The following is a 71,415-nucleotide window of genomic DNA, read 5'->3' as shown; positions in this document are numbered from 1 at the left end:
AAGCCATTAAGAAGTACTGAATTCACACATAACAAGGCAGGTGGATGCTCTAAAATTTAATATGAAAGGAACATGATTTTAAATACATATTAAGTTATGGCAGTGCAAATGATTTCATGAGGAAATGCTAGATTTTATTTAATATGGGATTTATTATTTAGGTATTTTTGAGGCAGGGTCTTGCCATGCAGTTCAGGCTGGCCCTGAACTCACTATGTAGCCCAGGCTGGCTTCCCACTCATGGTGATCCTCCTTCCTCAGCCTTCTGAGTGCTGGGCTTATGGGTGTTTACTGCCATGCCCAATTTTAATATGTGTTTTATGCATCTATGGGAATGAAGATGTTTTATAAGGTGGTTTGGCAATATCTATGAAAATGGAAAAGTGGTTGCCCATGCTGGTGCAGGCCGGTAACTCCAGCACTCAGGAGGCTGAGGCAGGAGGGTCACTGTGAGTTTGACACCAGCCTGGGATACATAACGAGAACTAGTCTCAAAACAAACAAACAAATCAAAAAATAAATAAACAAAAATGGAAAAGTATGTTTGTTTCCCTCGGTTTTTTTTATTGTTGTTTCTTTTTTCTTCCCCTTGTTTTTTATTTGAGTTCTTACCAAGTTGCCTGGGTTGGCCTTTGATTTGTGATTCTCCTGCCTCAGCCTTTAAGTATTTGGAGTTACAGGTGAATGCCAGTGTGCTCCACTCACAGCAGTTTATATTTAGGAAATACTAAGAGACATATACGGATACACAAGTACAAAGATGCTTATATAGTGCTGTTGTTAGCAGCAAAATTGTGAAAATTACCTAAACAATCCATTAGTGAAAAAACCAAAAGATGATGGTCAGCTGCATGTGGTGGCATATACCTCAGTACTTTGGGAGGCTGAGGGAGGAGGGTCACAAATTCAAGTCTTGGTAATTTACCAAGACCTTGTCTCAAAATAAAAAATAAAAAAGGATAAGTAATAATACATAAAGAAGAGAGCCAGGCGTGGTGGCTCATGCCTGTAATCCCAGCACTTGGGAGGCTGAGTCAAGAGGATCATTGTGAGTTCGAGACCAGTTTGGGCTACAAAGTGAGCTCAAGGCCAGCCTGAACTGCATAGAGAGACCCTGTCTCAAAAGAAAGGAAGAAAGAAAGAAAAAAAGAAAGAGGGAATGCTGGCATACAATGCAGTCTACATGCTGCAGACTGAGTCAAAAGGATTACAGGAGTTCAAGGCCAACCAACTCACTAGTAGCCCAAACTAGGCTTCAAATTCCCAGCAATCTTCCTGCTTCAGTCTCCCAAGTGCTGGGATTACAAGTATGCACCACACCTGGCAACACATAAATTATTAAATATGGGGCTGGGGATTTAGCTTAGCGGCATAAGCACCTGCCTTGCAAGCAGGCGGTCGTGAGTTCGATCCCTCATACCGATAAAAATGAAAAAGACAAAAAGAAATTATTAAATATGCTATACTTAGAGTCCATACCTACAAAACTATAGAAAAGTATTCAAATGCTGGTAACAGTGCCTTTTTTTGTAGCGTGGATCAAATCACAACGCAACCTCACAATTACCAGGCAAGTACTTGAGCTACTGAGCTAACTCCTCAGTCCAACAGTACCTTCTTAAAGTAGGCGAGACTTCAGCAATCTTTCCTTCTCTTTTTATTTTTATTTAAAAATTTGCAAATATGTTCATGGTTTCTTGTAGTTCAAAGTAGGATACCAGGGAGGCTCAGGCAGGAGAAATACTTGGTCCAAGAGTTCCAGAATAGTCTGAGCAGCAGAGGCAAGACCTCTCTCAACATAAATAAATAGACAGACAGATAGATAAAAACAAATATTTCAAAACCCTGAAATTTGGATGCATCTTATAATTATGGTTGATATGTGGTTTTTTTCTTAGTGTTACATAAAATAATGATGTTTCATCATTGATGACATTTCTGGATTTGTTGAAATGAAAGAGACAAAAGGATGAGAAAATATGTTAAATGCATAGACCTCAGATCTGTTTTTCCTACTTCATTGCGGTCATTGAAATATAGTTTAGTCTGGCATTCAGACTTTGGGAGTCATTTTTCACTCAGTCATCAAGGATGCAGGGTCAGTAAAAACCTGATAACCCTTGCACAATATCTATTGTGCAAACATTCACAAAACAGACTGAGACATGGTCTGAAGCCTGGCAGATGGATTATAGAGATAACCAAAACTTATAATCTTAAAAGCAGATGGAAAAACAGGAGGAGAGAGAAGGCAGGCTTCTCTCTCGTTGCTTCTGGGAACTCAGACCAGAAATCTAAACTTGAGGAAAGAGAAAAGGGCAAAAAATGTCTGGTGTGATGGCATATACAGGCAATCCCAGCACTCGAGAGGCTGAGGTTGTTTTATGTTTTGTGGTACTAGACACAGCACCCAGGGACCTGTGTGTGCTAAGCAATGTTCTACCAATGAGCTATATTGGTAGGCCCTGTCAGGATTATTGTCCCTCCTTGCTCCTTGTCCCTGCCCCTGTTGGTGGTCCATTCCTCAATGAACATTTTAGGAAGCAACTTCAGGTGGCCAAGGATCTTAGGGTACACAGATAGCATTCAGAGCCGGGTGTAGAGGTGACACCTGTTATCCCAGCACTTAGGAGGCCGAGGCAGGCAAATCACTGCAAGTTTGAGGCCACAAAGTGAGTTACATGCCAGCTTGAATTACATAGTGAGACTTTCTCAAAAGAAGATAGAAAAGAAAGAGAAAGAAAAGAAAGAAAGAGAGCTATGATGATAGAGATATCATAAAGAAAGCCTGGGGAGACTGTGATGGGTGTGGGGAGAGGAAAGAGGATGAAAGCTGTGCTTAGCTCTCTGTGGTAGCCATCAGGGGAGGGGGTAGAGAGGTTTTTTGTGGGAAGTGAAGGACTGTAGTTAATGCTTCCCTTCCTCCTATTGCATCACTTTGTGCCATCAGACCTGTCAGACAGGCTCCCCAGAAGGGAGGGGAAAGGAGTGAGGGTGGAGAGAGGAAGAGGGGAGGCTTTGCCACCCAACCTTTAGCTACCTGACTGACCTCTGTGCTGTCACAGGTGGAGCTGGCAGGTGGAAGCCGAAGACCCAATTCAAATCTCAGCTCTGCCCCTCTTAGCTGGGATATCACACCCACCTTGCCTTTTGTGTCTGGGCACATGTTCTCAGTGATCAAGAGAAGCCGACCATGCTTTCCTCTGCACTTCGCCCAGTAAAGATTTGAATTAGAAAAAACTCTGTATGCAAAGTTTATAGACAAGGACAGCCTTGACTCTTCTGACCCCTCAAATGCAAAGATTTATTTGTAGAGCTGGCCAAGCTCAGCTTACAGCTGGCCTCGCGGCCACGGTTTGTTATAGCCAGAGGACACAAAGTGGAAACAGCAAAGGAGACAGAAGGAGGGAAAGCCTGGAAGAACAGGGCCCAAGCCTCCAGCGTCCCCTCCCGGGTGGAGTCTTATTACAGGGCTGTTTAATTCCTCCAGCAACAAGCTGTGCCAACCCCGTGAAATGCAGCTCAGTGAACAAGGTTTTTATTGGGGGCTGGAGACATAATCACTCTCTGCCTAAATCCTACACACACTCCCAGCTCTGGGCATGGGCCATGGGGCATCCTCTGTACAGTCACTTTTCTTAGTTCTGGGAATGGGGCTGACACTGGTGAAATCCATGTTCCCAGGCACCAGCTGAGGCTGACTTTGCTGGCCAGCTTTCTTGTCCCAGACCTGCCATATCATTACTTTTCTCCATAGTATGCCTTCCCCTGGTGTCCCACAAAAGAATTTGTTGGCACTAATACATATTTGGAAACGCCCAATCTTTTTTGCCGTGTAGACAAGGGGCCCAGCGTTTCCCATGAATGATTCATGTTTTGTTTTGTTTTGTTGGAATGAAGTCTCACTATATAGTTCAGGGTGGCTTTGAACTCACTATGTAGCCCAGCAATCTGGCCTCAAACTTTCAGCAATCCTCTTGCCTCAGCCTTTCAAGTGCTGAGATTACAGGAGTACGTCACCATTCCTGGCGTGGCTCTTTTTGAAAATTGCTTCTGTCATTGAAATATTTTGTTTTTGTTTTGTTTCTTCATTTATTTGGCACTGAGAATGGAACCAGGGGCTACTGAAGTATATCCCCAGCCCTTTCATCTTTTATTTTGAGACAAAGTCTAGTTAAGTGGCCCCAGCTGGCCTGCAACTTTCTTTCCTTCTTCGGCCTCTTGAGTAGCTGGGATTGAAGCATAAACCACCATACTCCTGTGCTGGATGTAATCTGGGATGGGGAAGTCAGCCAAGGGAGCCCCTAGGGTGGCAGCTCTGTTCATATAGGAAACTCAGGTTCTCATGGGGACTCAAGAGGGGTTTGGTCATCTGCTCTGCTCTTGCATTCCTGACAATTGACTGACTTTCAGTACATGAAAGGCTTCTAGAACATCCCCAGGAGGAAACTCTACCTGATGCTCTGGTTTTAGGATACTGATACTGGAACCTTGGTAGATCCCAGGGCCAAGAAGCCAAGTTCAGAGCTGTATTTAAAGAAAAGTTCAGGGTGAGGTGGCAGCCTGTAATCCCAGCACTCAGGAGACTTAGGCAGGAGGGTCACCCTGAGTTCTAGGCCAGCCTATGCTACATAGTGAGTTCAAGGTCACCCTGGAACTCATGGTGAGACCCTGACTTAGACACAAAGAAATAATCAACTTTCCTCCCAAAAACAAACAAAAAACTTAAAAAAAAAAAAAGTTCAGCAAGAAAAATATAAGTGGGGGCTGGGGATTTAGCTGAGCAGCATAAGCGCCTGCCTTGCAAGCAGGCAGTCCTGAGTTCGATCCCCGGTACCGATAAAAAGGAAAAAGACCAAAAAAAAAAAAAAAAAAAAAAGAAAAATATAAGTTAAATAAATTCTGATCCTTATTGCATTTTTCAAAAATACTAAAAGAGGCTACAATTTATTATAGTGATGATATGCCTTAAAATCCCTTTTTTTTTTTCTTTCTTCCTTTTTTTTAGACAGGTTCTCCCTATATAGTTCAGACTGCCTGCAACTCATAGTGATCCTCCTATCTCGGCCTCCAGAATGTCAGGATTGGAGCCAGGGAAATAGTTCAGTAACATAAGCATCTGCCTGCTAAATTCAACATCCTGAGTTCAATCCCTGGTACAGAACAAAAACAAACACCTCAAAACGACAACAGTACTAGGATTAGGATTACAGGTTGTACCACTGCTCCTGACAGTTTTTTTAGTCAGGGTCTCGATATGTAGTTCAAGTTGGCCTTGAACTCACCCATGTAACCCAGGCTGGCCTCGAACATGTAATGGTCCTCCTGCTTCAGCTTCCTGAGAGCTAGGATTACAGATATGCACCACTATGCCTGGCTCTCCCTCATGTTTTAAAATCAATTTTTTATTTTAGAATAGCTCATATCTACAGAAAAGCTACTAAAAGTAGTATACCCCATACCCACTTTCCTTTATTATCATCTACATTAATCAATATTATACATTTGTCACAACTAAGGAGCCATTACTGATATTTTAGTGTAAGTCCATTCTTTTTGTTCCTTTTTTTTTTTTTTTTTAATTGGTATTGGGCATCGAACTCAGGACCGCATGCTTGCAAGACAGGTGCTTATGCTGCTGAGCTAAATCCCCAGCACCAGATGAAAGGGTTTTGGCCCAGACAGGACACTGTAGCCAGGAAAGCCTCAACCGAAGCAGGAAGCCCCTATTTCCCCTGCCCCTAGGAAGTTACCTGTGACGCCATCTTCCCGCCCCTGGAAATTTACATATGGCGCCAAACCTAGGACCAATGGGCTACCAGTACGTCCCTAATGCCCGCCTTAGGTTCCATCCCAAACCGAGGCTATTTACATGCCCCCACGCCACGTGTCCGCAAGAGAGATAGTCGGACACCAGCGATGGGGCTGCCGGTGATCTCTCTCCGTGTTCTCAGAATAAAGCCCGCTTTTTATTTTGTACTTCTCATCTTTTGGAAATAATCCTAGCACAGAAGTCCATTCTTCATTCAAATTTCCACCTAATGTCTTTAGTAACTCAGTGAGACTCTGTCTCAAAATTAAAAAATAAAAAGGTTGGGAAAGTAGCTCAGTGCAAAGGCCCTTAGTACAATTCCCAGAACCAAGCCACAAAAAAGCCCAGAAGGTTGTCAGAGTTAGACTGGGTGTGGGCAAAGGGCCCCATGAACAGATGCCATTTAAATCGTTAGAGAAGGTAACAGTGCAAAGGCCCATGTGAAGATTATCTAATCTCCACCTCCCTGAAAGCTCACACCCTGTGGCTCTAGTTTCCTTCTAATCACACTCAGCATGCTTTAACAGAGAAGCTTGTTTTCCAGCCACACCCCAAACCACTATGAGCACTGTCTACTCACTCTGCTTTTACAGCCTGGTTGGTTTGGCTTCGGCACAACCTCTCAAATCCCCACTGGACTTGGTGGCGTCCAAGGATGGCACACGTGGGGCATGTGCTGAGTTCCATGATCATGTTCCTCTTCTCTCAGCTTCTCCTGCAGCCCAGTTCAGGTCAAAGAGGGCTGAGTGTAAGACTCATTTCTCCCAATAAGTAGTGAATACTGCTGGGCGGGTTTCTGCTAAACATGCTCCACTGAATTTGCATTCCAATTGTCCTCCTTTAAATTCCAAGAACCGCAAGAACTTCCTGAGAGGTTGGGGATATAGCTGAGTGGCAGAGCATCTACCTGGAAAGTGTGAGGTCCTGAGTTCGATTCCCAGTACTAAAGAAAAAAAGTTGAATGCTTATTTCGTTCCAGATACTGTAGTAAGTGTTATAACTTCCTGTTGTTATCAATTTTATCATATTCTAAAGGGACAGATAATAAATAAGTAAATTAAACACAGGAATCAGATGGTGATCAGTGTTAGGAAGGAAAATGTGAAGGTTTTCAGGAAGTATGGGAGGAAGGGGAGTTGTTAGCTTAAAGAACTAGTTTGAGAAGACCTCATTGGAAAGGTGACATTGGTGGTGGTAGGGGAGAGGTGACTCGGAAAGAAACTGGGTAGGGCCCTTCAGGCCTCTGCAAGGACCCTGAGTTTGATTGGAAAGCCACAGAGGGTCTTCACCGAGGTACTGATACCATTTGACCTTTTTTCTTCTGATCCTGGGGATGGAATCCAGGGGCTCTCTACCACTGAGCTTCATTACAGCTCTTTTTAATTTTTATTCTGAGTCAGGATCTCAGTAAATTGTGCAGGCTGGCCTGGAACTTGCAATCTTCCTCCTTTGGCTTTGCAGGTACCTGAAATTCATATAGGGGCAAGAAATTTCCAACCTACTAGACGTCCGGTACGAGTTCGTGTTCTCTAAAACCAAAGAATGAATTTTAGGAACAATAGAGGTTAAGAGTAGGAATATTTATTGAGAGAAAGAAAGCTTCTATCTGAGAGAGAGACAGGAGGGGTCGTGAGTGGGCTGCCAAAGATTTTGTATTTTCAAGGGATTTTTGTAGAATAAAACCGTAAGGTGAGGCGGGTCTAAAGTGGGGAGAACTGGGAACTCTCAAGGCAGATGGGCATGAGGTGGGACAGAGCTATGGTCAACCAATAAGGCTAATTGTTCAGGTAAAATTGACAGAATCAGGGACAAATGGGGAAGCGAGTCACTTGGCAAGCAAGCATTTTTTATGGATCAGTGACTCTTCCTGTAGGGGTTTGGGGGGTGATCCATACCTAATCTCTAATGTTTATACTTTAGGGTGTAGTTGCATTTGTTTTGCCTTTTGTTTTGAGATCAGCAAGAGGTGTTACAAAGGTTACAAATCATTTGGTCCTCCATGCTAGCCTCTTCTAGGGCTAGCCCTGTCTGACTACCTATTTCTTTGGGTTTTTTTGGGGGGATCGAACTCAGAACCGCGAGCTTGCAAGGCAGGTGCTTATGCCGCTGAGCTAAATCCCCGGCTACCTATAATATTTCTAACTAGCTCAGCTGCCTGTAACAAAATGTATTATTTATTTATTTATTTATTTGATACCAATGATTGAACTCGCAACCAGGCAGGTGCTATGCCACTGAGCTCTATCTCCAGCACACTTCCTGTTTTAAAAGGATGATTCTGTTAGCTGCATAGACAGTAAAAAGAGAACAAAAATGGAAACAGAGAGACACATTAGCAGGTTGTTACCAACTCCAGATAACTGATTGTGATGTGAACCAGGTGGTAACCATGGAGGTGACACACATGGCATTTGTTGGATGCACTGACTGGATGTGTGGACATAACAGAAAATTGGGAGACAAGGATGCCTCCAAAAGTTTGACCTGAGCTCCTGAAGCACAGGATTGCCATAATCAACACTGAGGAGACGGAGTGAAAGGCAGGGGCAGAGCAGACCAGGAGTCAGGTTGAAGCAGGCAGGGCACACAGTTAGACTGAAGGGATGAGCCAGAGACTGCAGGTTGGGTGGGAGAGGCGGAGGTAGCACAGAGGCAGCTGGGAGGTGGCAGAGCCCAAAGTGCTTTTCTAATTTCTCCACTAGTTTCAGAGTCACAGGAAAGGCAAGGATCACTGAGAGTAAGCAGAAACAGGAAGTGGTCTAGAGAAGTGCAGTAGGCTGGGCCTGCAAGAAGCAGGAGCTGTTTCATGGTTTGTGGTCTCCATCTAAGTTGAGCTCTGTCTCCAGGGTTGAGTGTTCTCAGATGATGTGGCTGCAGGAGGGGTAGACGGAGGGTGGGATTTGACTAGGGATATGGGCTTTTGCCAGGTGAACAGAATAAAGGTGGAGAGGCAAAAGAACAAAATTTTGGCAGGACAAAAAAAAAAAAAAAAAAAACCTAAGAAAAAGAAAATAATGGTGGCAAAGGCAAAAAGCACAGGCCAAGGGGCTGCCAAAATGCCTTGTGGCTGCCAGCAAAGGCCTGGAGGAAGGAAAAGTTTTTGTTTGCAATAATCCTCCTGCTTCAGCTTCCCAAGTGCTGGGATCACAAGTGTGCGCCACCATACCTGGCTTGTTTTTTGAGACAGGGTCTTATTATTTAATGCACACTGGTCTCAAACTATTAGTGATCCTCCTGCGTCAGTCTTCCAAGTGCTGGATTATAGGTGTGTGCCACCACGCCTGCTCTGTTTTTTTGTTTTTTGTTTTTTTTTGAGACAGGGTCTTGCTATGCACACCATGCCACTGGAGCAAGGTTTTCAGCTGGAGGCTTGAAGTACTGGCAGCAGTTCATGAGATGGGAGAAGGGAATAACTGGTGTGGCAAACCACGATATATTTGAACAGTGACCTCAGAAAATCAGAAGCGGACTTTGGTACAGCCAAAGGCTCAGAACAAGTGCAAGTAGGAGCTTTGGGTGAAGGACACTGCTGTTTTTCATTAATATTTATGTACTTGCGTTTAGGTTTATTGGGAGTTCAGAGTAAGTGGAGTTTATGCACTAAAGACACACATGAGACTTCTAACCCAGGTTTTTTACTTCCCCAGGTATAGTGGAAAGCTGCTTATATAGTGTTTTAGAGGGGGATTCATTTGTTTCTGCCCATTGCTCCATCAAGCATTGGGGACACAGCAGTAGACACCACAGGTTTGGTTTTCATAGCCATAAGCTCACAATATGCAAGTAGTTGCACTCAAGTATGATTAGGACTAAAACAGGATGTCATCTGGGGTGTAGTGATGCATGCCTATAATTTCAGCTCCCAGGGCAGCTGAAGTGGGAGAATTGTGAGTTCAAGGCCAGGCTGGGCAATTTAATGAGACCCTGACTCAAAAATGAACAAATGAGACAGGCACAGTGTCAAATGCCTGTAATCCCAAAACTCAAGAGGCAAGAGAATCACCATGAGTTTGAGGCCTGGGCTACAGAGAGACAGACATTGTCTCAAAAAGCAAAATAAAATGACAACAAACACCCAAAAAATAACTGAACAAATAATCAGGGTGCTAAGGCATATAAGCTAATCTGGCAAGCTAGGAAGAATTGCAAAGGAAGAGATATTTAATGGATTCTGAAGTCTGGCTTTTCCTTGTGTCTACAGTGTCTGAGAAACTGGGAAGCTAAAATGTCTTGTTCACTGCCACAACTCTGACACCCATCAGATATCTGACACATGGTGCATGCTTGATAAAGATTTATTGCATAAATTGCTGTCATATATTACCTTACTGAAATTGGTTTTTGTTTTGAGACAGTGTCTCACTATATTGTCCAAGCTGGTCTTGAACTCACTATGTAGCCCAAGTGGACCTTGAATTTGGAGCGATTCTCCTGGCTCAGCCTCCTGAGTGCTGGATTTTACTGGTGTGTACCATTAACACCTGGCTTGAAATTATGAGTATCTTGTCACCTTTTTATAAATAAAGTAAATGTAAAAGTCTTTTTGTGAATTGCTGAACATAATACCTGTTTTAAAGCTTTTGATAGCATTTTGCAAATTTGGATAATGCAGGATCTATGTGGTCTACCTCACAACTTTTTTTTGAATCTTTACTCCATTAAAGTCAGGGGGAAAAACTTAAAGCATTATATTAGAAGTCTTATGATATAGAAAAAAATCTTCATTAGCCTGATTATTTTTCTTTTTTTGGTACAGGGATTAAACTCACAACCTCACGCTTGCCAGGCAGGCTCTTATGCCACTGAGCTAAATCCCTGGCCCTGATTATTTCTTCTTACTGTGCTTAGAGTTATTTCTACTGTATTGTCTCTAATTTTTTTTTGTCTTTTTCTGTCGATGTCGCTCCCGGCCGGCAGGAAGGACACACGACAAAGTCTGGCAGTGGACAACCTTTTCTTTTATTTTCCTTCTCCGTACAGCCTGCCCTGGGATCGCTCCCAGCTGAAGCCTCCTTTGGTCCGCTCCCCGCGGCTCCTTTTGGGCTTCTACTTCCGGGCTTCTTCTTCCCCCCCAGGGGTGGCACCAGTATATATACGGATACAGTGTCCAATCATGTTAAAGTAAGCAAGGCAAGCTGATTGGCTAACATCATCAGTTGCCAGGCAGACTATATTGTTGAGCGGGTTGCTTACGCGGTAAGCAGGAAACTAACGTGCTCGATGGGAGGGGTAATCTACCTCAGGCTTTACTCTTTACTACAGGCCTCACGTCCGCCAAGTGAGGCGACCGGGCTCGGGGCTGCGGCTCCCAACATTTTTCCTTTTTATCGGTACCAGGAATCGAACTCACAACTGCCTGCTTGAAAGGCAGGCGCTTATGCCGCTGAGCTAAATCCCCAGCCCCAGTATTGTCTCTAAAATAAGACCTAATTGGATTTTAACTTTTTTCCCCTCTGGAACTCAGAATCAAACCCAGGACCTTGCGCTTGCCAGGCAGGCACAATGCTGCTGAGGTCTATCCCCAGCCCAAAGACCTAACTGAAAAAGAAGTCCTAGCATGATTTTTCTGGATATTTGTAATATTAAACCCTCTCCCCTAAATAAGCCCCAGTTAAGACTGTCATCCAAATGGACATATATTCTTAGTCCATTGTAGCACACACGGATGTAACTGAATTATAAAACAAGAATATTAACATATAATTCAACATAAATATCATTGACATTAATACTTAAAATAAATAAGTTGTAATTAGTATTTACATACCCAAACAGTTGCCTTTGGACAAGAGGTCAATTTCTATGTAAATGGATAAACTTATTGTCAAATGGCCAACCAGAGTACAGACACAATGCATGAATAACACATGCATTTGATAATTTTTTTAAAAGACACAGTGTGTTGAATAGGAATTTTCATAATTCAACATGTGGTATGGATGTTCTTCATCTACTCTTGTGGAATAAAGAAGCAGTTTCTGAATTTTGTGCCTGCAATTTTTCATTGCTGTCATGTGGCTCATCGTTCTTTTTTTTTTTTTTGTCGTTTTCCTTTTTATCGGTAGCGGGGATCGAACTCACGACTACCTGCTTGCAAGGCAGGTGCTTATGCCGCTGAGCTAAATGCCTAGCCCATCTGTCATCATTTTTGTTGCCAATCCTGTCTTCCAGGAACACTTGATTGAACGGAAACTTTGTGAAATAAGCCTGCAAAAGGTTGCGACTTGGGGGAAGAATTCATGGGATAAAGTCACTGATGATGTGGTGCCAGTGCACTCCGAGCAGGCTACATGGACAAGACACGCTCATTGAAGGACAGCTCTGTTGCTGGACATGAGAGATTGGGGCCAATGTTTCTATGGAAATGGAGTCACAAGAAATTCAGGCTGTGCTCTGGGTGAATGATCTGGGAATGACAATGCACAGTGTTTGCACCGTTGTTGCTCCCTGACTGATATGTTTTGAAATTTTTAGGTTTTTTTTCTTCTTTCTCCTTGAAATAAAATAGATTTGAAAAAAAAAAAAAAGAAACTCAGGCTGGAATTTTTTTTTTTTTTGTCTTTTTCCTTATTATTGGTACTGGGGATCGAACTCACGACTGCCTGCTTGCAAGGCAGGCGCTTATGCCACTGAACTAAATCCCCAGCCCCCTCAGGCTGGAATTTGTGATTTGGAGAATTCTGACAATGTTGCAGAAGAAAATGACATGACTGTATTTGAATAAATGTAGATTTCTGGGGGCAAATGTAGGTTGTTGTCCATGGAATAAATGTAGATTGCAGTATATGAAAAAAAATCCCCTGAAAATAAGCTCTATTGTCCCTTTTGGAGCAAAAATTAAATAAGACTTGGTCTTAGTTTTTGGGAAATACAGCATAATCTTCAGGTTACCTCTTTCCTAGTAAATGAACACCTTGGCAAGTGATTATGCTTTTCTTCTAGTTCAATTAGGCCCTATTTTAATTCTCATTGTGTACTAATTTATTTTTATCAAGGAATCATTAACTACTTGAAAGTAGGCATCTTCATCTCCAACATTCAATATTACTGGCTATTAGTTGGCACTAGACATGTGTTGATTGAGTGTAATAAACTTTTTTTGATACTGGGAATTGAACTCAGGACCTGCCACTTGGCAGGCAGGTGCTGATCTGTAATGGATAAATTTATCCTGGAAATTGACATTATGCCTTATTAACAAAAACAATATTAGACTTTTATTTAACTATATGTGAGACTCTTACGCATTGCCTGGACTAGTCTTGTGTTCATGGGCTCCTCCATGTCAGTGTCCTAAATAGCTTAGACTACAGGTATGAGCCAGTGTGCCTGGCCTCAGACTCTAAAGACAGCACTTTTTAAATTTTATTGGTACATTTTAGTTATACGTAGTGATAACATTCATCCTATGAAATCTGTACCTGTACATGATGTATCTTCTTTTTTCTCATTCCTTGCTTCAACCCCTCTTCCTTTTGTTTATAAATGCTTTGTTTCCGTTTTTTACTTTCTACTTTTCATTTATTTATTTATTTATTTAGGGGGGATGCCGGGGGTCAAACTCACGACCTTGTGTTTACCAAGCAAGCATTTGAGTTACTGAGCTAAATACTCAGCCCACTTTCTACTTATTTAAATCTCTTCTTCCCTCTCCCTTGTTTATCTCTTTTTTTGGGGGGGGGCAACAATGGTACATACATTTCCTCCCTTGTTCTCATTCTCATTTGAACATTTTCTTACCATTTCCCAATATCTATTACATGTTTTGGTCTTTGTTCACATTTTCAGTTTCTCATGCCAGAGAATTTTCACGCCATAGTTATGCAGTGTTTACACATCTGTGATTTATTTCACTTAAGAGTATGATCTCAGGATACATTTGTTTAATTAGAAATGCCTCACATTTTTCCTTCTTTATAGCAGAATACTACACCAATAAATAATCCACATCTTCATTATTCACAATTATTGGTAAATGGACATTTGAGCTGTTTCCAAGATTCAGCTATGACAAACTGCTTTGCTACAAACATAGGCGTGTATATATGCTGTGGTATGTGCTTTTAATTCTTTTGGGAAGATACCAAGAAGGGGAATAGCTGGGTCAAATGGAAGTGCTAGTTTTATTTTTTGAGGAATCTCCACACTGATTTCCATCCAATCTACATTCCCACCAACAATGGAGAAGGGTTCCCGAAACACCACAGCACCCAGCATGTGTCATTGGTTGACTTCTTGATAAAATCCATTTTTTCTGAATTGAGATGGAATCTCAGCACTGTTTTCACTTATATCTCTTGAATGACCAGTTATGTTGAACATTTTTTCATGTATTTATTTGTTGTTCCTACATCTTTTTCTGAGAAATGTCTTTTCTAGATATTAGTGCTTTGTCTGAGGAAGAGCTGGTAAAAATTTTTCCCCACATTGTGGATTGTCTTTTCATTCTGTTGCTGTGAAAAAGCTTTTTAAGGTGAGCTCCTGGTTGTTGATTCTTTGTGATAGTTCCTGTGAGGTTGGTGTTTTGTTCATAAAGTCTTTGCCTACACCAACATCTTCAAGAGTTATACAGGTTTAGAGTCTCTTTTAATATTTAGATCTTTGATCCATTTTTATGTTAGTTTAGTGCATGGTGAAAGATATAGGTCTAATTTTAATCTTTGACATGCGGAAAGCAGTTTTCCCACACCACTTATTAAAGAGGCTGTCTTTCTTCCAGTGAAGGTGTTTGGCTCCTTTGTCAAAGATAAGGTGGCTAAGTATGTCTGGAGTTATTTCTGCATCTTCTAATATGCTCTATTGATCCTTGGGTCTCTCTTTTTTTTTTTTTTTTTTTGTCTTTTTCATTTTTATCGGTACCAGGGATCGAACTCACGACTGCCTGCTTGCAAGGCAGGTGCTTATGCCGCTGAGCTAAATCCCCAGCCCCAATCCTTGGGTCTCTTTTATTGCCAGTACCATGCTGCTTTTTATCACAGTAGCTCAGTAGTATAATTTCAAGTCAGAGTTGTGATGCCTTCCACTTTGCCTTTGTTGTCCAGAATTCAGAATTGCTTTTGCCATTTAGGTCTAAAGAAAGCACTTTTAGGGCTGGGGATTTAGCTCAGCGGCATAAGCGCCTGCCTTGCAAGCAGGCAGTAGTGAGTTTAACCCCTGGTACCAACAAAAACAAAAAAGACAAAAAAAAAAAAAAAAAAAGAAAGAAAGAAAGAAAGAAAGTACTTTTATTCAATGGATTTTTAACCATCACTGTGTTCATTTCTTTAAAACACAGTGGGAAAAGAATCAATATATAGGAACATTTAATTTAATTTTACTTCTCCACTTTTTTTCTTTTTTTGTACTGGGGAGTGAACTCATGACCTCATACTTGCCAGGGAAGTGCTTGCACTGTTGAGCTAAATCCCCAGCCCTATTTCTCCATTTTCTAGTGCTTGTCTGATTGTAGGTCTACCAAATAATGTATAATTTTGAGATATGACAATGGAAAGTAAAGAATGTATAGGATCACCTGGACAACTCTCCTTGAATAAAGAACAATTATCTCCATTTTGACTAAACCTGGCCCTATCTTCATGTACTGATGTGCACAGAGCTGGCTAGGCCATTTCTTTATCCCTCGAATTATCTTTAAGGAATATAAATAGGACTTGCTGAGTTTTGATGCATAATCTTTGAAGCTAGATGACAGTCACTGTTTCCTGCCCTGTGACTTCCAACAAACATGGTTGAGCTGGGTAATAAAGAGCCTCTACTCCACACTGTCAACTGGGATCCAGCCTTGAGACAAGAGGCAATGACCTTCCAGGGCAGAAAAGTTTACACATCAGGGCTGAAGCATCAGCCCCAAAGCATTAGATATTACAATTGTATCATGCAAATTAGTCTTTCTACATATTCGTCTCTGCATATTGCAGAGGTGATTTCAGGTCTCCTACATAGCCTAGCTCACCATACTCAAGTATTTCCCACCATTGTCAACAGTCACTAGTCCTCAAACCATTTCCTTGGTGCATTAATAAAATCTGGGTTGGGCATTGGGTCAAGGCCTTTGTTCCAAAGGATCTTCATCCTGACCATATAAATGTGTCTTAGTGTCTTTATTCTCACAGAGCATTGCACTGGAGATGGTAGATTGGAATTACTTTATTGGAGTCCTAATAACTTTTATTTTTTTATTTTTATTTTTTTCTTTCTTTTTTTTTTCTTATTTTATTTTATTTCTAATAACTTTTCCTTGGGATTACAAATATAAACTTCCTGGAACATAATAACCACTGGGAATGGTTCTCTATATAGAATGCCAGTAAGCCTTTTCAAGTTTAGGCCAGTTTTCTTTTTTCGTCTTTTTGAGACAGGATCTCCCTATGCAATTCAGGCTCTCCCTATGCAGTTGAGCTCACTTTGTAGCCCAGGCTGGTCTTGAACGCAATGATACTCCTGCCTCAGCTTCCCGAGTGTTGGGAGATGTGAGCCACCATGCCTGGCCCAGTTTTCTTTTTACTTCATTCTATCTACATTTTCTATGGTCTACTAGTTTTTAAAAAATATTTTTATCAAGGGCTGGGGATTTAGCTCAGCGGCATAAGAGCCTGCCTTGCAAGCAGGCAGTTGTGAGTTCAATCCCTGGTACTGATAAAAAGGAAAAAGACAAAAAAAAAATTTTTTTTTATGTATAGCACATTAAAGAGCTATTTGTTCTTATATTTGGCTCTTTAATTTTGATATAATTATAACATGCACAAACAGGTCCCTTGATCTTGCTCATAAAACAGTTTCTATTGCTTAGTACTTCTTGTTGCTTTCACATTAACCCTGACTAGCTCTTATTTTGGAGAAAGCAAGTACATGCATAATGAATAGTATAAGCACGGTGGAGAAAGAATCATCTAATTTTAAAAGAGACTTTTAACTCTGTTTTCTTTTTGGTACCGGGGATTGAACTCACCCCACGCTTTCCAGGCAGGCTTTTGTGCTGCTAAGCTAAATCCTTAACCTTAAAAGAGATTTTTTAAAGAATGTACATTTCTCTATTTTCTAATTTTTCTTTACAGCGATATACTTAATTAAATGGAAAAATTCCATTGTGGAGGAAGAAGGAATGAGGGGCTGACGGTTTTAAGGTGCATCTTGTTTTTTTTCATTTATTGAGATAGTATCCTTCATTACTTCATGTCTCATCTATTATTGCAGAATGTATAATGAACTTGCTAGAATCTATTGTTCACTGCTGTTTCCTAAATTTCTTTCTTCTTTTTTTTTTGGTCTTTTTTCCTTTTTACTGGTACCAGGGATCGAACTCACGACTGCTGCTGAGCTAAATCCCCAAGCCCCTGTTTCCTAAATTTCTTTCTGCATTTTAATTTCATATCACGAGTTGGAGAATTCATTCAGCTTAAATTGCTTTCAAGTTTTAGGTACAGTTATCAATCTGTGATCATTAAAATTGTTAAACGCGGTCTATAATAAATTTTTCCCAGCTTGTTTGTGACATGTGCTGTATGTAAAGGTTATGCTTTCCGCTCCAGAGCTTTTGTCCTAGGCCAGCTTGCTCTGGTCTCATTTGCTTTCTTTTCTTTTCTTTTTTTTTGGTTTTGAGACAAGATCTTGCTACGTGGTTCAGGATGGCCTAGAACTTACTATTATAGCCCAGGCTGGCCTCAAACCCGTGGCGATCCTCCTGCCTCAGCCTCCCAAATGCTAAGATTACAGGTATTCACCACCAAGCCCAGCTCATTCGCTGAGAGCTTCTGTTTTCAGGGCAGGTCACCAGTATTTCCCAGTGGTGAACGGTACTGGCCTAACTGTACTTGCTCAGTATGTTTCTGTTAAACAATCCACCATTTCACATAGACAATACAGGCCATTCCGTCTCTGGACGCGATTTTATTGCACATGGCATGTCTTGGTACAAATCCTGTTGAAACTGACTATGTGCAGAGACTAGCCTTTTCACATCTCTTTTTTTGGGGGGGCACCGGGGATCGAACTCACAACCTCGCACTTACCAAGCAAGCGCTTGAGCCGCTGAGCTAAATCCCTGGCCCGAGACTAGCCCTTTGTACTAGTACTAGCTTCGATTCTAAACTCAAGTTTCCCACTCTGGTTACTGGTGAAGGAGTGAAGGTCTAAGAAGCTCGGTCCTAGCTTCTCTCTGGAGCCTCAAGACAGCACCAAGCATGGTTCCGCCCTCAGCGCTCCCAGACGCCGCCGCCGCCACCGCCACGTCAGCCGGCGCCCGTGACGCCATCGCGCCTGCGTGCCCTGGGGGCGGACCTAGCGCACAAGCCCGCCCCTACATCCGGGGCCTGGACGGCGGTGGCGGCGGTGCCGCCGCGCTGAGGTCACGTGGCTCTTTCCTTTCCGTCGCTGGCCGGCTGGGCGCGGGTGACTGCTGGCGAAGCGCGTGGAACCTCGCGCTGGTTCCCCTTCGTCCATTCTCCCGGCTCGGGCCAGTAGGGAGTTAGCTGACGCTGGGTGAACTGAGCCTGCTGCCAAGATGCCGGCCTACTTCCAGAGGCCGGAAAATGCCCTCAAACGCGCCAACGGTGAGTAGGGATGGCGGCGCCCTGGAGTGGGGCGCCTGAGGTCTCAGAGGTCGAGGGCCCTGGCCTTCTGCCTGGCGCCCGAGCTGCGGCCCGAGCGGAGGGCGGTGCGGCCTGCCCGCCACAGGCCTAGCCGGGGTTGGGCGCGGTTTCCCTTTTCACTCAAGCAAACTGCTGGTGGGAGGTGCGGATAGGAGCGGTCCCCGAGGCCTTCCTTCCGCCCGCTGCCTTCTGCTGCGCCGCGGGGACGCGGCCTGGAGCCACGCTTGCCCTGTTGGGAACTCCTTTCTCTCGCCTGGCCCCCACAGACCCTCTGGACCAGCGTGTTTTGGTCTTAGAATTCAAGCACCCAGTCGCTTTCTGGGAGTGCCGGGGAGGAGGAAACATGGCTCCCTCCCGGGGACAATGCACGCGAGAACCTCGACTCCACCTCCCTCCGGGGCCCGGTGCCTGGCGGGCCAATCCCCCCCCCTCGCCCCGAGGCACCTCTGCTCCCAGTGGGCCGGCGTGGTGCTTTACAGGGTCAGGGGCCACTTGGTCTCGCTCAGCCACTTTGTGTGCACTTCTGGATCTCTGACCCAGTTAACCTGTTCCTTCGTGTTGGTTTATTTTTCTCCTCTGGTATTGATAGGGACAGTCTGAAAGCCTATTCCTAATCACGGGAAGTTGGAATAGAGTTAAATGTTACGAATGGACTTTAGATCTCTCTAGATGAAGGACTAGAGAGAGGTTTTTTTACCCAAGGTCACTGTGAGAGTTGGTGAGTCAGGAAACTTAAAAGCAAGGTCTTTTTGACATCCTGATTAATCTTTTTTGTTTGTTTCTTTCGCCACAGCACTGTTGCCTGCTGTTTCTGTTTCCATGTACTTTAGCCTTGGGCACCTGCAGGAAAAGCTTGCGTGTTCTGATCTGTTTAAGAGGCATTTTTACACTGACATGGGGATACAGATGTTTTATGCATATCTTAGGTCTTTAAAAACTGTCTTACTTAGGGTTTTTAAAAAATTTAACCCAATATTTAAGTTTTCTAAACTTCTGGAATTCTTACTTTCATCTTCTGACAGAAGTTTTGGGTTTGAGCCGCGTAGTAGTTTTATATTGTATCATGTGTTATAGTTTTGTGTTTGGAGAACGTTAGTCTTCAATTTTTTTTTTTTTTTTTGTCTTTCTCCTTTTTATCGGTACCGGGGATCGAACTCAACGACTGCCTGCTTGCAAGGCAGGCGCTTATGCCGCTGAGCTAAACTTCCAGCCCCTCAAATTTTATTCTATCAAAAGATCAGTTTGTATCATTACGTACAGTTGATACTATTACTGGTAAGCTGCTAGTGCCGAAGATGTGTTGATAACATTTAAATAAGCTAAAAGTAAGTTTATTTGGGATGGAAATAATCTGAAATAAAATAGTTTGACATTTTATGGAGTGAAGTTTATTGATTAAAACCCTTTTACAATCACAAGATAGACCCGGTCCCTATTGTGAACTGTAATCTAATGGTTAGAATAGGCAAGTTTAAAGACTTTATAGAAGAGAAAATTGCAGTAGAAATTTATCACTATAAACTCGCAAAATTAGGGCTTTTTTTGAGGCTTTGAAATTTAAAATTATGGTATACAGAATGATTTGTGTAAAATTACTGTCCTCTTGCAGGCATTTATGTGCTTCCCCAACACTTTTTTTGCGTGCTAATAGGCTGAATCACTGTAGTCTCCGAGACCTAAATACTGGTTTACATTTGGTGTGTTAATGATTTGTTTCCTTCATCCCTTCTGTTTGGAATCTTCATAGGGACTTTTTTTAAGTAATTTCTTATATTGGCAAACATCCTCCCCCCCCCCCCCCCCGCCTTTTCTAAGTTGAAGTAGACTTGATTTCTGCAGGGCAAACTGGCAGAGGGTGTAAACTGTATTATTTGCTTTGTGTGTTGATTCTTTTCTGCAACCCTGTTAAGTTTTAGGGTGGCAGTTTCTGTGGTAGGAGACATTACACTTCCAAGTGGTAACTTCTATACCTTTGATCTGAGGATGGGGAATCCTTCTTAAAATGTCATAGGTGAGAGCAGATTGTGCATGGAATATACCGAGCTTACAATTAAGTTGGCTGATAAAAGCATTTTACTTAAAATGGAAATCTCATCTTATCCAAATGTTTCTATCTGTCATATTTGTAACCCAAAATATTAAGACCTAATTACTGTGTTGTTTTAATAAAAATAAGTAAATTTAAGTAGGCTAGTTCTTCAAAGCATTTAAAGCCTGCATATCAGCAATACTTTTGGAAAAAGTATAGTCATCATTAAGGAAGATGAGAATTTAGTCTAGCAGTTACAAGGAAGAAATTTACATCATGTAAATCATAGGGAGAAATACTTTTCTAGGTTAGAGTGGTAGTAGTAAACTATTTTCCTGACCCCATAATGTCCTGAGAAGTTTATACTCCACAACCAGTGCCTTTAAGAAATAAACTTAATTAAACCCACAAATTATTCAACATTACAGTTTATCTAGTTGACCTTTTGCAGAAATTAATAAAAATGAAGGGCTGATCTAAATTAGTCATTTGTCTGAAACACATTCTAAATATTCAACCAGAAGAGTCATAATTCTGGGTTTTAATTTTACTTTCTAGAATATTAATCTTGAAATCAGCTTTTTTTTTTTTTTTTTTTTTTTTTTTGTATTTTTGAGACAGGATCTCACCATGCAGTTTAGTTTGGACTTGAACTAAATTTGTAACTCAGGCTGGCCACAGTTTCACCAGTCCTCCTGCCTCAGCCTTCTGAGTGCTAGGAATACAGGTGTCCATGCCTGGCTGAAATCAACCATTTCTTTACCCATTGAAATGGGGCCTTTAAAAAAAAGTGTAGATAGTTTTTTCCAGCCTTAACTGCTTCCTTTACCCAATTCAGAAAAAAACAGGATAAAGAAAAATAGGATAAAAAAATAGGATAATCAGAGATTATCATGAAAAATGTGTTGCATTCATGCTGGGTTTAACAATGTGTGCCTGATCTATGTTACAAGCATATCACTTATGCTTATGTCTACTATATAATAAAGATTTAAAATCAAATTAAAGATTGGAAGTTGGCCATTTAATAGGTCATTTTAGTGTTCCTGCTGTGGTTTTGTTAGTGTAAAGGATGTTAGATTAAAGTAATTAATTTTCCAAATTTTGGTCAATAGACTTGGTTAAAGAACTTTGAAAAATACATAGAATACGAGTGGATTTTAGAAAATAACCTTATGTACACTCTAGGAGAGAGTAGATCGCTCTTCCCTTAAAACAGGAAAGACTTTGTTCTAACAAAATATGTAATTGTACTTGTTTCATTTAGTAAGGTTTTTTTTTTTTCCTACTAGTAAGACCTAATTGAAGATGGACCTCCAACATTGCTGATTTTGTGCTTATAAGCATGTGAAGAATGTTTTTTGGTATAAGGGATGTGACAGGATATTAGGTTATTTCTTGGTATGTCGTATGATTTGTCCAGTTGCAAACGTTAGTATATTGGAACATTGAGAGTAATGTTTGTAGTTTCACTGCAGAAAGGAATGTTGGGAAACATTGTTCCTGGAAGATGTGCTAGTTAAAGGAAAAGTGGTAGAGAATTACTGAATCTAGTAAAACTTCCAGATAAAGACTCTTTTTTCTTTCTTTCTTTCTTTCTTTTCTTTCTCTCTTTCTCTCTTTCTCTCTTTCTCTTTTTTTCTTTCTCTCTTTCTCTCTTTCTCTCCTTCCTTCCTTCCTTCCTTCCTTCCTTCCTTCCTTCCTTCCTGCTTGTATAACACAAAAGTTACTTGGTAGATAATACTGATTTAGTTAGCCTAACCTTTTTCCTTTGGTGCTGGGATATGAACCCAGCATGCTTGCTCTAAAACTAAGCTCTGCCTCCTGTCAGGTTAATGCTTAACTCTTTCTGTCACTCTGTCTCATGTTTCTCTGTCTCATTTATTTATTATTTTTTTTGAGACAAGGTATGTCACTTTGTAGTGCAAGCTGGCCTTGAACTCATTTTTGAATCCCAGGCTGGCCCTTGAACTAAATGGGGTGATCTTCCTGCCTCTACCTTCTGAGTGCTGGGATTACAGGTGTACAGTGATTATAGTTGTGCAGTACCACATTTGGCCAGGTTAAATCTTACAGAATAAGAACTCTCCAAGATTTTTCCCTTAATCCTAAACAATGATTTTTAGGAAGAGAAATGTATTGTTTTTGAAGGCATTTGATAGTGTAGTCTTCTAGTTTCAAATTACTTTCCAAATGTGCAGTTGAAAGGTTTTTGTTTGTGCATGTGAGAGGTGTACAATTTTAAGCTGAATTTACTAACCAGTTAAATTCTTTCAGTCTGTTGTTCATGGGAAAGAAAACAAAGCATGGGAAAAATTTTGACTGAGAATCATATCTTTGGGCTGAATTGAGAAAGCCCAATTGTATGTAAAACTTAAGGTTGGAACTTGATTTTGTAATGTTGTTACATAAAAGAATGCCTTTAGAGTTAGGGAATAGTAAATTTAGTAGAATTTTGTTGTACATTCCAAAAATTTTCAAGTTACTTTGTCTTGTATTTTTTCATTTTTAAAAATAAGTGTTTCGTGAGTTTGATCCCTGGTACTGATAAAAACGAAAAAGACAAAAAAAAAAAAAGTGTTTAGTTTTAGAACAGTTTGATACTTCCAGATAGTATAGAGCTCCAATTTATACCATACCCATTTGCTATTAATGAGCAGTTTATCAAAGTATATTTGTCCCAACTAATGAACTAATATTTGACATAATAAATCCACATTGTTTTCAGATTTCAACTTCTTTTTGTCCCTTTCTCTACTGGGGATCCCACCCACAATATTACATAGTGGGTAGTTGTCATGTTACCTTCGCTTGTTTGTGACAATTTCTCAGACTTTCCTTGTTTTTTCATGACTTGCCAATTTTGGGATGCACTGGTCAGATATTTTGTCTTAATCCATTTATGCTGCTATAACAAAATGCCAAATTATGGGTACTTTATCCAAAACAGGAATTTGTTTCTCTCATTTCCTGAGACTGAGATCAAGATGGCCAACGGTTTTGGTGTATGGTGAAGGTTGGCTGTATGCTTCCAGGGCAGTGAGTGCCTCATTGTTGCTTCTTCTGAAAAAGATGGCTCACTTCTCTAAAAGCCACTGATGCATTTATGAGGGTGAACCTGTTGTAACCTAATCACCTCTTGAAGATCTTTCCTTTTAATATTGTTGTATTAGGGATTAAATATCAATGTCAATTTTTGAGGGACACATTACATTTAAATCTTAGCATCTTTTAGTTAGGATTTTTTTTTTTTTAATGGTACCAGGGATAGAACTCACTATCACTACCTCATGCTCGCAAAGCAGCTGCTTATGCTGCTGAGCTAAATCCCCAGCCCTATTAGTTGGGGTTTTATTTATCCTGTGTTTAGACTGGAGTAAACAAATTGAGAGAGAGAGAGCTATGTTTGGGGACTCAATATTGCTACCAATTCTTTAAGCTCTATAAATTTAGTGTAATCCCATTCAAAAATCATAATAAGTTATATTGTGTATACCTACAAACTTGATTGAAAAATTTTGTATGGAAATGGACTCTAGCCCTTATAATACTAAAGGAAAAAGTTAGAGCACTTACTACCTGATTTTTTTTTTTTTTTTGCTGGTATCTGGAATTGAACTCAGGACCTTGCCAGGCAGGCACTGTGCCACTGTGCTATATCCCCAAGTATGAAGGTTGCATTAACGGAGACAATGTGATATTGGCAAAGACTATATATATTGATTAATAGAAAATGAATAAAATAGAAACCCAGAAATAGACTCACTAAAATATAGCCAGCTAAATCGGGCATAGTGGCACATGACTGTAATCCCAGCATTCTGGGAAACTGAGACAAGAGGATTGCAAGATTTTTCTTTTCTTTCTTTTTTTTTCTTTTTGTCTTTTTCATTTTTATCGGTACCAGGGGTCGAACTCATGACCGCTTGCTTGAAGATTTTTTTTTTTCCTGAGTCTATTTTATTTCAAAGAGAAGAAAAGTAAAAACAATTTCAAAACCTGTCATTCAGGGCACAACAATAGTACATACATTGCACATTGTCATCCCCAAGTCTTGCACCCAGAGCACAAGATGTTTGCATTTAACTGTCCAAACAATACCAGCACAAATCTTTTTCTTTAATGGGAAATCAGTGATGTAACTATTTTAACTTTTTTTATATACACACATATGCATATATACATACACATACATTTCTTTCAGCTTCTCAACAATAGTGAGACAATGTTTACATGTGTGTCCAATTTATTTCCCTGAGTATGGTTTCAAGCTGCAGCCATTTATCTATGTCTCCAGTTTATCCTTCTTGATGGCTGAATGTAGTATTGCATTGTATAAAAATGCCATATCTTTTTTATCCATTCGTCTGTTGATAGGCATTTAGGTTGTTTCCAAGATCTAGGTATTACAAATTGTGCTGCTCTAAACATGGGTGTACGTACACATATCACTGTGATATGATGTTTTTAATTCTTTTGGGAAGATACCCAGAAGAGGAGTAGCTGGGTGGAACGCGGCTGGTAGTTCTAGTTTTTTGAGGAATCTCTACACTGATTTCCACGGATTGCAAGGTTGAACGCAGTCTGGGCAATTTAGCAACTTAGTGAGATCCTGTTTTAAAGTATAAAAGTGGTCTGGGATTGTAGCTCTGTGAAATGGTTCTGTGTTTGAGCTCCAGTGTTACCTAACTTAATCTTTCTTTTTAATTAAGTTTATTGGTACATTTTAGGTTTACATAATGATTACACTCATTACAGTCAATTTGTGCCTGTACGTGATACAACTTTTTTTTCCATTCACCCACTCTCTACTTGAATTTCCTTCTGCTCCTCAAATCTTTTTTTGTCTTTTTGAGACAGGGTCTTGCTGTGCTGTTCACAATGGCTTTGGACTCATGTTGTAGCCCAGTCTTTTTTTTTTTTTTTTTGTCTTTTTCTTTTTATCGGTACCAGGGATCGATCTCATGACCACACACTTGCAAGGCAGGTGCTTATGCTGCTGAGCTAAATCCTTAGCCTCTGTAGCCCAGTCTTAAACTTACAACAATCCTCTTACCTCAGCCTCCCAAGTGATTAAATTAATCTTAAAGTAGTAAATGTAGTGTTTTTCTGCCTTAAGTTGTGTAAACATTTCATCAGCCAGGTAAATGTGACTGTGAAGTAATACTTAAACATTTTGATGTTGCTAAGGTAGTGTTTTTCTTTATAATTTAAGTTTCTGTGGTTTTTTTGTTCTGTTTTTCTGAGACAGGGTCTCACTATTAAGTTTAGACTGGCCTTGAGCTTACTTTGTAGCCCAGGCTGGTCTCCAACTCTGCCTTAGTCTCTTGAGTACTGTGATTATAGGTTAGAGCCACTATGCCCAGCTACCTTTGGATAATTATAGTTTTTAAAACGGACACATAAATGTGATCTAAAAAGTTGATGAGTTAAGAAATTAAAGCAGCCAGTTAAAAAAGGCAAGTTTCTACACTTATGTATTATACATAAATTATTTTAATTTGCCTGAATTGTTTTTTTTTTTTTTTCAGAGTTTCTTGAGGTTGGCAAAAAGCAGCCTGCCCTAGATGTTCTTTATGATGTTATGAAAAGTAAGAAACATAGAACATGGCAGAAGATACATGAGCCAATTATGTTGAAATACTTGGAGCTTTGTGTGGATCTTCGTAAGAGCCACCTGGCTAAGGAAGGATTATACCAGTATAAGAACATTTGTCAACAGGTACAAACAGCTTGGTTTTATATTTTGAAAATGAGTAGTAATTTTTGAAAGAGTGTACTTCTCACAGATAATGCATCTTACGTGAAAATTTTCTGTTTGAACATTTTTAGGTCATTGGAAATAATAGTTCCTTTTTCTTCCTGCTTAGGTGAATATTAAATCTTTAGAGGATGTCGTTAGGTCATATTTGAAACTGGCAGAAGAAAAAACTGAAGCTGCCAAAGAAGAATCCCAACAGATGGTATTAGATATAGAAGATCTGGATAATATTCAAACTCCTGAGAGGTATGTGAGTTCAACATTTAATATTGTAAGTACTTTGTTGGTTAGATCAATATTTTTCTGAGTAATGAAATAATGTTTGAAGTACTGTTTTTCAGAAAGAATGCTTTGAAGTTTTAAATATGTAGTACCCCTAGAGAGTTGTATAAGATAGATTGGTAATCAAGTGTTGATTGTGATATTTTACAGTATATGCAGAGTTGGAAGAATTGATACTGTCTCACGATGATCATTGTTTTGTTAAACCATGTTACAAAGTGGGAAATAAGGTCTAAAATTATTTCTAATGCTTTTTTTCCCCCCCTTTCATTGTAGTGTTCTCCTAAGTGCTGTAAGTGGGGAAGACACACAGGATCGTACTGATAGGTTACTTTTAACTCCCTGGGTTAAGTTCCTGTGGGAGTCATACAGACAGTGTTTGGACCTTCTTCGAAACAATTCTCGAGTAGAACGCCTCTACCATGATATTGCCCAGCAAGGTAAAAATGTCAATAGGAAATCTAAGTAAACTGATTTGAAAAGTGAACTTTAAGATGTTGCCAGGGTCTCACTAAGCTGTTAAATTGCCCAGGCTGAGCTAGAACTTGAATTCTTTCTATGTCAGCGTCTCAGAATGCTGGGATGACAAGTGTCTTGCTATCATGTCCTGATCTGTTTGTTCTTTTTAAACAGTATTATTGAATATAGAAGTAGACTTTTTTGATGCCTGAGGGTCATCATACTATCCAGTTGTGTTTTCCTAAATACAGTTAATGTGTAGAGGAGTGTCTGACAGTATATCACCTCTCTTCCCTACTGTCACTTGTTCTTTTTGTGCTAAATGCTGCCCCCATCCCCAATACGGTGGTTTTGAACCCAAGGCCTTAGAGCTGAGCTACACCTCCTGCCCTTTGTTATTTTTATTTGTATTTATTTACTTTTTTGGTGCTGGGGATTGAACTCACGATCTTGCACTTCCCAGGCAGGCATGTGTACTGGTAAGCTAAATTCCCAGCCCTACTTATTTTTGAGACAGTATCTCACTAAGTTGCTAAGCTGCCTATGCTATCTTCTGTTTTACCCTTATGTACTTTGTAAGTTTAGTTCTGTAGGGATGATTGGCATTTCTTGATTCAAATGTTTGACTTTACAACTAAGGTTGTTTTACTGAGAGTTTTGGAACTTCATTTAATGACTAATGTGAATTTTCACTTTCTACAAGTAAACTTGTGCTTTTTGATAACCATTGAAAGTAAATTGAGTGGGCTCAGCGGCATAAGCACCTGCCTTGCAAGCAGGCAGTAGTGAGTTCGATCCCCGGTACCGATAAAAAGTTTAAAAAAAAAAAAAAAAAAAAAAAAAGTAAATTGAGTGAGGATAAGCCTGTTGAAATAGTAGTATTGTATTTTTTATTAAGTTTATTGGGCCATTTTTAGGTATGTGTAACGATCACATTCATCATAGGAATTTATATGTGTATGTGATATAACTTAATTCTTTTTATTTTTTATTTTCCTGTCTTCCTTTTAACTCTTCTTTCTCTCCTTATTTACAAAAGTTTTATTTCTAGTTTTTCCTTCTTTTTTTCTTTTCCCTATTTCCCTCCCCACCCCACTCTACCCCCATAATATTGTATTTTTTAAAAGCAAAGTAGTTGCCAGGCAGGGTGGCACATGTCTGTAATCACAGCACTCAGGAGGGTAAGGCAGGAGGTCAGACTGCACTACATGGCAAGACACTGTCTCTAAAAACAAAAAACAGAAAACAAAACCAGCAGAGGAGTTGTGGAAAGTGACAACAGCAAAAGAGTATGGTGTATTTCAATGACGGATCAAGTAGTTCACCTGAGTATCTGTATATAGAGTTGGAGTTAGGATATTATACATTTCCAGTTTGTAATGCATAGTTTAATTAATATGAAAGCATATTGCATTCTGTGTAAATTAACTATTGTATTTCTGCCTAGCAGTTTTTACTCTTAGGATTTGAAGTGATAGGTCATTGAAGGGTAGATCTTCTCAAAATCTATTATCTATAAATTATAATTACTTTTTATTCATAAATTTCCAGAACCATATTTTGGTCTTAATCTAGGACTGAGGATCATGTCTTTAGTTCTGTTAGGGTTCTGAACGCTAGTCAGAGTACATGGAATGGGTGAGGTTATGACATTCTACAACACGTTCAAAGATTAATGGTGAGTTTAGTGAATCTTGTTAAAATAACTGATACTAATATGTGAAAATCTGAAATATTTGACAGTGGAAAGCACTTAATATATTTGACAATTACCTCTGCAGCTTTTAAATTCTGCCTCCAATATACCCGTAAGGCTGAGTTCCGTAAACTGTGTGACAATTTGAGAATGCACTTGTCCCAAATTCAGCGCCATCATAACCAAAGCACAGCAATCAATCTCAATAATCCAGAGAGCCAATCCATGCATTTGGAAACGAGACTTGTTCAGTTGGATAGTGCCATCAGCATGGAACTTTGGCAGGTATGTAGTGAATTATTAACTTTTCTTGTATTAGACCTGTCCTTAAGATGAATATGGTGGCATACTACTGTAATCCTACTGCTGGAGGCTGAGGCAAGAGGATTCCTATAAGGTGGAGGCCAGCCTGGAATATATATAGGGAGATCCTGTCTCTAAAACAAAAAACAAAAAAACCAGTTCTTTCCCTTAATGAATGTCTCATCTTGTTATGGTTGGTTAATTTTGACAGGTAAGATTTAAGGAATTTAAGATTATTTGATGGGCTAGGAAGTCTCAGAAAATTTTGGCTCTAATTATCCTGTGAAATTTGGGTCAAATGTAGTCTTTCAGATTCAGTTTCTTTGCATATAACACAGTACATTGTCACTGTTGCTGTAAGTTTTCATGAGTGGTGTTCGTATGGACTGTTTCAAGTCTGTGATAAAGCAGGAATTTGTAAAGTAATTTTTTGGGGGAGTGGGAGTCCTCAGAATTGAGCCCAGAGTCTTGTGGATACGAAATGCATGCTCCCCACTCTTTGTGCCCAGTCTTTTTTTTTTTTTTTAAGCGGTACTGGCAACACATCTAAGATCTCTCTCCAAATAAATTGCATACCCTAGGGCTTGGTGCATGTCTGTAATTCTCAGCCCTTGGTTTTTTTTTTCCCCCCCTTTAAATTTCAAGATGGAGTCTAAGGTGCTGATGGTAGGCTTAAACTTGATGATCCTTCCGTCTTAAACTCCCAGACAGGTAGGTTTACAGGTATATGCCACTATGCTCAGCTTACAGGTTTTTTTTGTTTTGTTTTTAATAGCAATTTGATCATAATTTTGTACCTGTTTTTGGGCTTGCTATGTGGTTCAGGCTGGCCTGGGACTCACAGTGTAGCTTTGGCAGGTCTTTAACTTACGTTCCCACTGCTTCAGCCTCCCAAGTGTTGGGATTACAGATGTGTGCCACTACACTCAGTTTGCCTGTTTAATCTGATAATATTTGACTTTTGTTTATTTGTAGTAGCTTCAAATGTAAGTGTTGTGTTGGTACTAGTGTGTTGAAAATTAAAAATCATATACTTTCTTTTACTGCAGCTGGAGGAGTGATGATCTGGAATATTTCCTTAGCAATGGTTTGGTTTAGGTAGCATGCGTGGTAAATACCACACTTAACCAGTATTGGTTCTGGGAAGTTTATCCTCTTCCTGGCTTTTTTTCTCTTAGAATCCTGCAAAGACATTTTCACTTCGGTTTTGTTTTGCTTTGTGACAAGGTCTCACTCTGTAAATCAGGTTGACTTTGAATTCTCTGGATGTTGCCTCAGCTTTCTGGGTCCTGGGATTACTGGCCTGCACCACCACACCTGGGTTTTCATTGATTTTGTAACCATGTAACTTGAGGGCTTTTTCTTCTTCTTTTTTTGGTCTTTTTGAGACAGGATCCCAATGCAGTTCAGGTTGGCCTTGAGCTGACTTTATAGCCCAGGCTAGTCTCTTGAATTTGCAATGATCCTCCTGCCTCAGCCTCCCAAGTGGTGGGATTATAGGCATGTGCCACCATACCCAGCTGAGGGCTTTTTTCTATATTGGACCAAAAGTAGAGTTACAGAGAAAAATCCTAAAATTTTCAGCCAAGTAAAAAAGTGATTTGATTTCTCATTCTTTCACTTAGTATTTTCCTATTTTTTATAGGGATACTTATTTTAAAGTACTAACTAAACGACAAGTTAAAAACATGCTCTATGGGGCTGGGGATTTAGCTCAGCGGCATAAGCGTAGTTGTGAGTTCGATCCCTGGTACCGATAAAAAGGAAAAAGACAAAAACAACAACAACAACAACAAAAAACATGCTCTATAAGAAAAGTAGATAAGCTGGCCTCAGTGGTGCACACGTGTAATCCCAGCACTCTGGGAGGCTGAGGCAGGAGAATCGTTGTGAGTTCAAGACCAGCCTGGGCTACAAAGTGAACGCAAGTCCAGCCTGAACTATATAGTGAGACCCTGCCTCAAAAAGACAAAAAAAACCCCAAAAAACAACAACAAAAAAAACCAACCAAAGGAAAGAAAGAAAAATGGTTAAGCTAAAAGAATAAATGTTCATCCATTGTTTCATTACCTAGATCACCTGTATTCTGTTTTACATCCTTCTAGGTTTTTTCTTTATGTTGATATTGCCTGAAGTAGTATGATAATACTATGCAGATATTTTCTTTTTAGGCTGCTCTACTTCATAGTATAAAAGAGTTAAATGTTTTTGTATTTAGGACAATTTTCTCAAATATGTAGATATTGTAGGTAACTAAAAAGAAATGCATATTAAGGCATTTTATATACTGTTTGTATGTGTTCTTTGTCTCACGCTTCATAGAGAGGTTTCAATTAGCTTTTTGTTTCTGTTTCATTTAATAATGTAATAATTTATTTACATCCTGTTTTAGGAAGCATTCAAAGCTGTAGAAGATATTCATGGCCTATTTTCCTTGTCTAAAAAACCACCTAAGCCTCAATTGATGGCAAATTACTATAACAAAGTCTCAACTGTATTTTGGAAATCTGGAAATGCTCTTTTTCATGCATCTACACTACATCGTCTTTACCATCTGTCTAGAGAAATGAGAAAAAATCTCACCCAAGATGAAATGCAAAGGTAGGAATGTTATAGTTGGATAATACTGAAAACATGAAATAAATACCTAACACTAAATGACATGACAGTGTGGTCTTAGTCAGGCTTTCTCAAAATTTCTGCTTGGTTGAACCTAGGACTTTTACATGGAACTACACCCCAATCCTAAAGTTTGTATTGCCCAGGCTGGGTTTGAACTTGGAATCCTTCTGACTCAGTCTCTTAGAACACTGTGATTTTAGGCATGCACCACTGTATCTGGCTTGGATTGGGTAGTTTTTTGTTATTAGGTCTGTTCTGTGAGCATTCTAGGATGTTCCTGTTGCCATTTTTTCTGGATTTAAAATATTAGGTGTTGAATGCATATGCCCCTTAACTTACACTGGAATTATATCCCAGTATATCTGTTTTAAATTGAAAATGTGTACTGAGGGCTGTAGTGGTGAACCTATCTATGGCTTGCATTCTGCAGTCAGTTGTACCATTGAAAGCTCTAAAAGATTTGCCACCACTGCATAGGTTATCACTTGTTTACTGATTGCATGGCTGACTGGGAGCTGTTGCTGTCTGCCTCAGTTTGCCATTTTGAGAGTTGGAACTTCCGTAATTAGCATGATGGGAAAATATCGAAATTCAAAGTATTATTTCTATTAACTTTCACACCATGGAAATTCCAGTTTTATGTTGAACCATCAAAATTTTGTACTCATCTATACTAGGAAAATAAACATCTCAACATATGCACAGATATTCATGAATATCAAAGGATATTCAGCAGACCCCTTTAAAATATATGTATTTGTTTTCTTTCACATGTGAGTTTTTTTTGTTTTTTGTGGATCTGGGATTAAGCCTACATGTTTACTTTCTAGCCAAGTGCTTTGTCACTGAGCTATATTTTCAGTTCCTCAGTTGCCTTTTTAAAATGCATTTCAGTTGGATTATGACAGTTCACATACTACTTTTTTGTGTTGTTAGACCATGTTATTTGGCTTTTGGTAGAGTTATGTACATCATGTTACAGTTTTTTTCTTCCTCCAATCAGATTGTATTGTACATTTTAGATATACATAATCACATTCATCATAGAGATTTGTATTTTTCAGTTTTATAGCTGTACATGGAACTAACTAAATGAATTCTGCGAGCTGGTTTCTTTGAAACTTTTGAGGGCAGCATCCATCATGTTATTCACTATTATTACACTGTCCACATTAGTTTAAACTTGTTTTTATTAAAGATATTTAATGAAATGTAATCAAATGCATTGTAAGTATTTGGAGTTTAGAAGATGGTTGATGTGCTGGTGTATGCCTATAATCTCAGCCCTCAAGAGGCTGAGGCAGGAGGATCACAGTGAGTTTGAAGATAGCCTGAACTGCATAGCAAGACCCTGTCTCAAAAATAAAGACAAGCAAAAAAAGTTTAGAAAGTGTATTACTGTAAAAGCCATTGTCATTAGTCCCCTCAAAGTATTTTCCCTTGCTTGTTAACATTGGTTTTGGCACTTTTTTGTTTTGGGATTTGACATAAACTTTCATTTTGTATTTCAGGCTGGCTAGCCTTAAACTCATGTAGCCAAGGTTGGCCTCAAACTTAAACCCTGTTGCCTTAGTCTCCTCAATGCTAGGATTACAGGCATGAGCTACCAAGCCTGGCTTTTTCTTTTTACCGCTTTCTCAGTTCTGGAAGGCTTGTTTCATGTATTTAGGAGTTGTAATAAAAAACTTGGCAAGTGCCATCTAATAGAAAGGTAAAAAAAATTAGGTGTCCTCACCCATCTTTTTCACTAGATCTGCACCCCTGCAATGTGGCTCATCCTCAGAGTCAAAATGGCCATGAGGGTAAATGTGTTATGAATTGGATCAGATCAGGACAGAGAGAGGCTGCACTACTAAAAAGGACTCTCTGAACTATATCAGAAAGTAGTTCAGATGATGGGGAACTTGTGCTCAAAGTGAGGGGCGGTGTTTTGAGGGGGAGTCATGGTAATACTTCTTTGACTGTAGTGCATTTTTGAAATTTAAATATTAACTACATTTTGCATCACACCTTGTGTAGTGTTTCCATAGTAAGTACTCTTTTAATAGGCACAATCAGATGATTTAATCTGTTTTTTGGTTTAACTTTCATAATGTCCTTTATTTTCAGAAAATTCAGTATCTTGCCTAAAGTCACTGAAATAGTGAAGCTAAAATTGCAATGCCTGACTCTTGGGCTTCAGAGCTCACAGTGTTTAGTGTTCCTTAGTGCTTAAATTTAACACATTCACAATAGGACTGTGATTGTCTTTTTAATTTTTTTATTTATTTTTAATTTTTATTTATGTATTTATTTTTTTATTGGTACCGGGGATTGAACGCATGACTGCCTGCTTGCAAGGCAGGTGCTTATGCTGCTGAAATCCCCAGCCCCAATTTTTTTTTTTTTAATAGTACCAGGGATTGAACTCACAACCTCGTACTTGCCAGGCAGACACTTAGGCCACTGAGCTAAATCTTTGGCTATATAATTCTCTTTTTTGAGAGACAGGGTTTCGACTCTCAGTAACAATTCTGCCTCAGCCTCCTGAGTGCTAGGGTTACAGGTGTGCGACACCATGCTCAGCCATGGCTGTAATTTCATGTATTTTGGCTGCCAGGCAGCTCTGATTTGATGCTGATCGTTCCTGCTAGTTTGAGCCACATTGATACATACATGACTGTCCCAGTGGGTTGCTCACACTGCTGCTCAGGGGGCCTTTAATTATAACAATGTAAGAAGAGAGTTGATTATAGTCTTTTAAGGGAAATGTTAAAATGGTATAAAAAAATTAATATAGCTAAGTTGTGGTACAGCTCTTAATGTTAAAATTTAGAGAATTATTGATAAATGATTCAGACATTTCTTTTAATAGAATTGTTAGCTTATAATAATTTAAAATTGGTATGAGTGGTATTTTTATATTTGGGCAGTAATTATCCATATTCAGACAACTAACTAGATAGGGTCCCTTATAAACTATTAATTTTATTAGTGAAAGACTGATATAAATGATGAGTTGTTTGTACTGCCGGTGATGCAGGCTGCCTGATAACAGTCATCATGCATATACCACCTATGATTTAGTTGCTAAGAATGTGAACCTGGCCTTCTTGAGTTTGAGAGAAGTAAAAATTAAGCTTTTGGCTCTCTCTCCTCATGTGGTTACTGTACCTGTTCACTTATAGTCCTTACATTTTTTTGTCCTTATTGCCATGTATTTGCTTAGTTTTTAAAGTTGCCTTAGTAACTGCTTTTTCTACCATTTAATGACAGTCTTGTTTAGAAAAGGATAATAGTGAGTAGGTTGAACTTTGATTCTATGAGTATTTATTTAAGCAAAGTCTACTTTTAACTAATCCCATGCTGTGTTGAAATAGTATAAATATGATTAACCATGGTGTGATATATATAGTTACTAGCATGTCACATAGATTACTAAAGAGAACGGTCAGTGATGTTTTGCTTTTTTTGCTTATTGAACAACATTTACAAACTTAATGGGCTTTGTTCACTATAGAATGTCTACGAGAGTCCTTTTGGCTACTCTGTCCATCCCTATTACTCCTGAACGAACAGATATTGCTCGACTTCTGGATATGGATGGCATTATAGTTGAAAAACAACGTCGTCTTGCAACACTGCTGGGTCTTCAAGCCCCACCAACGCGAATTGGCCTTATTAATGATATGGTTAGTAGATGTTTGAGCATTTATACTTTGGACAGAAAACTTTGGGAAGATTTAGTATTTCATGGTTAAATACTGGGAATTCTGAGTCATTGTCAGGGGATATAAACGGGCACTCTGTTCAGTTGAGGGAGTTTCTGTCCCAGTGGAATCTAGGATTAAATTGGTGAGAGCTTTGATGTAGCAGGATGTAGACTAGTACTGTTGGACAGTCAGACTGAGGAGAAGTAACACTGAGCAAGAAGGACTGTGGATTATAGAAGGTTCCTAACTTAAGAACAAGTTTTGTTCTAGGAGAATTGCTTAGAAGTCAGATTCATTTGTATCCAACAAAATGAATCTTATAATAAAATATACTTGTGAAAGTTCACAGCTCAGATGTTCATAAGTTAGGGACTTAACTGTATTTTATAGTTATAGGAAACTAATCAAGCAGACATATACATTTGAGAGATGAAGATGAAACCAGCAGAGAAGATAAGCCAACTTTAGACCTGATTCTGTACACATGTGGTATATTTCTAGCTTCTTTCCCTTTCAGACATTCATTTTATTTTAAAGCAGTGGTTCTTAATGAGGATCATGCAGTGAAACTGCTTTTTAGCTGCTATATGAACTGCTGCTACCTGAGCATATGCCCCAGGTTGTCCTTAATTGCAGAGCATGTTTCAGAATAGATAAGAACATCAGTTGATGGTCATGTCTTTGGTTATTGTAGAAACTCTTAGAGTCGTCAAAGACAGTTCCCACTGGTGTATCTTGCAGTCAGTCGTGTCATCCCTTGGTGATGGATAAATTCCAGGTTAATTGTGGATAGCCAAATTCAGAGATGGACAAGTCCTTTAACTAAAATGGCATGTGATTTGCATATAATCTACACATAACTTGCTATAAATAGAAAATAATATTTGGATTAATTACAATATCTGATAAAAAATAAGTACTGTGCATATAGTTATACTTTATTGTTGAGAGCAAGGTTAAAAAATTTTGAGTGCTAATTCGTGTTTAGTACAGATGGGAATTTTTTCCCCTGAATATATTTTTCCTCTTAGATTGATTGACTCTACATGTGGAATCTGAGGACAGAGGGTGGGCTAACTATTAAGTGAGCAAACACTATGCTGTTGACGGATATTTGAGTTTTCTCTGTTTAGGCTCATTAAGAATGGTGCTGCTGTGATGTTTGTGTGATTATTTACCTAAAAGTAAATGATTTATAAGGTGTGACATTTTACTTGTATGTTGGTAATAAGACAGTCTGGGTTTGCCAAATACTTAATCTTTATTTTATTTTATTTTATTTTTTTTGGTCTTTTTCCTTTTTATTGGTACCAGGGATCGAACTCACGACTGCCTGCTTGCAAGGCAGGCACTTATGCCGCTGAGCTAAATCCCCAGCCCCGAAAATATTTTTATTACGTTGATTTTACTTTCTTTTTACATTCTTAGGGGCTTTTTACTATAGGAAGATACATAATGTGGGTCAAAAAAATCAATAGTAGTTTGGACTGTATTTTAGTAAATTTAAAGGGGAGTTGAGGGTAGGCAGTCTTACAATTATTTTTCAGATTTCTAGTCCCATACTTTATACCCAGTTTTATTTCAGTTTATACTTAGTTTATCACAGTTGGACATTTTCCTACAGTAAATTTTTTTTGTTTTGGTTTTTTGCTTATTGTAGGTCAGATTTAATGTGCTACAGTATGTTGTTCCAGAGGTGAAAGACCTTTATAACTGGTTGGAGGTAGAATTTAACCCACTAAAACTCTGTGAGAGAGTCACAAAGGTAAGCCATTGTCTTAAGTTTTGTCAGTGCCACTGTTTTGCTGGTATTGCAGCATGGTTGAAACAGTGCACATTTCATTGTCTTTTTTCATCTATATTGAGAGAAAAGATATTTCTGATGTGCTAGACAACCTTTGAAGGTAAATTAGCAGCATGACTAACTTAGCCATTGCTGTCAGTCACCTTCAGACAAGAATGAATAGCTTTATGATAAAGTTTGAACTTATCATTTGCCTGTGATTTTTTTATATTATTAAAAAATGAAAGAATTTCTGATGTTTTAGTATCTGTTACATAGTAACATTCTTTCTCAAATTAATGTATTTAAAAAAAAAAATTAATGTATTTTATAGGTTCTAAATTGGGTTAGAGAACAACCTGAAAAGGAGCCAGAGTTACAGCAGTATGTGCCACAACTGCAGAACAACACCATACTTCGCCTCTTGCAGCAGGTAAAGATGCAAATGAATGTTTATGAAGGAATTAGACCATAACCTTTCTTTGCCCCCCCCCCCCGCCTCCAGCATGATAGGCACGTTACATCCCCATGTCATTGGATATATGTTTTTTTTTTTTTTTTTTTTTTTTTTTTAATCGGTACCGGGGATCGAACTCACAACTGCCTGCTTCCAAAGGCAGGCGCTTATGCTGCTGAGCTAAATCCCCAGCCCCTTCATTGGATATATGTTTTGATCACAAAATTAAAAGCTGAACAAACTTAGGATTGTCAAATGAAAGCCTGTTCAAATTAGTGCTATTATATTATCAGTTTGAAAACAGTTACATTTAACTGCTTTTTTCTTATTTTGCTGAATACTGTATTTGTGTGTGTGGGTTTTTTTTTTTTTTTTTGTCTTTTTCATTTATTGGTACCGGGGATGGAACTCACGACCGCCTGCTTGCAAGGCAGGTGCTTATGCCGCTGAGCTAAATCCCCAGCCCCTTGTGTGTGTTTCTTGTTAATGATGTGGTGCTACCTTTATTTCTTTCAGTACTCACAGTGGTTTTTTTTTTTTCATAGTAATAACAAACCTTGTAGAAGTTTCAGTGAATAAAGCCTGTTGGGGCATGAGTACCATAGGTTTGCCACCACTGGTATAGTGTATTTAATGCAGAATATATTAACAAAAACCTGGATTTTGAGATTTTTACCCATGTTAGAAAGTACTACTACACTTTGAATATTTTGCCTAAGTTTGTCATTCAATACAGAAGGACTTTGTAGCATGAGAAGTGGAATTAGTTACATAGTTTACACAGTTAAATCTTCAGCTGCTTCCTCAAGTCTTAATAGAGTCCCACAAATAATGAATAAGACATATTTTGTCTTCTGCTAACAGTAGGTATTAGTATCTTCTAATGTTGTATTCCACCTTGGAGTAAGTTTAAATGTTATGGTTTATAATGGCTTCCGTGTTCCTGGTTTTGTTTTACTTGGGAGGAGAGTTTATTATGTTCACTTAAGTATATGCACATTTCATTGACCTGCTTTCTTTCATATATGTGAGCAGTGTTATTTCTTATGTGCTATACAAATATTTGAAGGTTAATTAGCAGAATAACTATAAATAGTAATGCTGCCAGTCTCCTTCAGACAGAAATTTAATGAAGTGTTTAAAGATTAGACTAGTAGCATCTTTATCTACAAATATATGACTTTTAATTTTGTTTTACAGAAATATGACTTCAGAAGTAACTAGTATAATGTGATGGGTCATAGCATAGAATTTGTAGTTGATAGTCTGTGACTGAATTTCAGCTTCAGTGTCCTGTTAAGTGTCTGAGTTTTTATATGTTTAATTGTCTGAGCTTTAAATTTTTTTTTTCTCTGAACAGTGAGTAAAATTTCCCAAGGCTATCATGAGATTCTACATGAAAAGTACTGAATGAGTAGCAGCTATTATTATTAACTCTGTGTTTTTTATGCAGGTGGCACAGATTTATCAGAGCATTGAATTTTCTCGTTTGACTTCTCTGGTTCCTTTTGTTGACGCTTTCCAACTGGAACGGGCCATAGTAGATGCAGCTAGGCACTGTGACCTGCAGGTATGTATACTGCCTTGACCTTAGCTAAAAGGCCGAGAAGCGATTTATAGGTTCATACTGTAAGGGCAGGGGATATTGGGGAGGGCAGAAAGGTTTTGAGAAGTAGAAAGACATGCTGCTTTTCCTACAATGGCACTTTTCTAAAGTTTTACTGAGTAAATTTCATAGCTTTGATACTTAACATTTTCTGCATTTCTTTCTGAAATTCAGCTGAAAAATTTTAATCAAGCCATTGGTAAAACTGGGTGTGGTGGTGCAGGCCTGTAATCCAGCACTCGGGAGCCTGAGGCAGGGAGGTCACTGTAAGTTCAAGGTCAGCCTGGGCTACATAGTGAGAGTCCCTGCATTACAGAGTGAAGACCTTGTGTCAAAAAAATAAAAAAACAAAGCAAAAAGCCAGTTGTAGAATGACTTAATGTTAACACATTGTTTTAACTGTTATTTACTGTGTTTTCAAAGGTTCGTATTGACCACACTTCTCGAACCTTGAGTTTTGGATCTGATTTGAATTATGCTACTCGAGAAGATGCCCCAATTGGTCCTCACCTTCAGAGCATGCCTTCAGAGCAGATAAGAAATCAGCTTACAGCCATGTCGTCAGTACTTGCAAAAGCACTTGAAGTTATCAAGCCCTCTCACATATTGGTATGCATCTTCAAGGAAATGGTTCACAAATGTTTTGAAGGGACTTAGATACCATGTCTTTCAACAGTTTGATCTGAGAGAAGGACTTACTTGTACTAGGTAGTTTTGTTATTTTATGAAATATCTTTAGCAGATATTTAAATTGTTGAACTTTCTGTGGCATAAAATAGTACACAGCACAAGCAGGGTAGTAATAATGGGTAGTGTTGTGTAAACTAACACACTGCACACACCATGGCCCTCAGAATAGTGAATTGGGCTTTTTCTTAAAGTATTAGTGTGTTCTCCTAATATTTTGTCTTAAATGCTTAGGGTTGATTTGGTGCAGAGATGTTGGCTCAGCACATAAAGGTGGTTCTTTAGCTATGTCATTGTTAGTTAAAGGCTTAATAAAAATAGTGCGTTAGTATTTAGTACTAGAAAGGAATAATTTGGATAATACTATTCTTGGTATAAAATGCAGATATGTTGGAGAAGAGCAGATCATGATTATTTTATAATGTCTTTAATATCTAATACCAAGGTATATTGCTTTCAGTGTCTTGTTTGTTTTTGTTTTTGGTACCTGAAATCTAACTCAGGACCTTGCACTCGCCAGGCAGGCACTTGTGCTGCTGAGCTATATCCCTGGTTCTTCAGTTGTTTAAAATGTGTTTATTTTTGAAGCAAGAGAAAGAAGAACAGCATCAGTTGGCAGTTACCGCGTATCTTAAAAATTCGCGAAAAGAGCACCAGCGTATCCTGGCTCGCCGTCAGACAATTGAGGAAAGGAAAGAACGGCTTGAAAGCCTAAATATTCAACGTGAGAAAGAAGAATTGGAGCAGAGGGAAGCTGAGCTCCAGAAAGTACGGAAGGCTGAAGAAGAGAGGCTGCGCCAGGAGGCAAAGGAGCGAGAAAAAGAGAGGATCTTACAGGAACATGAACAAATCAAAAAGAAAACTGTTCGTGAGCGTTTGGAGCAGATTAAAAAAACAGAGCTGGGTGCAAAAGCATTCAAAGATATTGACATCGAGGTATGTAGTTTATCGCCCAGTAAGATCTGAATTTTATCCAGGTCTTTTTAGAACATAAGAATCTTTTATTCAGTTGTTTGGTTATTTCATACATTTCGTTACTGCCAGCTTTATTAACTCAATCTAAAAGCATTTAGTTTTAATTGCTCTGTACCTTTTAACCACTAATCTTACAGTGGTAGAGTTTGACTATAAACTGTACGAGTCAGAAATAGAAACAAGGTTATTAAGTATGGGTGTGTTGGTGCACACCTGTAATCCTAGCACTTGGGGCAGCTGAGTCAAAATTGTTGTGAGTTCAAGCCCAACATAAGCTACGTAGCAAAAAAACCCCCTGTACTATTGTATAGTAGCTTTGTATTTCCTAAATTGGCACCAAAAGAACACACCCCCAAAAGAAGCACTTGTGAAACAGCAATTTAGCAATTTTGATTCTAGAGTGCAGTCAGATTTGTTGACTGCTAAGTGTGTTACTAAGGAGGAGAACATACTTGTATTTTCTTTTAGGACCTTGAAGAATTGGATCCAGATTTCATCATGGCTAAACAAGTTGAACAGCTGGAAAAAGAAAAGAAAGAACTTCAAGAACGCTTAAAGAATCAAGAAAAGAAGGTAAATGGAAAGAAAAGATCAATGAACTAATGTGTTATAAAGATGAGTTAAAAGAGATCCTTTTAAAAATGCCATATGCTTTGATGTCACTCAGATTGACTATTTTGAAAGAGCTAAACGTTTAGAAGAGATTCCTTTGATAAAGAGTGCTTACGAGGAACAAAGGATTAAGGATATGGATTTGTGGGAACAACAAGAAGAAGAAAGAGTAAGTTGTTTTATTTGACTGTATTTTAGATTTTGTTTTTTGTCTTTTTCTTTTTTATTGGTACCGGGGATCAAACTCACGGCTGCCTGCTTGCAAGGCAGGTGCTTGTGCCGCTGAGCTAAATCCCCAGCCCCTGTATTTTAGATTTTAAACTTTAAATCCTCTGCCATTAATGAAACCAGGGTTTCAAAATTGATCGTTGAAAATGGTGTTTTAATGACTGCTTAGTAACAGATTGGTGGAAAAATAGAAAATTTCACAAGGGATTAATATACTAAAACACAACTAGAAAGCTTATTTAAAAATATTTTTAAATGGGTTAATTATATGGCATGGGTATATAATTCATAGTTTTTGCTTGAACTGTACAACAGTCACCACAATCTTAATTCCAGAATACACCCCAAAAATCCTATACCTTTTAGCAGTAATTTTTAGTCTCCATTTCCTTCTTACCACCTTAGCGTTAGGGAACTACTAGTCCACTTTTTGTCTTTAGATTTACTGTTCTGGGTATTTCCTATAAATGATGTAGTCTTTGTGACTAGATACCTCACTGTGTAGTATTGTTGGTCTACATAATACTGATCTTCTGGTATAAAAACAGGGTTTACCACAGTGCTTGCCTGGCAAATGTGAGATTCTGAGTTTCATTCCCAGCCCCTCCACAAAATAAAAATGGTTTGTAAATGCTTATAGTGGCCAAAAATGTAGAACAGATTACACTGATAGTAGTTTTAAAAGTAACCTTAGCAAGAGTTAACAAAAACCTGTGGGGATCTTGGGGTGGCAATCAGTCTTGTAATTCTGTGTCATCTGATGGTTGCCATTGAGACAGTGTTATTCTTTCTTTAAGTTTTTAATGGAAAAGAGAATTTTTGTGGTGATTCTCAATATATAATATAAAGCTAAATAGAAATAGAAGAGTGCTACAGATCAGCTAACATGCATACAATGATCTGGGGCTTTTTTTTTTTTTTTGAGATAGGGTCTTTGAAGTAGTTCAGGCTAACCTTGAACTTGTAGCATTCTGCCCTACTTTTTTGGTGGTGGTGGTGAGGTGTTACTGGGGATCAAACTCACAGCCTCATGCTTGCCAGGCAGGTACTTAAACCATTCAGCTAAACCCCCACCCTCTTTTAATATATGTATCTTCAGCTTCTAGCTGTTTTCAGAGAACATGACTTTAAAAACTAAACCACTGTGCTTATTAAAACACATGATACTTATTTCATTTTACTGTATATATTTCTTTTCATAAAAATTTTAGATATCTTTGGGTTAAATAAAAGCTGTCTGTAGATGCTCCAGGCTTGCTTTCATTTGTCTTTTGTCTCTAATTGCCATCGTAGGAAACTGCTGTTGTATGACAAGATGGAAAGTGGGAAAGAGTGGCTTCTAATTTTTAAAGAATATCTGCTAGTAATTGGGGATAAACAGAACATGCTTTGAAATTTAACTGTATGTTACGTACTTGCAGATTACCACTATGCAGCTAGAACGGGAAAAGGCTCTTGAACATAAAAATAGAATGTCACGAATGCTTGAAGACAGAGATTTATTTGTGATGCGACTCAAAGCTGCCCGGCAGTCTGTATATGAGGTGAGGATACTGGTTTTAGAGAAAGTTTGTGAACTTTTACCTTAAGTAGTCTCTTTTCAAAATAGTAAATCCTGCTTTGAATTACATGTCTAATTATTAGTCAAATTATATTGTAATAGCATTTCAGGGGGAATATTTTATAAGGAAAAATAGTCAACCAGATGAATAAAGGTGACAGTTGCCTACCTTAGTTTCCTTTGGTAACAAGCTTTTGTTTACTGTTTAAATCAGGAATGAAAAACCTAGATACAAGTATGTTGGTGTTAAAATTCTAGTTTGTTTAAAGAGATGGCCACTGAGTTAGATAATATCGACAATCTTAAATGTCTTCCCTTTACCCAGAAGTATTGGGGATTGAATCCAAGAAGTGCTGCGTCACATCTCTATCCCTTGTTATTTTTGAGACAGGGTCTTGGTAGGTGCCCTGGATGGGCATGAACTTGCCTTGTGAGCAGTGTATATCATTTCACCCAACTCTGACATCTAAATTTTTTATATTTTGACATACTCATTTGGGAATTGAGGGTTTTTAAGTTGGAAGTTCCTTTCTGTGGTTCCAAGAGACTGAGTCTTTTTTTTTTTTTTTTTAATTGATACCAGGGATTGAACTCATGACTGCCTGTTTGCAAGGCAGGCCCTTATGCTGCTGAGCTAAATCCCGAGCAATTGTGAGTCTTTTGAGTAATTTTTTTTTTCTTTGTGACTGTTCAACTGCAGGAAAAACTTAAACAGTTTGAAGAGCGATTATCAGAAGAAAGGCATAATCGCTTGGAGGAACGCAAGAGGCAACGTAAAGAAGAACGCAGAGTAACTTACTATAGAGAAAAAGAAGAGGAAGAGCAGAGGAGGGCAGAAGAACAAATGATAAAAGGTAATCATATAGGCTGAAATGGGAGAAGAAGAGTGCAGTTAATACTGGCAGTCTTAGCAAATATAAGAACACAGATGACTGGCCTTTTAGCAATAGTTAACTGGGTTCTTTGAACTAGTTTGTTATATATGTGAAGATACTGCATCTGTGAACTTGTTTTTATACATTTGATGTTATTTTAAATATGTAAATTTTCAGTTTTTATTACTGTATTTTTTGTAGGTGTTAGCATTTATTGAGTAATGGTTGACAGATGAAGGTGTCAGGTGGTCTTGTATCTGGAGTCCCAGCTGTGCAAGAACGGAAAGAGGGTTTCTAGCCTCCTGACTGTTAGAAAACTTGAGCAGCATACTTGCTTTTCTTAGTATTGTCCACCATTAGCTGATTACCAGCTATTTTAAAATTCTTAAAATTTACTTCTAGTCTGTGATTCTTGTTTAGTGCCAGAAAAGTGGACTGGCATTACAGAAAAGGTGCTAGTGTAAGGCACGCTTAGTAACCAAATATATTTTACAGAGCGAGAAGAGAGAGAACGTGCTGAACGAGCAAAACGTGAGGAAGAGCTTCGAGAATATCAGGAGCGGGTCAAGAAACTAGAAGAAGTGGAAAGGAAAAAACGCCAAAGGGAGTTGGAAATTGAAGAACGAGAGCGTCGTAGAGAGGAAGAGAGAAGACTTGGCGATGATTCACTTTCTAGGAAGGTGAGTGTAGAAATAATTGCTTTACTACTACTTAAGAGGTTGACACTGGTTCTGTTTCGTGAGCTAGCCACGTAAGCACCCCTAGACGTGTGTTGGCAGATTCCCAGCCCACTAAAGCTTCTGACTCCACCTGCAGGTTAACTCTACTCCTAGATGGTAGAGAATTTACTTCTAATATGCATGAGAACGGTATATTCTGTTACAGCTCTTGAATTTTGTGTCCTAATTCATGATTTGTTACCTACATATCACAGGACTTTACATTTTTGCCTTATTGCAGATTTTTCTATTGTTTCCTGGTCCCCTTGTTAGTCTCCACAGTCACCCCCCTGCCACGTGTTCTCTACATCATTGACGTGGTTGATGTTTTTTCAAAATGTGGTATCTTCATGGCTTTATAGATGTCTTACTGCAACAAGCTGGAAGTTTTTGTATCAAGATCATTATATGATTCTACATGGAGCTCTTTGGTGCTTGCTTTATGTTTTATAGTCATTTTAGCAAACATTTAGGCCCAAATATGTTTGTACTATGTCATGTTTTTCTCTTTGCAGATGTTTCTGTTGTCTATATCTCAGTTATATCCAGTTTTTTTTTTTTCCATGTGTGCCTCAAAAGGATTTCTTTCTCATAGTTGAACCATGGTTTTGTTTGGCTAGTTTAAAATCATCTTAGAAACATGAAGATCTTTACTTTGTTTCTTTTTGTATACAATATCATAGAGACTAAGGTTTTGTTAGTGGTCTTGTTACTTCTGTAGATTGTTTTAGTCTGTGGAAACTTCTAGGTTTCTAGTTTCATGTGTTTTTTTTTGGTCTTTTTGAGACATGGTCTCGCTATGCAGTTCAAGCTGCCCTTCAACTCTCAGTAATCCTCCGGCCTCAGCCTCCCCTGGAATTTTCTTTATCTTTACCATGAAAGAAATTTAGTAATTTCACCTAAGACTATGTTTAGGCTTATTCTGTACAATATTCCCCCCTCCCCCCTTTTATTTTTTCATTTTCATCCTTTGAATTTAGTTTCTTTAGAGAAGACAAAATTTCTTTCAGGAAGGGGCCAGGGTTTTAGCTTGCTATAAGCACCTGTGTGAAAAGCACTAGGTCGTGAGTTCCATCCCCAGTACCAAAAGAAAATTTCTTTAAGGAAATGTTTCTCCTTTTTCTGGTTTTGCTCTAAATCGTCTTCATTATATCTTTTTTCTTTTTCTTTTTTTGTCTTTTTCTTTTTTATCGGTACCAGGGATCGAACTCACAACTGCCTGCTTGCAAGGCAGGCGCTTATGCTGCTGAGCTAAATCCCCAGCCCTATTCATTATATCTTTTAATGTTTTACTCTTGTCATTTTTTTTTTTTTTGTGGGAGGGGGTGCCAGGTTGCCTGAATCTGGTTCAGTTTATATTTTACCAGTAAACCACATTCTGATCTCTTGGCCTTAAAAAACTTGGTAATGTTGGGGGCTGGAGATTTAGCTCGGCGGCATAAGCACCTGCCTTGCAGGCAGGCAGTCGTGAGTTCGATCCCTGGTACCGATAAAAAGGAAAAAGACAAAAAACAAAACAAACAAACAAACAAAAAACTTGGTAATGTTAATTCTTTACAGCTACTGTAGCATCCTTAAAAACCTTGTGTGAGGTTCTGACATTTTTATTATATCCTCTAATCACTGACTTCTTTGTTAAGTCCTACTGACAGGTGGATGTGAGGGTGGTAGTAACATGGTCTTCTGGATATGGACGTTTCCCCATAGCAGTGACAGTTACATTGACTGTATGTTGGTATTTTCTCTCTGTGGCTACTTTAGAAAATTTCTTAGGATACCCTTCATCTTAAGATACAGTCCAGAGCTGGATGTGATGGCAAGGGACAGACTTTTTACCTGGCCCTGTTTGTGTCCCTCAGCTTCTCATCTGTGATTTTTAGAGGGTTTCATTGTCAGGGTACTTAAGGGTCTCTTACTCAGGAAATGTACTTGTGATTGAGGATCACTCCTAGCTTGTAGGTTTTTATTTTAATCTGTCCACTGTACTGCCAAGTCTTGTTTTAAAATATCAACCAGAAAGTTCTACTTGCCTGATTGTAACCTTTGATTGCCTTTATTGGAACAGTATAATTGCATCAGAAGGTGTTTCTGAGCAGTGTTTACATTCATCCATAAGAAGTGAGACCACATTTGCACTTTAACTATTAGGGATGCTGAGTATATTTGTTATTTCCAGTTTTTTTTCCTTGGCTTTTTGATACAGGGTTTTGCTTATGTAGGGTACACTACAGTCATGCCAGCCTCACTGTCTTGGGTGGTGAGGTTATAGATGTGTGCTACCACATTGGCTCTTCCTGAATTTTTTAATCGCAGCCCAATGCTTTGAGAAAATACTAGTTAATATAACTATTCCATTAGACATTGCATTTAGTCTACTTTTTTATGCTTTGATTAGGTGTTTCATCTTGTTTATAAAGCTGTCCACAGTGTATGAGAATAATAGTTTTGCTGTGCTGTCGGTCTGATTTCAGATTTAGAAAGGATATTTTTAAAATATATGCTTGCATTTAAACATTTGGAAGTTAAGTTTGAAAATATTTGGTGATTCTAGTGCTAATAATAAACCATTGTCACTGTGGTGCCTCTTGCCCTGTTTGCTATTGCAGGACTCTCGTTGGGGAGATAGAGACTCAGAAGGCACGTGGAGAAAGGGACCTGAAGCTGACTCTGAGTGGAGGAGAGGCCCACCCGAGAAGTAAGTGAAGCTGTGAAAATATATATTCTCCTAGTCATACATCTTGTGGTTTTTAACAAAATCTGATTGATTTTGTAGTGATGAAGAAAGGAGAGCCATGAATAATTACATACTTGTCTTTTAACTGTTACTGGACATTTATAATATATTTAAACATTATCATGATGACTGACATAAATATCTTGAAAAGTAACTACTTTCCCCCTCTTTTTTGTTGCCTGATCTAACAGTTTAGGTGGTAAGAATGAACAGTTCCATAACATTTTTCCTCTAGATTTGTAAGTACATTGAACCATCCTTTAAAATAAGGACTGTTGTAGGCAAGAATGTAAGCTTTAATGTCCATTCAGAAACTGGGTTTAGGCAGATTGTTGTAAAAGATTTAGCAGCTGCCAGCATGTTTTTGGGGAAGCACGAATGGCAATAGCCAGCTTTTAGGCTATTGCTGTTTTGGTTTATGTGTTTGTGTAGGATACCAGGTCTTTTATTTAACTTAGTAAAGATTCTTTTAAGAATCAGGATTAATGAATTTATTAGACTGGTGATTTTTTTTTTTTTTTGTTAAGAGTCAAACAGTTTCCCCAAATATATCAATATATCAATTGGCTTTTTGAAAAAAACTTTAAAAATGTGTTGCTTGTTCCTCTGTAGGGAGTGGAGACGTGGAGAAGGACGAGATGATGAGAGGCTTCATAGAAGAGATGAAGATCGCCCACGGCGCTTGGGAGATGATGATGAGAGAGAGCATTCTCATAGACCAGATGATGATCGGGTACCCAGGCGCGGCATGGATGATGATAGAGGACCCAGACGTGGTCCTGATGAAGATCGCTTTTCTCGTCGTGGAACAGATGATGACCGACCTTCTTGGCGTAACGCAGATGATGACAGGCCTCCCAGGCGAATTGGCGATGACGACAGGCCTGCCAGGCGAATTGGTGATGACGACAGGCCTCCCAGGAGAATTGGCGATGACGATAGGGGAAGCTGGCGTCACGCAGATGACGACAGACCACTTAGACGAGGACTGGATGATGACAGAGGAAGCTGGCGAACAGCTGATGAGGACAGAGGACCAAGACGTGGGATGGATGAGGACCGGGTGCTGAGGAGGGGAGGTGCTGATGATGAACGATCATCCTGGCGGAATGCTGATGATGACCGGGGTCCTAGACGGGGCCTGGATGATGACCGGGGTCCCAGGCGAGGGTTGGATGATGACCGAGGACCTTGGAGGAATGTTGATGATGATAGGATCTCCAGGCGAGGTACAGATGATGACAGGGGGTCTTGGAGAAATATGGATGATGATCGGATTTCCCGACCTGGTCCATGGAGACCATATGTTAAGCCAGGTAAAATTCTTGTATTTAGTTCAGATGCTTTATGGAATCGATTTGATGTGTTCACATGTAGGGAATGAAATTTTAATGAATACTGACAGATTGGGCTATCTGGTCACTTTTAGTATAAGTGGGTCTTTTTCCTTACGTGCTTTCAGCAGTGACTGGAGTACCACACTCCAAGATAAATACTTTTCCTGTCTTTAGTGATAGTCTTTTTTTCCTTCTGTCCTTCAACTGCTGCTTTGGAGGGTCTTTTTGCACCCATCCATTAAGTTCTTTCAGGACCTACCTCCTCTTAAAAATAACTAGAAGTCAAAATACCCTATTTAAGTATTTGTTCATACACTGCCCACATACTATTATACATGGAAGGTTTTATTTTGTTACTTTCTTAGTCCTGAGTCTGCTTATGTTTTTACAGTTTATTAACTTTGATAAATTGTGTATCTGTCTATGACACATTTCTGTTAACATCTTTTGATTACTGCATGCAGATGACAAGTACATATTGTATGTACAGCTCAACTTCAGTTACAAGCCTATTGACACTTTATACTCAACCTTTGCAAAATGGTATTCATTGCCTTCCCAAAAAACACACACCTGCTTTTCTCTTTAGGGGGTACCACTCTGAGAATTCCCTTTTACTCTAGGTTTTGTTTCATTCTTTACATGAAATCTTTGATTTTTGCCTTTTTTTTTCTTTTTCGTGTTTATCGGTACCAGGGATCGAACTCACGACTGCCTGCTTGCAAGGCAGGCGCTTATGCTGCTGAGCTAAATCCCCAGCCCCGATTTTTGCCTTTTTAAAAGATTTCTTAAATCCACCTACTTATGCATTAACCCTATTTGAGCTTTGGCCACTATCATCATTTCTTTGAGCTTCTGCTGCTGCTGCTGCTGCTGCTTCTGCTTCTCCTCCTGATTTCCTTCTTTGTCTTTCCCCCTCCCCACTTCTTTTTTCCTTTGTTTTGGTCCTTTGAGATAAGGTCCACTATGCAGTTCAGGCTGGCCTTGAACTCATTGTGTAACCAGGCTGGCCCCAAACTCAGAATGATCCTCCTGCCTCTGCCCTCCCAAGTGCTGGGATGGCAGGCATGCAACCACCACACCTGACTTTCTTTGAGTTCTTGGTCCTGTCTCTTCACTGGTGCCTGATGATTGTCTTACTCCCAGTGGGTATTATTTTATAGAGTCCGTTCTAAGTTCAGAGCTTCCTTTCTTACTTAGTGGCTTCTTTTTGTACCACTCTCTTATTCTAATCTTGTAGCATTCCACTGTCAGCTCTGTGACCTGGAGTAACTTAACTTCTCTGTATCTTACATAAAATAGGGTAAGTTCTGTAAAGTTAAATCCTAGAAGAGATACAAAGTTGTGTTCTTTGATTACAAAATTTTTGTTAGCCAGTCATTACATAGCCCTACTTAAAATGTAATACTGATAAATTAGCATTGCCAGCAGTGTTAGAAGTGAATCCTGAACAAAGTTTGTCTAATACATGTGTTTCCTTTCTAAGATATATAATGTTCTTGTGCTTGAGGACACTATATAGCACTTCAGCATTAATACTGGGTAGTTGTTTTAAGCAGCAGATATTTAAAAAATTGCAAAATGTAGAATTCAGCAAATAGTTCTTTAAACAGACATTTGTTTATAATAGCTGAAACAGGGCTGCCAACTTTGGCTAGTATTGTGTATGCTAGTTGACTCATTTTTGTTGCTTTGTTTTGCTACTTTTATGCTTTATTCATGTGCAAGTGCCCTATTTTGAGCTTACAGAGTTTAGCAAGTATAGAATCTGACAATATTGAATGTTAGTTCAGAGCCATGGCTACAGTTAAATGAGTCAATTTTGGTAGAGGACTTTGTTTGGTAGGGTTAGTGCTTTGGCACATGGCAGTAACAGTGTTACGACAATAATAAACAGCCATTAACTTTGTAATCACAGTATGCTTTCATTGAAATCTTGGATTCCCTGTGGGAGATTCTGGCATGATCAAAGCATTTTATCTTTGTTTCAGGACTAGCTGGAGGGTGATGATTGGTGTATGACAGGAATATGAAAGTTTTGTTTTGTTTTTTCTTTTTGGTGAAGGCTCTGAAAATAATTTGAGGTATAAATGAATTCATGCTATAGCTGAGTGCAGTGACACACCTATAAATATGAGGTACCCCAGAGTCCAAAGTCAGTGGCATCTTGAGTCTTGCTTAGGCAACTTAGCAAGCCCCTGTCTCCAAGTAAAAACAGAAAAGACGAAGATCTAGCTCAGTGGTAGTTTTGCTTGCTTATATGCAGGAGACATGAATTCATCCCTTAGTATCACAGGAGAAAAAACCTCAGACCTCTAATTCTCTAGGAAAAGTTGTTTTCCCCATAAATGAGCAGCCTGTTTACCATTAGTACAGATTTTATACTCAAAATCTCTGATTACAACTGGAAAAATCGAGCATTCCCATACATGTGTCAGGAAACTGCCAACAATGGGTATTTTATACAGCAATATCCATGACTTTAACATGGTTTTAAATCAAGTTGTGTCTTTTAAAAATGGTGTTGAGTTAATGCCACCATAAGATGGCTTTATTTGCCAATTTACTTGAATGTAAAAAATTTTTTTGGTTTGTTTTCTTTTTAAAAACTCAGGTGGATGGAGAGAGAAAGAAAAAGCCAGAGAAGAGAGCTGGGGTCCACCTCGAGAAACAAGGCCATCAGAAGAACGTGACTGGGATAGGGATAAAGAAAGGGACAGAGACGGTCAGGATCGTGAGGAGAATGACAAGGACCCTGAACGGGAAAGGGATAGAGAAAGAGATGCAGATCGTGAGGATCGTTTCAGGAGACCCAGGTAGGATATTCTCAGTAAACTACTGGTAGAGTTTAAGGCAGTTAGGATTTTCTTAATGCTTTTCCTATTATATTCTCAACTATTTTTGAGAAATTGTGCTCTTCAGCTCCTTTTCTCTGTTTGTCGTAGACTAACAACATTTTAGAGCTTATTTAATTGAATATTTCCTTTTAAATAAGAACACGGGGGCTTAAACTGGTGGCAGCCTGTAGGTTGCATAACTGGTAATTTAGCAGTTTTTAGGGTTCTTTACAGATCATTGATTTTTTTTTTTTAAATGAATAATCAAGTTGTTTTTTGCTCTTAAGTTATCAAAAGCCCTTTACTTTTGTTAGTGATAAAAATTACAGTTAGTGCGAGATGTTGTGGCACAGGCCTGTAATTCCAGCCTTTGGGCAGAAGGGTTGCCATCAGTTCAAGGCCAGTGAGTTTCAGGCCTGCCTGGACTATATATTATAGTGAGACCACGTTCAGAAAAAGTTCTAGTTCGTTAATTTTTTGCCCAAGTGACTTTGCATTGATAAATTAGATGAGCACTGCCCAGAATGATTTCCTACAGGGTTTAGTTGTTCTGTATGTGTACTGTCCAGACTAGTAGCCAGCAATCACATTTGGCATTTGAGCATGTGGAATGCTTTTAATGCTACTGAGGATCTGCCTCAATTTTATTTCAGTTAAATTTAGGTAGCTGCCCATATGGGTGGTGGTTACCATGTGGAATAATACAAATCTAGATGTCATTTACTCCACAACTGACGTATAAAATTGAAGTCAAGTACAGAGTTTAAACTTTTGTTCCTATTACATTGGTAAACTCTGAACAGCAACTTGGGTGTGATGTGTGTACTTAAAATTACCATCTAGTCAATCAACAGCAAGAACTTAGTTTTTAAAAATGGCTACAGGGATGAAGGTGGCTGGAGAAGAGGACCAGCTGAAGAATCTTCGAGCTGGAGAGATTCGAGTCGCCGAGATGATAGAGATCGGGATGACCGTCGTCGGGAGAGAGATGATCGGCGTGATCTAAGAGATCGACGAGACCCAAGAGATGACAGAGACCGGAGAGGGCCACCACTCAGATCTGAACGTGATGAAGGTATGTTTTATTCAGCTGCTGGTGTGCTGGAGAACATGACTCCTTTAGATATTTGTGAATTTATTTGAATACCAAAAATAACAGTTGTTACTTTTTCAGTTTACAGCTTGTGGTCAAGCTGTGAAATGAGCTCATCTCTAAATTCAAAGTATAGCAATAGACTAGATTGAACAATAACAAATTGATAAATTTTATTTAGTGAAAATGAAGGCACAGTTTATTATTTAAAAGTAAGGTCTCCTGGGTGTGATAGCACACGTTTGTCACCTCAACACTTGGGAGGCTGAGGCAGGAGGATCACTTCAAGTTCAAGGCAAGCCTGGAATATATAACAGAATCTTGTCTCCAAAAAAACCCCCTAAAAAACCGTAAATATGGGTCCTAGCTAGGTGTGGTGGCACGTACCTCAAATCCCTAGCACTCTGGAGATGGAGGCAGGAGAATGGCTTCAGAGTTCAGGGTCAGTTTGGGCTACACTGTGAGTTCAGAAGCCTGTCTCAGAAAACCAGTAAAACGGGTACTAGCAGAAAAGCACAAAATGTCAGTGTTCTTTCTTTAAAATTGTAAGAGTTGAAGCTTTAGTTAAAAAAAAAAATTTAGTATATTTAAAATGTCTGTTGAGCTTCATCCCATTTGTCTGCACAGCAGCATCATAAGGCTATTATTGCCATATTTAAAAACTATTAAAGTCATATTAGAGCTGGGCATAGTGCAGGCCTGTAATCCCATCACGCAGGAGGCTGAGGCAAGAGAACTGCTGTGAGTTTAAGGTCATCCTGGGCTTGATAGTGCATTCAGGATGGCCTGAACTACACAGTGGTACTTCAAACAAACAAACAAACAAAAACAAAGGCATGTTTATAGCTGTCATGTTTAGTTTATTTTTGTCTGTTTTTGAGGCTATGTGTAGTTCAGTCTAACTTTGAACTCATTATCTAGCCCAGGCTGGCCTCAAACTCAGGGTGATCCTCTAGCTTCAGCCTTCTGAATAATGCTGGGATCACAAGCATGTGACAGACACCACATCTTTTAGTTTAAAATTTTTCATTGGGCCAGATTTTTGTTACCTTGTTTTAAAGATTTTATAACTGCTAGAATATTTCTAGACCAATGATTTCTGCTTGTCTTCAGATTTTGAGTTACATGTAAGCGTATTTTTTGTTTGTTTTGTCTTTTTGAGACAGGGTCTTGTTATGCAGTTCAGGCTGGCCTTGAGCTCACTTTGTAGCCTAGGCTGGTCTCAAACTCACAACAATCCTCCTGCCTCAGCCTCTCGAGTGCTGGAATTACAGTTGTAAGCCACCACACGCGGTAATAAGCCTATAACATGTTCGCACCAGTTTGAACCACTGATAGTACATACTAGACTGTCCCATTGGGTGGCTTGTAGATATAATAGATATAATATAAATAGATATAAATAGATCTAATTGTTGATCTTTTTACTAATAAAGTTAATTTAAAAGCTTATAATCTAGTTTACTGCTTGAATTTGGGTAATTACTGCCCAAATAAAAATACTGTTAACCCAAAATTTTCATTCAATTAATTCACATTATATGCAAAAGTGTCTGATTTGTGGACAGTGCACAAAATGTCCTGATTGCATTGTTTTTGTTGTGCCCACAGTAGCAGTCCTTTTTTCAGATAGTCATGCATGTACCACTGGTAGCACAAGCTGTGATAGGGCAGTCAAATTCATCTGGTAGTGAATTATAGCCCTGTCACAAATGTTTGCAGGAACTGTATAAATAATTTACATGCATAGAGTTTTATTTTAGTTATTTTAGTTTGGTTAGTAGTTATTTTAGTTCAATCATTCAGGAGTTTATTTTCTTGTGGTTCTGCATTCTAGTTGTTACTCAGTAAAGGATTTCTTGTAATTCAAGGCAGAGATTAGCTTGGGTTGTGGTTAGGTCCAGCCAGTAGACAGTGCAAACTTAAAACTTTGTTAACTTACTAAATTGAACTTTTTAGTAAGCTCTTGGAGACGTGCTGATGACAGGAAAGATGACCGGGCAGAAGAGCGGGATCCCCCTCGGCGTGTTCCTCCCCCAGCTCTGTCAAGAGACCGGGAAAGAGAAAGAGACCGAGACCGAGACCGAGATCGAGATCGAGACCGGGAAAGAGACAGAGAAAGAGAAAGAGACCGGGACCGGGAGCGAGACCGAGACCGGGAGCGAGACCGAGACCGGGAGCGAGACCGGGACCGGGACCGGGACCGGGACCGGGAAAGGGAAAGGGAAAGAGACCGAGACCGAGAAAGAGACCGAGAAAGGGAAGGTGAAAAAGAGAAGCCCTCATGGAGAGCTGATAAAGATCGAGAGTCCCTTCGTCGCACTAAGAATGAGACTGATGAAGATGGATGGACCACGGTACGACGTTAAAAGTCCCAAGATAACAGATTTAAATTCTTATATAGGTTTGATCACATTCAAGGATTATTATACTTGTGCTGCAATCTAAATTGGATTCTTTAATGTTTCACCATAACACAAAAAGCATGAACTTATATTAATCCTATATAATAGATTGATCATGCACCCTATCCATAGAGGGGTGGGAAACCATGCCATTTTCTGGAATCTAAGGTGTTGCATTATTTCATCAATCATTTGTTTACAAAAAAAAAAAAAAAAAAAAAAAAAAGAAAGGAAAAAAGAAAAATAAATTTACAATGTGAACCTATCAGGTACCGAGTAATACCTGTATCTTGGTATAGAACAGAGCTTTTTTTTCTTCCAATTTTGAAATATTTGATATTAATTTGGAATGAGGTAAGGTTTTATTAAAGAAATGTGTTTGAAGACTCTAAACCAGTGGATCTGATACAGTTTTCACACCATTAGCAATTGAAACATAAACTTCTTTAGGTCTTTTGAGGTTATTTACTATTAACTAAATTTAGAAAGTTTTTAGGTTCACTATAAGTACAGTAAACATTGGAGTCAGTGGGATTTTCTGTAGATTTTACTTGAGGTGAGTATAAAGCAGTTTGCAGTCTTTATTGTAATGGCAGTACTGCTGAAGTGCAAACCCTGAAACTACAGCTTTTACATTTGAAACAATTGGTAAACTATTGCTGAGTTGTTTTTTTCTGTTGCCAATAGGAAACTGCTTTCCATTAATGGAGAATTCATGCCTTTCAAGCATTTTAAATGACAATATTTATAAATGTGGCTTGGAGAAATTGTTTAAATTCGTTTTCCTAATTTTCTTTCTTTTCAGGATAGAGTCAACAAGTAATTTGTAGTAATGACTGTGTTGACTTCAATTTTGGAGTGTAATAGTTATGTTAAAGAATAACTATTTGGTCGTATTGAAGCCAACACAGAACTTGCTGTTTTCTTTCTTCATTGAAAAATAAAATACTCACAGAACTTTAGTGTTGACTTGTGATTACAGAGAAGTTTGCATATCCAGTTGAATTTGAAATGTTGTCAATGCCATTGAACTTACCTGTGTTCAGTATCAAATAACCTAAGTACAACAGAAAGCAAATACAGCTAGGGTGTTTCCTCTTGAACATTCTCTTTATTAATGAAATTCCTAGTTTTCTTGTAATGCTGTCCGCTAGGCTTATGTACAAGTGTGAGGTGTGTGTCACCTTGGTGGTATAAGGTCAGAGGTTTTGTTTGATGTTACCAAGAATAAGACCACTTTTTAACACTTATTAAATTCTAGTATTTCACACATGTAGAAGTTAGGAAAGGTCTTTGTGGGGAGAGGGCCTTTTCTTTTATTAAGTAAAAACTTTACTTCAAAGATTGTATTTGGAGTAACCTGGTAGAATTTATTCCTAGTGTACAGAACTATACATGTGACATCACAGGTAAGTTCCATCAGACAGTTCTTGTAATCAGACCTTTTTAAAAGTTGCGGAGGTACCTATAGCGGGTTTTAAGGCTAGTCTGCAGGCACAACCTTTCTGCTTGCACCATTTCTCAGACATTCTGTTCTCTCAACTTTTCTTGGTCCTGGGTGTTAGAACCTAGAGCACAAGCAGAGGACAAAACAGTCTGATCCTGTTGCTTTGTGATCCAGCTCATTTCTACTATCTAGGTCCCAACCCTGTTTCTCTAGTTACCTGTTAGGTACTCTTAAAGAAGACTGAACAAGCAGCCTACTCACCAGTATGCTCAATGGTCCCCATGTTCCTAAGCCGTCGGCATTTTTAAATGAGAAGAGCTTTGCTGTTAATACCGATCTGAGGGTGGAGACATCATAAGGCCTTTAGGCCTGCCAGAAATTGAGCCTCTGTGTGGCATGTTAGATAGAAAACTGTTGGTGCCTTTTACCAAAGGCATTTGACTGTACACTGCAGTGTGTGTATTTATAATTGAAATATATAGGACCTTGGAGGAAATCTTTCTCCTACCGTGAGAAGACTAGCAAATTTTTTTCCTTGGATATATTTATGGAGAAATTTTAAGAAGTTTTGGTTCAGTAAATTGAAAAGTTGTTTTAATCAAAGCAAATACTACTGCAACTTCTAAAGGACTGGGAAGGGGGGGGCATGCCAGCCATTGGGAATACAAGAACAGAAGTGAACAGGTGAGGGCAGCCTGGTCTTCACCCTTGTAAAGCAACTTGAGGATTTCATATTACTGGTTTGTTACTTAGCAGAATAGCTGCATGTTCACATCAATAATTTTGTTTTTACTTTTATGTTTTCAAACTTTAGATTTCTTTATACTAATTAAATTTTGCAGAATGCTTCACATTGTATTCCAGGAATTACTTTTAAATGAATGTAGTTAAGCCTAATTTCCCATAAAACTCTGGAAAACTAACTAGTAGTAACTTAATGTTTTAGCTCAGTATTTCAGTAAGTTGGAAAACTGAAGCAAATTTGATACGGGGTGTGGTGATAGGATGTGTTTCCAATTGGTTGATGCAGGATCTCTGCGCCAATCTTGACTTCAGGACTGCAGATGAACTCCATTCTTGGGGTTCCCATTTCTAGTAAAATAGTGATACCAGAATAGCAAGTTTTTGTCAGGTGCCTATGGCATAATCCCTGATCTTAGGAACAGTCTGTGATTCTAAGAACATTTCAAAATAGCTGAAATTGATCCTGCCATCTATCTAGTCTTTTTGGCCTGAAGAATTCACTCACTGATGTGTTCATAGAAACCCCTTTGAAAAGGTAGAACAGAGCAGTGGAAGAAACAGGAACTTAAATTTGCCCCAAGACAAAGCTAATTTAATTAGATAGTGTGTTTTTTACTGGCCTCCCTACCCTTAAAAAGTTAAATTTTTTTTTTTTTTTGTATTTTACCGGTACCAGGGATCGAACTCAAGACCACATGCTTGCAAGGCAGGCACTTATGCCGCTGAGCTAAATCCCCAGCCCCTAGTAAGTTACTAGGCTACCTAAGTAACCTAGTCAAATCTGTGGTTCTCTGGTCTGAGGAAGTAAGACTAATGGGTGGATTTACTTAAGAATATACCTATCCATCATTTCTGTCTGTTCTGATGGATCTTACCTTTGACCAAAAAGGCTTCTAGCTACCTAGCATTTATCTCATCTGTTACACCTTCAAATGAGTGTTTCATACCAAGCCAGTTTACTGTGGAGGAAGTTAGCTATTTAATATTGAAGCAGTCTGACTCCTAATACCCTAGTTAAATTCTCCAGCTGAAAGCTGTATAGATAGACTAAATCTCTTCCTGGTACTTGCAGATAGTGGTGTTTTGTACAGTTCGGATAAATTCTTAGTTCATTTCTGTTTTCAACTCCATCTATCTTGATGGTAGGCAGCCACATGCCTTAGCATTTAGCATGGTGGATTAAAAATGGTGGTGGAAAGTAATGCGGGGGCTAGAAACCTTCGCCTAAAGGATCCCGGTTTTAATTTCACGGGTAACTGGAGGAGTTCCAGAAGCAGAGCAGTTATCTTCAGTAAGAGTGCCCTTACCCTCCAGCCCAACAGTTTAGTTCCTTCTGTGTTTATCTTGGTGTGCCTCTCATGCTTGAAGCTAAACAGGCCACAGTAGGACCTTTTTGAATACAAATTATTAATTACATTTGTCTCCTATCTTCTATTTTGAGAAGCAACAGCTGTAACGGGCTTTTCTCTTATTACACAGGAACCCTGAAATTGAGTAGTTCATAGTGAGCTAACACTGCTTTCTTGCCTCCCTCTCTTGATCTTAGTATCACAAATGATTGTTAACTGAAAATAGGGGATGGTTGGTGTGTAAAGAAAATGCCAAGTAGGAGTTACAGGGGAAATTCATATACTGTTACTATATAAATACACATTTTTAAACAGCACCATTTCCAAGTGTATACACGATTATGACTTGGCACAGTTTTTTTTAGGAGGAAAGGCTAGTTGCTAGTTGTAAGAGATCTGGTACATAAAAAGATAAGGAGCTGTGTTCTACTTGCTACATACTGTGCCCGTCACACGCCCAGCTAGGACAGAAACAAGCCACAAGGAGGGAATACGCACCCAAACAAGGGCAAGTGTACTAAAACCGACACTTCTCAAACGCAGCCACTAAGGGCTTGTTTAACCTAACTAAAATACTAACTGCATCAAACAATAAAATAGTAATTTTGCCAACATTCCGTAAAATCTCCCAAATTCAGATTAGAGGCTATTAAAAAAATATTCTAGACCTAGTAAAGTGCCTCCGTTTGTAAAATGAAACATTGAAGATTAAAGTGAGACAGTTCATACTGATGTGCATCTAAAATATATCGATGTATACAGTAAATAGCGCCTCTCCTTGCCGTATTTCTCTGGAACACACAACCAGGCGTCGCTGTTGTGAATGAGCAAACTGGAAACTAAATACAAATCAAGATTTTTAGCGTGGGTCTCAACAGCAAAATACTCCACACAGGCAGCTGTTTCTGAAAGATCGACCACCACGACATCCCAAATTGAGTTAGCTCTTGAGGTCCTCGCTTCCCCAGCAGCGCAGGAGGAACACCGGCCAGTTGGCGGCGACCCTGGGGGCATCGGTGAAGGAGACGCCAGCCGACGCGCTCAGCGCAGCTTCTTGCCGGGCAGGCCGTCTCTGGCGCTGCGAGGCAGCGGACGCGTGGCGAGCGGCGGCGACACTTTGGAGAGAGGGCAGTACTTGATGGTGTGCGCGTTGTCGCCGCTGGCGCCGCACAGGGGGCACGTGTAGCGGCGCAGCACGGGGCACAGCACTCGCCCGTCGGGGCTCTTAAGAATGTGGGTGGTGTAGAGCGCCACCGCCTCCTTGTTGTTCCGGCAGAACACGCACACCTGCAGCTCCGGTTTCAATAGGCGGGCTGCGGCCGCTCCGGAGGTCGTCTGCAGCCGGGGCACAGATGCCCACTCTGGGGCCCGTTCTTCCTGCGGCGCCGCCTCGGCGGTCGCGGCGACAGGCGCGCAGCCCAGCAGTACCGCTGCGGCGCGACCCGCGAACGGGCTCAGCTCGGCGAAGCGCTCTTCTAGCATTCCGGCCTCCGCGGTGCCCGCGCGTAGCTCCAGCGCGCGCAGCTCCAGTGCGTCCCTCAGGTAGCGGCCCCGGGACCCCGGCTCGTCACTGTCGTCGTCGTCGTCGTCGTCGTCCTCATCGTAGTCAGGCGGCCCCAGAGTCCCGAGTCCGGTCCCCACGTCGGAGGAGCAGCAGGACGACAAGGAAGAGGAGGGCTGGGGACCGCCGCTGCCGCTGTCCCCGCCGCGGGCGCAAGCGAATCGCGACTCGCCGTCCACCGCCTTGGTGATGAGCGTGGCGAGCCCCAGGTAGTCGTTCCAAGAGCTGAAGGGCTGCGAGTGAGCCGGGCTCGGGGTGTTTACGAGGCGGGCGCTAGGCATGAGTGCCATGGGCGCGGGGGCGCGGCCGCGGTGGGGCGAGCTAGGTGCCCAAGGAAAAGCCTCCATGGGCTGGCTGCGGGCCGTGCGCCACCTCCCTGCCGCCGGCGCGGGCAGGACGGAAGGAACCCGCCGAGCCTGCCGCCGGCCAGCCGCGGGGTGGGGCCGCCTCGCAGCCTTTTATCGGGCACGCTCCTCCTTGCGCCCCTCCTCGCCGCCGCGGCCCTGCCCCTTGCGCTCCCCCGCCCAGGCCACCTCGCCCGCGCCCCGGACGGAGGCGGGGCGGAGGCCGACGGGCAGTGAGAGCGCTTGCTCCAGCTCCCGCGCCCCGCACCCCACGCCCCACGCCCCACGTCCTCCCCAGCTGCGGGCTGCCTCATTCTGCCAGCAAGGCGGGGGCGAGGCGCCGCCTCGGGCCGCTGCTCTAACTGGCTGCAGACCAGAGTCCCAGTGCCGCGGGCGCCGCTCAGCGTGCTGATTGGTGGGGGCCGGGCGGGGGGTGGTGTGGGGAGGGCTAGCGCGGCGCGCACAGCTGGGAGGTGAGGGAAAGTCGGAGGGGGCGGGGTGGCCACTGGGACCCGCCTTCGCCCAAGTTCAAGGTTCTGGGTCTGAGCAGGTGAGCGGACTTGTCTTCCTTGCCAGTCTGGGGCTGGGGTTGGGCGACCGGATGATGCCACAGGGCTCGTCCAGCCACCTCTCAGCCTTGATGATTCTTTTCCCCTCCCCACTTCTCCCTAACATTAGCAAAAAAGTCGTGGGAAGTGGGACTGGGCGCCATCTCAGGGTGCTGCTCTCCCAGCTTGGGCCTCATCTCTCTTGACTGGGTAGCCTTTACACCACACCATGGCCTAGAAGAGATTTCAGAGTGAGATGCGCATCCTTGGAGCCCAGTTGCTGAGCATGGGGAAGTTGGAAGAGGAGATACTAGTTGGGCTCCGAAGGGCAGCCCAGAGCCCGCTTGTAGGCGCTGGTAAGGATTCAAGGCAGTAAAGTGATGCTTGTTACAAGCACCTGTCAGGTTAGGACTTGAAGGTATGTTTTTCAGGCTCTTCCTCATTTCCTAGGCCACTGTGGTTTGATATAAGATCTGAGACCAGGCAGTAATATTCTCTGCTTTTGCCAGTGCAGTTCCTTTTCAAGTTTATGTTGGCACTCAAGTTAAAAAGTCATCCTTTATTTCCTCCCCCTCTCCCACCAAAAATAAATAAAAGAGCTTGAGTGCTGTGGGGCTCCCGCAGAAGCCTGGCAGGTTTGCTGACATTGAACTTGAGCTCCTAACCACGAGAACGCAGGCCCCAAAGTGGTATGAAGATTATTATTCTATAAATGGAAAATTCCACTCTGTTCATGAAGCCCTGTAGCCTGCATGCTTTCAAGGTAGGGAAACTTTCAAGCTCTGAAGAGTGGGAGCACCATTCTGACAACTTCAGCAAGGAAAGTTTAGAGCTGTTAGCTGCAATGACTGCTCCACCCAGGTTAGGCAGGGGAAGAGAACTAAATAAACCAAGGCCCCCTTTCTTTCTTCATGATACTGAGCTCCTGTGGTTGAATAAACAGGAAAAAAAATGGTGGGCGGAGCCTGAATAAGAACAAAAGCCTTGCGTGGGATCTTCAGCCTGAATGAGTGGGTCACAGTCATCACACAGGGTCCTCTGGGAAGGAAGAGGAATGAGCAGGGATGTCCTGGGTCTGGCCACCGAGGCTGTTTCTAACCTGTTCACCTTGCCTGCTGTCACGTATTAAATAGATGTCTGACCTGGAAGCACAATCTGGAAGTGGAAGCAAAGTGCTGTTTTGTCTTCTGTCGCAGTCTGGGTCCCTGTTCACTGGGAGCCTTTGCTGTTAGTGATTATGCAGAGGCCAGAGTGGGTGACTATCTTCCTCTGAGTTATATAAACCCCAGCCTAGCTGTGAGCTCTCCACATCCCTTTTAAGCAGTGGAATGGACTTCAGAGATGTTCTTAGCCCCTCCCATGAAGTTCACTTTCCAGGAGTCTGGCATGAAACTGAAATAGAGTGTGAGTGTTTCCTGGAGGGATTCTCAGATTGTTGGGAGTCGGGAAGACAGGTAGGCTTGGGTCTCATCTCAGCAGTTAGGGGTGGCACTTGGTTTCTTGTGAGGCAGGGCCTGCCTAGTGGGGAAGAAGACTGTAGGACAGAGTGTCGGTGGGGAGGGCTGCTTGGGCTTGGTGCTTACCCTGCCCAGGCTGTTTCTTCTGCTGGCATTAGAACAGAAACCTGAGGCTGCACACAGACCGCAGGCATCCTGAGGCTCTTTGGAAGCATGAGGTCAGTTCTGGGGAATGAGGCAGTTTGGCTGGTGTCCAGAGAGCTACAGAGATACTGTGGGTCAGGCACTGGGGTCCTGCTAAAGTTTTGCCAGGTGCTAGGAGTGCTTTGGTTCCCCAAGATGGAGGAAGACTTACAGGTAAGTGAGGTGCAGTTGGGCCATGGGCCTGTTAATCTGCATGGTGTTAACTTTGTCCATCTCATGCCTGTGGCCAGGTGCAGAGTTCTGGGGATAAGCTCCTGTCCTGTGGAGCTTAGAGATGCCCTGTGGAGAAGAAGGGGTGTCTTGCTGGGCCACAGAGCTGAGTTTTCAAAGATGCATGTGGCTTTGGGTGAAGGTCTTGGCTTTTCTGGGCTCTGTTTCTTCCCTCTGATCAGTGAAAAGCCTCCTTCAGTGAAGGGGCAGCCAGTTCCCTTCTTTGCTGGCTTAGGTTTTTTTTTTTGGTACTGGGGATAGAACTCACTACTACACATTTGCAATGCAGGCGCTCATACTGCTGAGCTAAATCCCCGGCCCTGCTGGTTTAGTTTTGAGTCCTTCCTTCAGTGTCAGGAATGATCTGTGGCCAGAGTTAAGACAGGCTGAAGCATCTGTTGCCTCTGTGCACCACTGGGTAAGGGGAATGCCCTGATGAGTCCTTGCTGGTGAGAGGTAAGTGAATGTCTACAGGGGAACTCTGGGAAGGAATTAGCTCTTTTGTTTAAAAAGGAAACCACTGGGCACAGTGTTAACATGCCTGTGATCCCAGTAATCTGGGAGGCTGAAGAAGGAAGATTGGAATTTTGAGCCCAGGCCGGGTAATTTGTGACTCCTTGGATGCTCCTGGAGGTTCTTAGGACTCATGGGGTTCTGCTGGGGGAGATTGGAGCCAGCCAGCCAGCAACACAGAGTGACAGAAGGGGACAGAGAAGAAACTGTCTGGACAAAGCCAAGTTCGCTCCTAAGTGGTCTGGTTGCTTGTTTACCCAGTGGTGTAGTCTCTAGTGTGAGTAATCCTCTCTCTCTGCAGCCTGTGGTCTTCTTTTGGAGCTCTGAAGTGCCCCGATTTGATTGGAAGCAGACTGCGCCTGAGGCTAACAGACTGAAGGGCAGAGGGTGCTGCTAGGAATGATAACAGAAGCTCACCAGCCCCGAGATCTTACAGGGCACTAAGCATTAAGTCAGCATTTCTGAAATCCTCCCAGCATCCCTAACATGATATCCCCTCAACACAAAGGAAAATGAGTTTTGGGGAGGCTGAAAAAACATACCTAGCATCTCATAATGAGTTGGTGGGTGGAGTTTCTCCAAACCATCATAGTCCAGGATGACCCCCTGGCCCATGGACTTGTCCATTTAGAGTTCACTCTGTCCTGGCTCCCCAACTCCTCTTGCCTCCTGTCACTTGTGGATGATGTCCTTCTGTGTGCAGGGGGAAAGGGATGAAAAGTGTGGGAATAAAAAAAATGCACAGCCACTTTAGAAAACAGATCATAGTTTAAAAGGTTAAACAGCTGGGCATGGTAACATACATGTGTAATTCTAGCACTTGAGGGGCTGGGGATTTAGCTCAGTGGCATAAACGCCTACCTTGCAAGCAGGCAGTCGTGAGTTCGATCCCTGGTACCGATAAAAAAAAAAGAAAAAGACCAAAAAAAAAAAAAAGTTAAAAAAAAATTCTAGCACTTGGGAGGCTGAGGCTAGAGGATTGGTTTGATTTTGATGCCAGCCTTGGCTACATAATGAGACCTGGTCTCAAAAAAAAGTGTTGTAGTTTGGAGGTTGTAAGGAGAACAATTACATACAGGACATATAATTTATAGTATTATTTATAATGATCACCCAAGGAGTCAAATACAAAGAAAGGGCAGGAAGTCTGTCCATAACACTAAAGACTTAGAAAATCCTGCCAAGGCACTGGATCTCACGGCAATAACCTGCATAAGTTCAGCTGAAGACCTAGAGTCTATGACAATGATTCATGCAAGTCTGTTTCATGACTCTGCACTGGGAAGGCCCAATCAGTGGTGGAAGCTTGAAAATCTGTGCCAGGGGGTGAAGGATCTATGCTAGTTGACCGAGGGTTCTGTACTGGAGCCTAGAAGTGACATTCAAAATAAGGACCAAAATCCATTCTCAGCAACAGTGAGATCTTAACCCTCCAAAGATAAATAGCTAACTGCATATCAGGAAACCAGCACTTCTCCTGGAGATTAAACAGCATACATCTTCCCCTCCAGAACCAGGAAGCAATGCTCAAAGTAAGGACCAAAACTCCTCCAAAATGAACTGAAGCTATCCTCAGCAACGAGGTCCTGAGGCCCTCTGATGATAACTGCTGAGTTCGTATCAGGGGAGTTAATATGACAAACTCCTCCAGGAGAACCAGCAGCTCCAGACCACACCACCACTTAGGAGAACCCACAATACTTCTTCCTCTCCAGGTCTCCTTTTTACGCTGGCAACAGTCCTCAGGTGGGCATCTGCGCTCAGCACCACACTGATTGAGTTCAGCTGGTATTTCAGTTGACTACCAGTTACCAATCTACTACAACAAATAAATAAATTTAAGAAGGTTAAACACAGGGCTATGGGTGTAGCTCAGAGCACTTTACTAGCATGTGCTGGATTCAGGGTTCCATTCAAGTACTGGGAGAAAAGTCAAACAATAAGTTTACCACATGAGCGAGTCATTCTACTGCTGAAGAATGGACTTACCCAAGAGAAATGAAAATGCATATCTAGAGAAAGTCTTGTACACAGGTATTCTTAGAAGCATGATTCATATTGCCAGGACCTAGAAATCCCGTCAAGTAGCAGATGGGTAAACAAAATATGGTAATAGCCACAAAATGGACTACTCCTTGGTTATATAAAGAAGCAAGTATTGCATACACAAAGGTAAACGAACCTCAGAAACATTATGCTGAGTGAAAGAAGCGAGACTCAAAGACTATGGGATCCACTTGTAGGAAATTTCTAGAAAAAGATGCTTTAGAGCTGGAAAGCAGCCTAATGGTTGCCTGGAGTTGCCCATGGAAAAGGGTGCATGGAATTGACTGTAAAGGCTAAGAGAGCCTTCGAGGTCAATGGAAGTGTCCTAGAACTGGATGGTGGGAAGGGTTACACAACTGGGTACTCCACTGATTTTATGGTAATGTAAATTATATCTCAGTGAAGTTGTTAAAGCCATTCACAACAGCAGCATTTTTAATTGCTCCAAACTGGAGACAGCCCAACTGCTCACCAGTAGGATGGATACATAAATTGCAATGTGTTTATTCAGTGGAATCCTCTGGGCAGTATTAATGAGGAACTTGTAGCTATATGAGAAAAAGGGGTATCAATGTTGAAGGGAAATATACACTCGCAAAAAAATAAAAATTATTATACTTCAATTTTGGTAAAACTAATATTAAACATTATTTTGTAGGAGGCCATGGATTTGGACTGGGCGTGGGCACTGGGCCCAACACACCAAACCAGCATAGACTTTAACTGCAGTAACTGAACTTTGGTTGGTGGCAGGAGGCCCTGTAGACAGGGCTGTAAACAATTAACAAGTTAATTTGTAACCAGTTGACTGGTTGATTGACCAGGCTGTAGCCAATTAAGTTGTTTCCTCTGCCTCATTTCTCTTCCACAAATGCTGTCTGATCACGTTGGTTGGAGTTCTCAGAACCTGTTCTGGTTTTGGGAGCTGCCTAGTTGAAGAATTGTAGTTTTGTTTTGCTTGAATACATTCTATTAACTGGCTTAGGAATTTTTTTCTTTTGATACTTTAAAACTAAATAAAATAGTGTTTAAGAATGCAAACGTGTAGTACAACTATAGAGAAGAGCAGAGGAATGATTATAAAGTTACAACAGCATTTCTCAGAGGTTCAGGGGATGGTGTGGGACAGGACTTATATGACATATGACCTAAAAGTATAGTGTGTGTTTAGATTTTTAAAAAGTTTATTACAGTGAAAATACATATTGCCATTAATCCCCCTCAATATACTCCTTCTTTCTTCAAACACACTTCATTATTCTTGCCACTTTTTGAACATTTCTGGAAGTCTTTTGCTTTTTTTTTTTTTTTTTTTTTTTTTTTTTGTCTTTTTCATTTTTATTGGTACCGGGGATCGAACTCACGACCGCCTGCTTGCAAGGCAGGTGCTTATGCCGCTGAGCTAAACCCCCAGCCCCAGGTCTTTTGCTTTTTGTTTTTTGAAACAGGGTCTCAGTATGTAATTCAGGCTGGCCTTGAACTCATGGCAGTCCTCTTGTCTCAGCCTCCAAAATGCTGGGATTACAGGTGTATGCCACCGCACCTCTGGTATTCACTCCATTTTCTATAACTCTTTGTACATGATTGCTTTTTATTGTTATTCTGTATACATTTCTCTTATTTTTGATAGTCCTTTGAAGCTTCTTAATAATAAAAACTTTTGCTGAGCATACTAGTGCATGCTTATAGTCTAGCTGTTGCAGAGGCTGGGGCAGGGGTACCATTTGAGGCTAGGAATTTGGGACCAGCCTGGGCAGCACATTGGGACCTCATCTCAAAAAATAAAAAATTTTGACAAAATGTGAATTATTTGCAATCTTTGGTCATTTATTATTCATATATTGCTGATAATAACTTCAGAGCCGACCAGACACTGCAGTTGAGAATTCCTGCTGTAGGTCTAGGTGGGCAGCTCGGTGTGGAGCATTTCCCTAGCGTGTTCGAGGTGCCTCTTTTTCTAGCCCTGCAAACCAGCCAACCAACAAGGAGAATTAGTGCTGCAGGCCCAGTCACCTCTTTAATGACTGTCTTTTTCTTCCAGGCAGGCACCAATCTCCACTTGCAGGGCATCTGAGGAACCAACCTTCCTTCTGGGCTGGTGGGATGTGGGCAGGGAGCCCTTTGTTTCTCTGAGGCTGAGCATGGTGCAATGGAGGAGCACTAATGGAGTTTCAGCACTGGGGATCTTGGCTCGATATGAGACACTGATGATGGGTGGACTCAAGGAGTGGGGATGCTGCTGCTTAGGGGCCCCAGGGGTGTGATTAGCATTTGTGCCTAATGGCCTTGTGAACCACACCAAGGTGCCTGTCATTTAGGGTGTGTCACCTTCAGGCTTGCTTTTGGTTAAGTATCTCTTGAGTTTGTAATGTGACTTTTCCATCTGTGTACCAATTTAAAAAACTACAGGAACTTTGCCTTCATGGTTGGTGTTTCATGATTATAATGAGTTGAACATTAAAGAGTTAAGTTTAGCAAATTACTTTAACCTACATACATTGTCTTGTTACTTTCTTGTTGCTGAGACACAATATCCAACAGCCACAAGTTAAGAAAGGAAGTTTATTTTAGGTCATAGTTTGTGGAGGTTTTATAGTCTATAGTTGGTTGGCTCCGAGGCAGAAAGTGTTGGAAAGATGAAAGATCTCAGGGCATAGCAGGCAGGAAGCAGAGCCAGGGATCAAGGAAGGAGGAGGGAGATAGACCCTTCCAGTCATGCCCTGTGACCCACCTCCTCCAGCCAAGCTTCACCACCAACAAGTCACGTTTAGCTAATTAGTGGAGGATTATGTCCTGTGCCACACCCATGAGCACATGAGGCTTTGGTGGGACATCTAGACATAAACCATAACACACACAAACCTTGAAAATGCATGGAAATATTCCTTTCTGAACTGGGATATTATTTTGAAACATGCACTAATTTATTTATTTTTCCAAAGCATTTAAATGGTGAATAAAGTTCCAAAAAAATCAATAGATCTGACAACATGTAAAAAAAATAGAAAACATTAATACTAAAAGGGCACAACAAATAGTTGGCAAGAATTTTCCTGAAACAAAATGAATATGTATCACAAGTATTTCCCCACAATATACCTCCTAAAATACATCTATCTATGTTGTATTTGAGAGCACATTAATATTTAATATTGATATTAATGTATATATAATATAAACTAAATAGAAAATTAATACAGAAGTGGAAGATGGACAAAGCAAATGAAAAATGATTCACAGATGAAACAAAATGATTTGTAATTGTATGAGAAAATCTTCAATTTCTCTAATAACAGAAAAAGGCAAATTAGAAGATGTTGCTATTTTACCTATCAAATGATTTTTAAAATACTCTGGATTTTTGAAGAATATGATGAAACAGATACTTTCTATCCTCTTTTGGAGAGCCAGTTGGCAGGATCCACTAAGTCCCCCCAATTTTTTCTTCCATTGGCTCAAGTAATTTGGAACCTAGGAATCTATTGTAAGGAAAAATAGTCATTTCTCAGCTGTGGGACTAAGAGAGGGTTACAATACCCAGACTAAGACAGCTATGATGTGACTAGCTCATGTCATCCGATAGGGCTGGAATTGTATTATTTGTGCTTTGTTAACAAAAATGTTATATAGGCATGACTGCAACCCAAGATGCAGTTAGAAATTCCAGCAAAAATGTTTATCATAGAGTAATGTAATGGTACAGAACTGAGAACAGCTTAGTGGACAAAACAAATGGTTAACTGATGGTACCTATATATGATGAAGCATTATTTGGTCAGTGAAAATTATGTTTTTTAAAATTCTTAATGATGTAGGTAAATGCTCAAAATATAAATCTGTAGCTATAGTGGCTCATGTCTGTAATTTCAGCATTCAGAAGCCTGAGACAGGAGGATGACTGTGAGTTTGAGGTCAGCCTGAGTTAGTGAGACATAGTGAGACTCTTGTCTCAGAATACAAAACAAACATCCCCTGCCTCGCAATTTGGTACAGTTCCAAAATACTAACAACAGCTGTCCCAGGATTGTGGCGTTTAGATCCACCACCTTCTTGTGTTAAAATCATGAGCCAGGTGTTGGCGGCTCCTGAGTTCCAGGGCCTGTAGTGGTAGGTCATTCTCCCTCTGCATCTTTCCGGCACAGATGCTTTTGCCCATGTCTTACCAGTTAGGGCCCTCGTAATTACACTGGGCATAGATGCATAATCCAGGTTTATCTTGCTATTGCAGGGTCAGCTGACCAGGACTCTTAATCTCACCTCCAGGGTGACTTCTGATGTGGTCCGGATGGTAATATCTTCATGGGTCTCAGCGGACGTTATTCTGCCTACCACCCAGCTGTGGCCTTGGGCAGGTTGTTTTCTTGAGCTTTGGTTTCTTCATCCATAAAGGTTTCCAGACTCAGTACTGTTAACATTTAGGAGGGATGGTTCTTTGTTGTGTCCTAGACCTACTGTCCTGTGTGTTACAGAGCACTTGTCAGTACCCCTGGGTCTGTCTGTTAGATGTTAGCAACCGCTCCTTCCCCAGTGTGGCAACCAAAAATGTCTCCAGATTTCTCCCTTGGAAGCAAAGTCACCCTTGGCTGAGACCTGAGCCTTAAAGCAGCCATAGATCTTGCTTTACAGGGTAGTTGTGAGAATCAGGTAGAGTCTCTGAAAGTGACTAGAGCATAGCAAGGTCTCTCCAAGTGACATTTATGTGTATTTTACTCTTTTAAATTTAAGGCTAATTTTCACTGATCCATAAAATCCTAAAAATGGTGCATATTGTGTGGTACTATGTGATGTTTCCATACATGTATCCATTGTATAATGTTCCATTCAGGGTAAGCAGATCTGTCACTCCAAACACTGATCATTTCTATGTGGTAAAAATGTTCAAAATCCTGTCTTCCAGATTTTTGTAATACATACTTAACTTCCCTGAATATATATTACTATTATAGTAACAACTAAAATTATTACAGATAAACTGTTAGTGATAGGCCATAGTGAAATGCTTTAAAGGTGAAGTTACTTTTTTCAAAGAGAACACTGTAATTTTAATTATTTAAAAGTGAGTTAATTCCTATTATAAACACTTCACACAATACAGCCCATACTAATGTGGCCTCCTACCCACGTCCCTGCCCACTGCCGTTCCCTCCCCAGAGGCGGTTAACCCATGGAGCGTGAGTTCCAGAGGGCAGGAATTTCGTTTATATACTTTAGGATTTTATATCTTGGGGTAGGGGTGGTGCTAGGCCCATCATAGTTGCTCAACTACTGTTTGTTAGTGAATGAGTTTAATGTGTATTGTTTCCGTGTTTAAAAAGTGTGCTATATAAATGTTAGTAGTCATTGTTTCCTGATACTGCAGTTTATAAGCCATCTGGTCAGTTAGCTAAACTCACAGAATCTTAACTGGGTTATTGGTACTCCTGCAGGGGGTTGGCTGTGAAGTATTCTGGGGTTTTGCCATGCACTTATACATGCATGCACACACGCGCACACACACATTCTTTTTAAATCTGAAATCCCATCTATCCTGCCATTTGCTTTTTTTTTCCCTGCTAAACTTGCCTTAGAATGTTTGCAGGGGAGAGTATGTAGAACCGCTATGTTCTTTTTTGTTGCTATAAAGATGGGCATGGTTTATTTCAGGGGTGATAGCAAACTCCCTGTCTCTCTTTCCAGGTCTGGCAGGGTGCTCAATGAACAGCTCTGTTGCTGATAGAGCAGGGGGTTCTACAAGCTGGAGGAGCCTATTGATATTTTAGTTTTCATCGTCCGTGCCAAGCTTTGAGTCCTTTTGGTTTGAATGCGTCAGAGTCTTGTCTGGAAATCTACCCTGGGACTAT

At 40.3% G+C, this 71,415-nt stretch overlaps 2 protein-coding genes and 2 non-coding genes across 4 annotated transcripts; 3 read left to right on the top strand and 1 right to left on the bottom strand.

Moving 5' to 3' along the window:
* Positions 1–18,143: 18,143 nt before the first annotated feature.
* Eif3a (eukaryotic translation initiation factor 3 subunit A) lies at positions 18,144–56,114 on the top strand. Its single transcript, XM_063244821.1, has 22 exons — positions 18,144–18,360; positions 25,960–26,150; positions 26,299–26,435; positions 26,748–26,911; positions 28,712–28,911; positions 31,322–31,530; positions 35,051–35,222; positions 36,904–37,008; positions 37,361–37,459; positions 38,937–39,053; positions 39,513–39,698; positions 40,365–40,712; positions 41,220–41,324; positions 41,419–41,532; positions 43,013–43,135; positions 43,853–44,006; positions 44,523–44,707; positions 47,353–47,441; positions 48,093–48,796; positions 51,432–51,633; positions 52,539–52,729; positions 54,707–56,114. Exons 1-22 carry the CDS (start codon positions 18,312–18,314, stop codon positions 55,114–55,116), a joined length of 4,254 nt encoding a protein of 1,417 aa, XP_063100891.1. The 5' UTR covers positions 18,144–18,311; the 3' UTR covers positions 55,117–56,114.
* Positions 37,074–37,202, top strand: LOC111754511 (small nucleolar RNA SNORA19). Its single transcript, XR_002789190.1, has one exon. It is a non-coding gene; the product is annotated as a small nucleolar RNA SNORA19 (small nucleolar RNA).
* Positions 38,476–38,607, top strand: LOC111754510 (small nucleolar RNA SNORA19). Its single transcript, XR_002789188.1, has one exon. It is a non-coding gene; the product is annotated as a small nucleolar RNA SNORA19 (small nucleolar RNA).
* Positions 55,358–60,800, bottom strand: Nanos1 (nanos C2HC-type zinc finger 1). The gene has a single exon (XM_063244822.1). It carries the CDS (start codon positions 60,598–60,600, stop codon positions 59,734–59,736), a length of 867 nt encoding a protein of 288 aa, XP_063100892.1. The 5' UTR covers positions 60,601–60,800; the 3' UTR covers positions 55,358–59,733.
* Positions 60,801–71,415: the final 10,615 nt, after the last annotated feature.

Source organism: Cavia porcellus, unplaced genomic scaffold (genome assembly GCF_034190915.1).
Source record: "Cavia porcellus strain 051 isolate PalLab524CR breed Dunkin Hartley unplaced genomic scaffold, mCavPor4.1 scaffold_2, whole genome shotgun sequence".
NCBI lineage: Eukaryota > Metazoa > Chordata > Mammalia > Rodentia > Caviidae > Cavia > Cavia porcellus.
Note: the sequence above shows the minus strand (reverse complement) of the source record. Positions and strands in the feature narration are given on the sequence as shown.

Coding starts and splice junctions, on each gene's coding strand:
- Eif3a (XM_063244821.1), top strand. CDS start 18,312: ATGCCGGCCTACTTCCAGAGGCCGGAAAATGCCCTCAAACGCGCCAAC. Junction 37,009..37,360: donor TCTGTGAGAGAGTCACAAAG/GTAAGCCATTGT, acceptor TGTATTTTATAG/GTTCTAAATTGGGTTAGAGA. Junction 43,136..43,852: donor CCCGGCAGTCTGTATATGAG/GTGAGGATACTG, acceptor GTTCAACTGCAG/GAAAAACTTAAACAGTTTGA.
- Nanos1 (XM_063244822.1), bottom strand. CDS start 60,600: ATGGAGGCTTTTCCTTGGGCACCTAGCTCGCCCCACCGCGGCCGCGCC.